Consider the following 58,560-nt stretch of genomic DNA (forward strand, 5'->3'; position numbering starts at 1 on the left):
TGTGCCAGCAGATCTTAGACTGTGACTATTCAGGCACTCTGAAATTCTTGTAGATGCCTCTGAATTTGTGGTATGTAAGACCAGTGCAACAAATCCACTTCCTGGTCCGGATTATGCCATCCTTCATCTTCCAACCGACGATAGGTGGTGTAGAAGAGGTCTGTTACTTGGTCAAAGACATCTCTCCACAACCGCTCAATTCTTACATAAAAAACAAACAAACTTCAGTTAAAAAAAGTTCAGTGAAGGAAAATGCTATTCATGTGGCTACAAGGTAACAAGCTTTCTGGTTGTGCACACTTCTTTCTGTGATGTGTGACTGTCTGTTTGCTCCTCTGGTTCTTATCATGAAGCGGGCAACCATTACATTTTCTCCCCCCTTGTCAGAACGCACTCTAGAGGGAACACCATATGTTTGTACAGCACTTTGCAGCACTTTTGAGCCTTGTTGTTTGTGGCAACTTTTAAGTACACCACAAGCCAGGAAAAACCATCAATTCCCCATGGATAACAATTCTCCATCTGCAAATTTAAGTATTTAAAGTTTTTCATTTAAGAATACAACATGTATTAAAAAATAACTTGTCCCACACAAGCACACAAAGACTATATGCAATGGCTACAACATTGAACATGATTTTGTGTCCAATAGTACAGGAAAGGTTTTAAGGAATGGCTTTCTTCCTACACCACATATTCACTTATGTCAATAAAAGCATAACATGAAATCATTACATATAACAAGTAGGGCAAGATCAAGCATGCAGACTTTTTTGCATATATTCTGATAATCTGAAAGAATACAAGACTATTACACTATAATTGTAGCTGAAAACATAAAACAAAACAAAATATTTGATAAAACTTTGTGACTGATGGGAATTTTATTTTGTAGACATATGTAAAGGATTATATTTAGGTGTGTAAGAGAGCAGATTATGTGTGACCCTAGACATTAGCAACATTATCCATTAACTTTACCAAAGAAATGCTTAACACCAACTGAATAAGTTTATGATTCCCATCAATGTGCCACACACTGTTGGGAGCTGGTACACTGTAACGTCGGCGTCGGGCTGTCCTAAGACGTAACCTGCGCAGTTCCATTCTTTCCGGATCTACTTGTCTTAATGATGCTAAAAACCTGTGTTCTGCAACAGATTATAACAATAATATTCATATGTTAGATCTTGCATTTTTTAAGAGAAACTGCACATTTTGGATGCCTTTTTTTAGCAAGTTTTACATCATTTAAATCTGACTCAAATGAACTAGCGGCGCATTGTTATTTCTTGCATAGTGATGGCTATCTATGTTCAAGTACATCAGATACATACAGATGAAGTGTAATTAGACTGTATTTAAAACATACAGTATATGACTCACACATTGAGTAACTGCGCTCAATTTGTGCTGGTTTGATTTAATCTTCCCAGTAAAGTGAAACATAACTTGGCTAGTGATTTGACAGTGTCACCCGCCACTGTAATTTTTTTACCCACATTTGCCTGCCCAAATAGGAATAATGCCCAAACATACAAAAAGGAATTTTGTAAAGGTGTAAATGGGAAAAAGCCAATGGTAGGGATGCACCAAAATGTATTGATTTTTAGCCAAAAGAAAAAAGGCCAAGAATATCTGTTAATTTCAAACGCGGATAAGACATTAAAAATGTCATTAGACATAAAATGTTAATATTTGCTACATTTCCTACTTTGAATATGAAGTTCCCTGGATCTTATGTGTCCCAAGATCATCTTGTAGCCAGCATTGGGGTATCTGTGGTGTATTTCCGACACTATTCCATCCAACTCCTCATTCGTAATGGAGGTGTACAAGTCACGTTTCCTAAAAACAAGGCATGTTTTAATTATAGTAAGGCATTACACACACAAGTTTTACGTAATACAATTATATGATAATATTTTAACAAATTCCGACTTTAAGCACTCATATACATTCGAGATCCCCCCCGCCCCCCACCTCCACATCACATAACCAACTTAACTGTAGTAAATATCCAGCCTTATGTTTGTTGTAATGCTGTAGAGCGAGGCGGTTGAGCGAAAGCGGAGGGGTCTTGAATCAGACTGAAGGGGTTGTATTCACAATTTGACACAATATTGATTTAAAAGGGAGTTTATTGATTTAAAAACGATTGTATCCCTTACATGAAGTCAGTCATGCAATTGACTGCTGTAGTTAAACGCGAGCAGGCATATTCTTTTTGGAAACAACATTGATACATTTTCTTTTAAGTGACATACCTTAAGCCATCACGTGCAAGTTTTCGTCGGACTGTCCTTAGCGACACACCGATACATCTTGCCGTTTCTTCTGCTGGTACATCCAACGACTGGTGTTGTTCAAGAATGCTTGGAACTGCAATAGCGTGACGGCTGCTACAGTCCAAGGGACTCAGTCGTTGAATGACACTCTGTGCCTCATCAAACGTGGCCCAAATCCTTCCGTTTATTGTACAGCCACAATTAACCGCTGCATTTGCAACGTCTTCCCTCAACTGTGAAACTCTCCTATATACAAAATGATAATCAGGAGGAGAATTTCTTTCGCAGAAATCAGCTAAAGCTAGCAAATCATCCACTATCCCTCTCCAAACACGATCAGATCCACCGGACATTTTTGCACAACAATTATAATGTTCAAGAATGGCGCCTCAGAAGCCCACAGAAAGCGGGATAAAGCCTTCATCTCGAACTGTCCAGTGACAGTTTGGCGCTTCAAATTGAGGCGACAGTTGATTGGTTGCTCCCACGTGTGTACTGTCCAATGGGATTTTTTAACTCGATTGACAAATGGATAAAGAAAAGCTTTTGGCAAAACGGCAAAGAAAAGCATCTGGCAAATAGAGAGAGAAAAGGAATGCCAAATGCTTTTTAAAAAAAAAAGCGATTTAACTTGTGCATTTAAATTATTTATTAATGTACTTTTTATTGTTTTATTAATCCACGTTTAAAAACATGAAATACATAAACAGTTTAAATGTGTCTATTTATTCATATATTTAAAATGTTTATATATATATATACACACACACACACACACACACATAAGCCTAAACAAAGTCAAAATGTCCTCCTCGGGAAGTCTCCCAGGGCACTTATAGTTTTTTTTTTTTTTTAATGTTTTAATGTTAATAATAAATTAATGTATTAATAAATTAATGTATGCCTTACTGATAGCAGAGATACACAGAGAGTGACTATGTGTGAATGACTAAATAAGACAACAGTGTTTGCTGGGTTTGAGACTTTATCCCAAGAGGATGTCTGAGTCACAGATAAAAATAGCTTATTATTGTAATACCGTAAGTAATACAGGTATAAGTAAATGACAGACCTTTCATTTTTGGAAAAATTAGCGCTTTAAAAATTAACTAATGACTTTAACTTGATGCATGAATATGCAGCTTTAAACAAATTAAAGTGTACTTACATTACAAAAGATGCAGTGACCTGTTCCTAGTGACTCTTTACATCAATGAATATCAGTGAAATATTGCATATATCAATACAAATTAAAAGTTATTTTAATTTTGACAACATTGAGAAGAGACGCAGGATGACTGCTAAGTTGATCACTTACAACAGTGATGTCCTGGAGGACCAGCATCCACCTCGATCAGCTGCTTCAGCAGCACAGGATTGAGACAGGACCTTAACTCTGCGATCAGGACTAGAATAGAAAGAATAAAAAAAATATATATATATATATGGTGTATGGTTTAATATCTGAGAATGGATAAGGGAGAAAAAATAAATGATCACTTAAATATTACATAGGTTTGTATGAATTAATGTACATACAAATTAACTATACAGTCAAGATAAATCTATCAGTTATGAACAGCCATACATTAATGATAACGAGATTTGATAAGCGTATCTAGCCGAGGTATTGTATTATGCTATATTAATCTTCGTTTATGTTGCTATTTAGGACTTTATAAGAGACATTATACGGACTTAACGTAACTCCATTAGACTACGTTATGTACGTTAGGCCTAACGTTAATGCTCGCTGTCAAACAACAAGAAGACAAAAAAGGAAATGAAACCCAATAAACACCGCAATGGACGTAAAAAATGTTAATTTAATGAATTCATGTGAAAGGATATATTACCAGAGATTACGTTACATCAGAAAACGATCGGAAGTCTGCCGTTAAAACCGTTGGTCATTTAAAAAAGCCCCTAGCAACATTGTTAATCAAAATTAAAATGTGTAAATTAATTCCTATTAAATAATTAATTCACAACTATTTTGACTAATTTTAAAAATTGTAATGAAAAATTAAGAAATTAACTGAGAAATTTAAAAAGCTTACCTGGTTGAGCGGAGCTGGTCGGTATCAGTTGAAGTCGGAATGACAGCTCATTAACTATGCAGAGTTCCTGCTCTCATTGGCTAGAATTAATCACGTGCTGAAGAGCTGACGCAAATTTGATATATTATATTATAAATTTTTTCCTTCCAGAAATATTTAATAATTAAACGATTGATCATGAATCGTATCCAAAATAAATAAATACATTTATTTAACCTTTTTTTTTTTTTTTACATAATATGTGTGTGTGCTGTGTATATTTATTATGTGTATATGTTTATCAATTTTCACTGGCTACAAATTGCTGCTCACATTAAATTCAAGGTATTGATGTTTGCATACAAAACCAACACTGGCTCTGCACCCCTTTAACTAAATTCATTACTTCAGACTTATGTCTTTCTAGAAGCTTGCGTGTCACTTTTACAGACTTTTAAATTAAATGTTCCCTCCTGGTCGAATGACCTCCCCATCTCAATCCGAGCAGCTCAGTCCTTAGCCATCTTCAAGAATCGGCCTAAAAACACATCTCTTCCATCTTTATTTGACCCTCTAACTTTAGCACTCACTATTCTAATTCTATTCTTAAAAATAGTTCCCCATTTAGACTTCAACTCTATTAATTTACTTGTTTTCTCTTGTTTTCCCACAGTGGGCTTGCCCACAGAAAACCATCATGGGGGCCCAAAAGGGCAAACCCGCTGTGGGCCCGCATGGGCTAACCCACAAGGGGCCCAAAGCGGGTTTTGTGTGGGCAAGCCCACAGTGGGCTTGCCCACACGAACCCCGGTTGGGGCCCCCTGTGGGCAAAACTGCTGTGGGCCCCGCATGGGCTAACCCACATGGGGCCCACGTGGGTTTATTGTGGGTTTGCTCTGCCCACACTGTCCCACAGAAAACCCGCAGTGGGCCCGCGCGGGCATGTTTGCTGGGTAGTGTCTCGCGAGATTTTAACTGGGTTTCCTCTGTTTCAAGCCATTCAATTGGCTGGTAGGTGCTGATGTCGATTCAACTGAGAAAATTGATCAGCGTCATGGTACAAGCGAAGTCTGAATGGTTTGGTATGGTAAACTTGAAATGAAATCCCGCAACCGTGAGTTTGTTAAACTGTTGTCACTGAACAGGACTTTTTGTGATTCGCGTAATGGTGTTAATACCAGCTGGAAACGAGACCTGCGCTTGTGCTTTTGCCAGGGTGTCATCGTCACAAAGGTGAAAATGTTTACCTGTTAACTGGCCATCATATACGTTTAGTGCTTGTGTAACTTGATCCGGGCTACTGTTATTACATTAGCTCAGAGCCTCTGTTCATGGTTGACTTGCCTTACATTTCTCAGAGCTGGTGGGTCTAAATCACAGGAGGGGTCTAAACCAATCCGAGATAGCCTTACGACATCCAATAATACAGCTAACTTGTAGGAATGAATGAAAAATAGTGAGCAATTTTGAAAAGCTGCTGAGTGTAAATCGTACTTGTTATTGCGGTGTAAAATATGAGTGAATGAGTGCACTTGATAGCATCCACTTAGTTTTTGGACCACCACAAATGGGTGTCCCTTGAAAACTATACTATTTGAGGGTACAGAGTGATGGATTTTAGATTCAGCGCAAGTGCTATGTATAGCAACGTTTTAAATTTCTACGTTATATTCCTCAGTACCAATAGGCCATAGCCAATCAGTATTGAGCAGGGCAGCGCTTCAGATTTTCCCGCCTGACCGGTGTTTCTCGCTCAGAATGGCGTTGAAGTGAATTTGATGACGTACATCAGCTGTTTTCGCGAGGGGAAAAAAAACGCCCTTAACATTTCGGTATTTAGTTTTAGTTAGGTTGTTTGTATGTAAGTGTATGTGTTTACATGTATAATGATTCTTATCTCTAATATAATTAAACTTAAAATACCAAAAGGCTGATTAATCCATATAAATGTTACTTACCAACCACTTGACGAACTGACGACAAACTACAAACAAACTTAAAGACGACTAATTAACTTTTAAAACAACAGTAGTAGAAACAGACATGTAATGAATGAACAGGAACTTAATATATATAACTGGTTCTATTTACAGGTTATTAATGTGGGGAAAATGATCCAAAAATGTTGAGGGTACAGTAGGCTGAGGAAATCACAATGGTTATCTGATACAAATCACAACGGTCATCGCATATATGTAGCCTACTGTCACGTGACATTCATTCGTATATATTTTTTATTATTTTTCCTGAGCTTAATACAGGAAACCCAATGTGTTCATGTTTAGAGATGTTATAATTAGGGCCGGGACTCGATTAAAAAAATTAATCTAATTAATTAGAGGCTTTGTAATTAATTAATCGAAATTAATCGCATATAAATATTTGACCTGAGAACAGTGAGAAGTATTTTTTTTCACATGGATTTATAGTATAACATTGAATAATGACTGAATATATAAGCTTAAGCAACAAAATATTGTTTATTTTTGTTCAACCAAGTCTAGCAGACCAGTGCAATTTTTGCCATGAAGTGTAACAATAGCATATTTAGAAACAATTTAGAAATACATTTCAGAAATTCAGGAAGCTTATAGGTGCTGGAACCTTCTGTAAAGTGTTTTTTTAAGTAATACACAATACTGTCAATTACATTCAGAACATTGGAAACACTGACTATTAGAAAACATCTCTCTGTTGCTTCGGAGGCCATAACATACTAAGTCCAACTCTCAATAACCTTGGCCAAAACAATAAAGAGTTCAACATAAACTGTTGCACCAACAAAATAATACATAGTTCAACATATGTTTTGTGTTGAGGTGATACTTGAGGCTCGATGTATTGCGGTGATATGCGAACGCTAGTTGGTGCTCCAGTATAATCGATCCGCCGAAACTCATCCAGTGAGAAACGTTCCGCGGTGCAAAAATAAGTTATTAAAAATGCGGGAATTTTTTTTTCTGTAATTAATTAATCTTAGTTAATGCGTTATTTTTTGTGTAATTAATTAATCTCAATTAACGCGTTAAAGTCCCAGCCATAGTTATAATTATTGCTATAGTTTAATGGTTTAATATTGCTTAGAGTGAGGGTTATCTCAAGGATATAATGTCAAAGGTTACTTGTTTGCTACCTCTGTTTTTATTTGTAAATGTAATGGGTGTGTAGTTTTTCACCATATGTTGAAGATATTTTAAAATATATATTTTTTTATTAGTTATTATATTTATTAGCCATTTTTAATTTAATTTGACAATACTAAAAGAGTATGAAAATATTGAAATCTCTCAGTGTGTCACATTACACTTGCCCTGAATATTTCAGTGCCACACAATTTGCCATAGTGGCAACGGTAATTTTTATTAAAAAAAATTTCTCTTCATGAAAATGGATATTTGGCAGTAAAGCGCTTAAGTTAAGTTGGGATGCGAATATAAATGTGTTTAAACAACATCTGTGTTAAATGTAAAAATAAATATATGAAAATATTTAGTATTCTGACAGCTTATCTGAGTTGGGTCTTTATAGCCTTTGCTTTTCTTTATATTTGCTCATTAAAATTTAGCATATTCCATAGAACTAAACATTTGTAGGTCATGGTAGCCACAGGTAAAACCATGAATGGCTATTTCTTTTTCTTTTCTATACAAGTCTGGTATTCATGAAAAACAGTAACCTGAACACATTTAGTATGGAGAAAAATGCAAAAATTACCATAGCTTCATAACAAACAATTTTTATAATATTCCATTATTTCTGTAACAGTTAATACAGGCTTGAGTCGTGTCTTACTGTGGATGTCTGATGGCAAGTTGGATGTAGTGATTTTTACAATGCCAACTCACAGATGTTTTATTGTTATTATTAACTGTGTATTATATTGATTCCTTTTGATATATGAGTGATGTGTGTGGCACACTTTTTCTTTTTCTCTAGTTTCTTTGTTTCTGCTGCCTTGGCTGCACCATCTGTGGAAACCAGACCTGGTGAGGACCCTCTCCTCCATCCTCTTATATCACTCGAACAAGGTAATAAACTGTTAAAATTTAAATTAAATTAAATTAAATGTATGCATTTAGCAGACGACTTACAGTGAATTCAGGCTATCAATTTTTACATATCATGTGTTCCCAGGGAATCGAACTCCCAACCTTGCGCTTGTTATCGCAGTGCTCTACCAATTGAGCTACAGGAGCACTTTAAAAAGATTACGTGTGTGCATTTAGAATGTGCTCTTTCACTGCATGATTCAGTCTATTAAAATACATTCAGAATGATCACCAATTAAAAGACATGGGGGCAGAACATGTGTATATTAATACCCCTTAAATATAGTTAATCAATTTTGGTAAATTTCACATGGCAGAGTGCCTTTTTTCCCTCAAAAAAATACAATATACAAATGTAATCGGTTGTTGTTTTTTTTAACAACAGTTTCATGAACTATACGTTTTATTAAGAGACTTACATTTTTGCACTATTTCGCCAACAAAAATAATTCCAAACAAAGTCACAGTGCTGTTTTGTGTCTCTAAGCAACATGATGGCTTTTCATTGCTGAATGAATCAACTGTTTAAATTACTTGTTTATTAAAAGTTACCTGCTGTCACCTACTGGTGGTTTTTAATGTCACATTTAAAGTATCTTCCTTTTTAATTCAATTACATTCTTTAATGCTTTCTAGAGCCCGACCGATATATCGGCCGGCCGATATTATCGGCCGATATGAGCTAATTGCATTTAAATCGGCATCGGCGTTTATAACGGCCGATGAAACATGAGAAACAGTCTCATATTCTTCACTCATGTTATGAGTGTTGCATAGTTTGCCCACCAGAGGGCGGTCTGCAGCTCCAGAGTTGCAACAGCACCAGAAATCCACAAAGAAGAAAGCGATCAGCCAAGCCACCCAGGTGAGTCTGTCGTTCGTCATGTGAAATGATTGTAGATTTAGTTCATACACTGTATATAAAAACGGTGTGGTAGTTCTAGTTAACGGTCCTATCATTATCACTTCTAAATATTCTGTAACATCACTTACAGCCGCTAATGCATTGCTATATTAGATTAGCCACAAAGCTAATACCATGTTTATCAGTGGAAGAGCGCGAACGTTAATAAGAGGTCGAACTATAAAGTTAGCGTTTAGTGCTTATTCTATTGCGGTGTGTTTCCCACATAATGACCGCGTAATGGGCCTTTCACACAGGACGCGGTATGCACAGCGCTTGGCCGCTGGGTTTAGCGTTGCCCTTCAGATACAACGCGATTTGCCCTGCTCTGCGCTATGGCGTAGGCGGAGTTTTAAAAACTTTTAGCGGGAGCTCTTTCATAGTCTGTTGTTCCTCTTTTCGGTCAGCAGCAAACATGTATCTGTCCCGTTGTAAGAAGCGAGCGATAGCGCTAGTCCTGCTGATGAGAATTAAGAGAGAAGCAAGGAAGAAGAGGCTACCCTCAGGCCCAGGGAACAATTTGGTGAATTCAGGCTGGTTACGTTACTCTAACGCTAATATAGCTTCCTTTTTAGCAGGCCCCTTAAATGCTTGCTATTAACTTGTTTGAAGGTGGTTCTTCTCAAAATTGACAGCGGTGTGTTCATGGCACTAACGTTAACCATTTTGATTCAGACTGCACAAAGAGAAGAGGAGAAGATATACGGGTCCGTTGTGAATGTGTCTGTGAGAGCAAATATAGTGTAGTTACAGTAACTACAGTAGGTGCGTCAGAAATGATTAAATCAGAGGGGACATGTAAATAAATGTGAGCTGAACAAGCGCTATTTTCTTTTCTTTTTTTTTCTTACATATTGTTTCAAAGCAGCTTTACAGACATAACAGGAAAATGTTGAAATAATATTGTTAAATATAAGGAGGTTAATACCTATTGCTTGACAAATAAAAAAATATATATATATATTTCTCATTTTTGCCTATGTAGGAGATCCCTGTTTATTATTATTATAATTCTAATGATGACATGAGTAATGATACATGGTGATATTATTAATACACATGCTTATTCTTTCTATGTCTCTCTTTCTGCCCTACAGATGGCTGAAAAAGGTGAATGATGTAGCAGCAAAAGTGTGGGACTACTTCTGCAAATACTTTAACTTTAACTTTAGTATTATAATTTATTTACAGTACACACACAGACTGTTAAAATCAGCTTCAACTGGAAGAAAGTAAAAGTGTTAAATGTTTAAAATCAGACTGTTTTTTGATCGTTAAAAAATATATACTTTTGATGTGCAATTGTTTAGTGATTGAGACCGTAATCTAAGGCTTTTTTTTACATAAATCCCTTCTGGAAAATGGTTTATACAGCCCACATACATAGAACAGGCAGATATTTTGCCATTGAATGTTATGTAAGTGCAGCTAATAGGAAATGGGTCTAATATCCAGTTTATTTTCAAAATCAAAATATCGGCTTATAAATCGGCTCTTTTCGAGTTAATATCGGCATCGGCATCGGCCCCCAAAAATCCATATCGGTCGGGCTCTAATGCTTTCATCTCACATGTCTATTGATGTAGTTTTAATATATGTTTAAGGCAATTGTTAGTGTTATATATATATATATATATATATATATATATATATATATATATATATATATATTTACAATCTTATGTAGGCCTGTTTTTTTTTAAACCAAACAGTAGATCTTGTAACAGTTTAGTGACTTTAGATTTGAGGAAAACAGGGCAGGTCTTAAAACAGATCTACTTCTGTCACTATAATATTTACAGCATTAGCTTTCTACTCATTTTAGAGAATTCTGTTACAAACTCATCCATGTCCAGTTCATGTGTTATTGCTTTTTCATGAGCTAAAAGCACAAGTTTTTTTTTTTCCTCTCATGAAGCATTGTTCGGCGGAATGGTGTCAAAATTCTTGTCAGAGAATGAAGCAGTAGAGACACCCATGACCATAGCAGATACATACAATTTATGAAGACCTGCAAATGCATCTTTGTATTCCTGCAAGAGTTTGCAAACAGCAGTACATTCAGCATCAGATGGAAGTTTTTTGGACAGCATTGGTTTGGCAACAAAAATTTCATTCTGAAGTTCATTTTTTGCAACCCCTGCAAGACTACAGAGAGGTTCAAGCAACTGGATTTCAAGAAATTTGTTGGATTTTGCTATTAAACCTGAGAGGGCTTGCATATCGAGTGAGAATCATGCCAAAACCTCACACACAAAATGTGTTTTACTCACACCCAACGATTCACAAACAAACTCAGTGTGGTTTGCAAATACAAAACATCACTCACAAACTAATGCATTTTGTTCTGCAAATAAAAAACGTAGCTATCAAACAAATACAGTACATTTTACATATACAAAGAAACGTATTTCTTCCATGACAAAAATATCCTCCAAGTTCTAAAATCTTTCAAGTACAAAAAAAAAATCCTTCAATAAAAAAAAATCCTTCAAGTACAAAACAAAATCCTTCAAGTACGAAAAACTGTCACGTGACTTTTGCCACTAATTTTTTGCCTTGCTGATCCACACGCAAATGCCTTCAGATCCACACACATGCTAGTAAACTGTCATGTAATTCATACTCCACAACAGCAGGTGGCACTGTTAGCGACTTGCTTGGCGCCGCCAACGACATGGAAACAGAAGAGAAGAATAAACGCTAGCGTGAGGGACGTTTTGAATACGATGAGCGGCCAACAGGTGAGTTTGCAGTCATTGCTGGTGAAAAATCAGCCTGAAGGGGTTGTTATTCTCTATAACAACTGCCTCGCTATACATGATCCCAGTTATTACATTGCTACCTACAAAATAAATAAATAATTTGACACAAAATATTGATTTAAAAATGAGTTGATTGATTTTACATGAATACATGAATTACTCCGGGATATTGGTTTGTTTGAACTTAGAGGGAGAGTCAGCCACATTAAAAAAGTTAACATCTTAAGTCATTTGTGGATTAATGCGTATTAGAGAAGCAAACCGTTTAAAACGATTCAGTTCGATTTGGTGAACTGGATGCTTCATTCGCGAACCGGATATCCAGACTGCTTTGATTTGAACTCTCTCTCACAACAGACACGGAAGAGAAGACAATGCTGAATAAAGTCGTCGTTTTGATATTTTTGGACCAAAATGTATTTTCGATGCTTCAAAAAATTCTAACTGACCCTCTGATGTCAAATGGACTACTTGATGATGTTTTTCTTACCTTTCTAGACATTTCAGTAGACCGTACACACAGTTTCAATGGAGGCACTGAGAGTGCTCGGACTAAATCTAAAATATCTTAAACTGTGTTCCGAAGATAAAAGGAGGTCTTACATGTTTGGAACAGCATAAGGGTGAGTTATTAATGACATCATTTTCATTTTTGGGTGAACTAACCCTTTAAGCAAAAATAGATAGTACATAAATTTTTTCCCCTACAGTACCGAAAGCAGAACCGATACCGTCAGATCTTACCGATACTATGGTCTTTCATAATTTAGCCCCGGGGCCATTTTAATACCAGGTTTCGGTACCCATCCCTATATAAGTCACACCTGAGTATAACTCGCATCAGTCCAAAAATACGTCACGAGGAGGAAAAAAACGTATATAAGTCGCATTTATTTAGAACCAAGAACCAAGAGAAAACATTACCGTCTACAGCCGCGAGAGGGCGCTCTATGTCTTCAGTGTAGACTACAGGAGCATAGAGCAGCATAGGGCGCCCTCTCACGGCTGTAGACTGTAGTGTTTTCTATTGGTTCATGTCTCTTAGTTCATTTCTCTTGGTTCATGTCAAAATTATTTTGATAAATAAGTCGCACCTGACTATAAGTCGCAGGACCAGCCAAACTATGAAAAAAAGTGTGACTTATAGTCCGGAAAATACGGTACTGAAATAAATAAACTTTTCCATGACATTCTTATTTATTGTGATTCACCTGTAAATTAATAATTTTAAAGAAGAATGACTATAAACACAGATTTAATTTAGTAACCAAATAATCAGGTCGTTTTACTTCCAAGCTGACTAAATTTACTCATGCAAGATGGACCCACATAATGGCAGAGGATAATATAAATCACACTCAAAGAAAATAAAAAAAATTAATACAATGAACCCAAATAACAAACTTCATACATAGTCGCTCAAGCATGAAATACACATGTGAGTGATGGTGAATATATTTCCACTGAGTAAAACTGCCAGGAATGGCCTAGTTGGCATGAAAAATAAACAGACCAAACAATAGTCATGAGCCAACAACCAAAGTGAACAAAAACAAAATAAACAATTTGCAAAAATAAAATTTCAAGCCAGGGAAAACAGTGATCAATTGAGCTGGAACGAAACAACTCTTTGAGACTTTAGCAGAACACACACACCATTAAAGGGCTACAATCATCACCATGTGCCAGACCTGACCTGTTAAAAAGAGATGGTCTTCATCCCTCCTGGGGTGGCGCCACTCTTCTCTCTAGAAATATGGCAAATAGTCTTAGTGTTTATACTTGACTAACTGGGGCCCAGGTCAGGAAGCAGACAGACTGGCTAAACCGACCGTCTGCTAGTTGCCTCACGTCACAGAGGTCAGTTAATTCTGAGCACATAGAGACTCTTTCACCTAGATATCACACTATAGAGACTGTGTCTGTTCCCCGAACTAGAAAATACAAAAAACATACAAACCAAGTTAAGATGAACAATTTACTTTACTTCTAAAATTGATACAATTAGAGATAAAATTGCAACCATTCAGCCGTCAGCTACAGTATCACATCAGACAGTGCACTATAGACCCCCTGAGGAACAGTTCCACTCATTCTCTACTATTGGAGAGGAAGAATTGTATAAACTTGTTAAATCATCTAAATCAACAACATATATGTTAGACCCTATACCATCTAAGCTCCTAAAAGAGGTGCTTACAGAAGTCATAGATCCTCTTCTGACTATTATTAATTCCTCATTGTCATTAGGATATGTCCCCAAAACCTTCAAACTGGCTGTTATTAAGCCTCTCATCAAAAAACACAACTTGACCCCAAAGAACTTGTTAATTATAGACCAATCTCCCTTTTCTGTCCAAGATACTAGAAAAGGTGGTATCCTCTCAATTATATTCCTTCTTAGAGAAAAATGGTATATGTGAGGATTTCCAGTCAGGATTTAGACCGTATCATAGTACTGAGACTGCTCTCCTTAGAGTTACAAATGATCTGCTCTTATCATCTGATCATGGGTGTATCTCTCTATTAATTTTATTGGACCTTAGTGCTGCGTTTGACACAATTGACCACAGCATTCTTTTGCATAGACTTGAACACTTTGTTGGCATCAATGGAAGTGCATTAGCATGGTTTAAATCATACTTATATGACCGCCATCAGTTCGTAGCAGTGAATGAAGATGTATCATATCGATCACGAGTGCAGTGTGGAGTACCTCAAGGCTCAGTACTAGGGCCGCTACTCTTCACGCTTTATATGTTACCCTTGGGAGATATCATCAGGAAACATGGTGTTAGCTTTCACTGTTATGCTGATGACACTCAGCTCTATATTTCTTCGCGGCCCAGTGAAACGCACCAATTTGAAAAACTAATGGAATGCATAGTCGATATAAAAAATTGGATGACGTGTAATTTCTTATTGCTTAATTCTGAAAAAAGAGAGGTGTTAATTATAGGACCAAAAATTCTACTTGTAATAACCCAGAACACTGTCTAAGACTTGATGGTTGCTCTGTCAATTCTTCATCATCAGTTAGGAACCTAGTTGTGCTACTTGATCGCAATCTTTCCTTAGAAAGCCACTTTTCTAGCATTTGTAAAACTGCATTTTTCCATCTCAAAAATATATCTAAATTACGGCCTATGCTCTCAATGTCAAATGCAGAAATGTTAATCCATGCATTTATGACCTCAAAGTTAGATTATTGTAATGCTTTATTGGGTGGTTGTTCTGCACGCTTGGTAAACAAACTACAGCTAGTCCAAAATGCAGCAGCAAGAGTTCTTACTAGAACCAGGAAGTAATGACCATATTAGCCCGGTCCTGTCCACACTGCACTGGCTCCCTATCAAACATCGTATAGATTCTAAAATATTGCTTATTACTTATAAAGCCCTGAATGGTTTAGCACCTCAGTTTTTGAAGGATCTCCTTTTACATTATAATCCTCTACGTCTGCTACGTTCTCAAAACTCAGGCAATTTGATAATACCTAGAATATCAAAAACAACTGAGGGTGGCAGATCCTTTTCCTATTTGGCGCCTACACTCTGGAATAACCTACCTATCATTGTTCGGGAGGCAGACACACTCTTGCAGTTTAAATCTAGATTAAAGACCCATCTCTTTAACCTGGCATACACATAACATACTAATATGCTTTTAATATCCAAATCCGTTAAAGGATTTTTAGGCTGCATTAATTAGGTAAACCGGAACCGGAAACACTTCACATAACATGTACCTTCTACATCATTAGAAGAATGGCATCTACGCTAATATTTGTCTGTTTCTCTCTTGTTCTGAGGTCACCGTGGCCACCAGATCCAGTCTGTATCCAGATCAGAGGGTCACTGCAGTCACCCGGATCCAGTACGTATCCAGACCAGATGGTGGATCAGCACCTAGAAAGGACCTCTACTGCCCTGAAAGACAGCGGAGACCAGGACAACTAGAGCCCCAGATACAGATCCCCTGTAAAGACCTTGTCTCAGAGGAGCACCAGGACAAGACCACAGGAAACAGATGATTCTTCTGCACAATCTGACTTTGCTGTAGCCTGGAATTGAACTACTGGTTTCGTCTGGTCAGAGGAGAACTGGCCCCCCAACTGAGCCTGGTTTCTCCCAAGGTTTTTTTCTCCATTCTGTCACCGATGGAGTTTCGGTTCCTTGTCGCTGTCGCCTCTGACTTGTTGGGGTCACTTCATCTACAGCGATATCGTTGACTTGATTGCAAATAAATGCACAGACACTATTTAACTGAACAGAGATGACATAACTGAATTCAATGATGAACTGCCTTTAACTATCATTTTGCATTAAATTACACACTGTTTTCCTAATGAATGTTATTCAGTTGCTTTGACGCAATGTATTTTGTTTAAAGCGCTATATAAATAAAGGTGACTTGAATTGACTTGACCAACGCTATAAAGATAGCAGGACTGGAAAACCTGTTCAATCTCACTCTCAGCTACAGACACGGTGCAGATATTCTTGTATGGTGTCACTTGACTGTCAGGAAGAAACCAGCTGAGAATTTTGTAATTCCCAAAAAAGACAAACTGGTGTGTGGGTTTGTAAGTAACAACAATCCCCCAACTAGTGTCAGCACAACAAACAAGTTTTACCAGGAATTCAGAAAATACATCCAAGTGGCTTTGTTTGGGAAGACTTAAACAACGTTTCTGGATTATAAGGACTACTATCCAACATGGCTAGCTGCAAATGTTATCTTGCCTTTGAGAACTCCATCCACAAGAACTACATCACTGAGAAGTTAAATGGACCGTCCCTGTGGTGTTGGGTCCTCCGAGAAGTAACTATGAAAGATGTGCTCACGCCGAGTCCTTCATTCATGTCAGTCACTTCCCAGATGCCAGATGTCACTAGCCTGACACTCATAGAAAAGAGAAAACAAATTAAACCAAATAAAGCAAAAATACAGGCTGTAATGCCATGAATTTATACTCCCAAAGAGACAATGTATCCTGGGTAGTGTTAATTTTGTCAGCTAATTTAATTTTAGTTTTAGACCCTTGTTAAAATGTCCTTGTTAGTTATTATTATATTAAGTCAACCATATACTGTTTAGTTTTAGTCGACTAAAAGTCTCAACATTTTAGTCTAGTTTTAGTCCAAGACGCCCCTTATAATCTCCCTATAGTTGACATCTTCAGAACACAAAACATATAAGAATAAGCATGCGTTAACAACATAACTAGTTTAATGCGAGTTAAACTTGATCAGTTACTGTTAACCTCAAAGCATTTTTAGCATAGATTTAGCCAGCTATCTATAACCATCCAAACAATATGTAACATTACATAGACACCATGCACAGAAAGAAATATTAAAGGGATAATTTACCCAAAAATCCTCAAGCCATCCTAGGGGTATATGACTTCCTTCTTTTAGACGAATCCAGTCTGAGTTATATTAAAAGGTTAATATGATTTTGCTAAAAAGAACATCATTTTGTGTATTTGGTGTAATGTGATGTGTTTATGTGGTTTAAGGTTAAAAAAACACATTCTTTTCCACATAATGTACACACATGTAGTGAAAGGGGAACTGATGTAGCTGGTCTCAAGGTCACGGATGTCGATCCCCTTGGGGCAAGAGGTCAAGGGTCAAACAGGAAATCATCAATCAAAAACTTGATGCTTCTATTGTAATTAAAAAGTTGGTTAAATATTTTCCCAAATGTGTGGTTTCACCCACTCTACCCTAATACCATATCAAATATCTTTGTATAGATATTAACATATGAATATGCATATACAAATTTAACAAAATGATATTTACACACATTAAATTAGGAATGCAGCTCAAGATAACAGTATTATTCTACGGTCACTCTTCCTCCTGCACTCTAATGATTGTATCTAGACACTGTAAATTTAGCTAAGGTCAAACATGATGTGTGAAGAGTGTCATGTTTTCAGTAACTGATGAGAGGAAGTGTGCTGGAGAAGTGTTAAGACAGACTGTCGCTTCATACTCTGCAAAATTCTTGGTGTTTATAGAAGTCTGTACTTGAGTGTAAAGAAGTAAATGACATAATGAAGTGCTGATTGAGCATTAGTGATGAACACCTGCTGTTAACAAGAAGAATCACTGAATGAAAGAGAAACAACTGCGACAGACTTCCAGCCTTCGATGAGATTAACTATATATTAAATCTGATAATAACTCCGCAGAGGATGATTAAACAACTCCACAAACAGCTTTCCCAGCATCACTTATTCCTGCACAGTTTGACCTGATTTCTTTTGCATGTCTACAAAAGTTGATATTGAGAATGAACAGAGGTTTATCTCTAGTCAATGCTGAACTCTACTGCAGTCAGTCAGAAGAGGGACACAGTCTAGTCTCTCTTGCCGTCTGTCTCTGTGTCACGTTTCAGTCATATATTTGAATAACTTTTGTTAATTGATAAACAAGATTTTTCCAGTACATCCTCCACAGCATTCGTATGCAGTGGTGAATTTATGTGATGAAATAAAGGAGTGTGATTCAGTGTCTCAGACATGCAGCATTACTACAGTGGAGAATATTAGTGTATCTCCAGAAATGAACATTAAGAGAATTACTCTGGTGTCGTGTGTGAGTTAATGAAGCTGTAATACAGATACAGAGTTTGATTTATTTCTGTTATTTCTGCAGTCAGATGTGTTTCATTTGCTGAAGCTGTTGGAGCTTCAGATGCTCAGATTACTGTAGATCTGGTGACTCTTAACTGCAGTTTTACTTCACATTTAAAGCCCTGGATCTCGAGGTGTGTCACTGAATCATGGGTAACATCTCCTCCATCACCACAGCAGTTCAGATGGAAACAGACTTCACATCAAGTTTTATAAATTACACAATTTAAGTGTTTTATCTATCTTTATGTTGACAGTCACATGAAGAGGATGAAAAGGGGATCTGCTGTAAAAGAGAGTTTTCTCACGAAATGTGAAGTGAACCACCAACAGCAGGTTTTTTTCAGACCACGTCTACATTTTCTTCATCACACATCGAGAAACACAAACCCAGCTCACTTCCTTTAGTCTGTTCTGAGAAAACTCTCTTCAATAAAGTCTTCTTGTCCAGTAAACAGTATGTTAGTCTTACTTTACAAATATCTCACAAATGTACACAATTATTCACTTAAATTAACAAATTTAATTCACATGAATGTTACACATAAAATAACTGTGAAAATGAAATGAACTTTTAGCCTGTGATTATATAGTTATTTTTGTTTGGGTCACTTTTATGCTCATTTACAGATTCATGATTTTGTTAAGGGGGTCAACTAGAAACGGTTTACATGATTTAATGTTGACGAAATTAATTCTTTTTTTCTAATATTCATGAGTTCACACTTACATATAATTAGCTGAAGTATTATAATGCATTTTTGTAATCAGTGGGCAACCAGGGCAGATAACTGACCGAGAGGACCCATGAAGCCTCCGACTGGAGATCAAGACTCAGGACGACGGACGTGTGGGTTCTCTCAGTTGAGCAGATAAACAGTATTGAGCTCCCAGTGCTCTCGGCTCAATACTCACTGCATCAGACAGGTAAGCCTTGCCGGCCGGGGAGCGGGAAAAGGAAAACCCGACTGCTCGGGCTCTCGCCACATCCGATGGGAGATCAGGACATTGAAAGGGTAAGCCTCACCAGTGCAGGGGAAAAAGATTTGGACAGCGTTTGGTGGGAGGTCGAGACTCTTGTCGTTGTATGGCTGAGCCTTGTCACCCCTCAAACAGGAACGAAAAGTTAGGAGGCTGTGAGACTCTCGCCGACATCCGATGGGAGCTCAATACTCAAGAGCATCAAACAGTTAAGCCTCTCCAACCGCAGCATGGATAAATTAATAAATGGAGAAAGTAAAGCTTATGTGGCTGGGAGACTCTTGCCGACATCCAACGGGACCTCAATACTCACAGCGTTGAATGTGTAAACCTCGCCAACCGTAGAAAGGAAAAAGTAATGTTGTCTAAATGGGAGGCTCTCGCCAACATCTGATGGGCGGTAAATACTCACAACATCAAGCGGGAAAGCCTCTCCAAATGTAAGATGGAAAGGTAAAGTTGAATGGCCAATATTTGGCCAGACAGTGAAGAGTTAGATAAGAGTTGTTTTTTTGTTTAGTTTTTTGAGTTGTATAAAAATAGAGGTTTGTGGGGGAATTGCGTCTGAGAATTTCTAAGGATGAGGATGATGGACTAGGATGACTAGTAAAAGAAAAGAAAAGAAAAGGTCGGGCAAAAAGAAAAGAAAAGGTAGTTGTCGAGCCAGGAGGCTTTCACCAACATCCGACGGGAGCTCAATACTCACTGCATCAAACGGGTATCCTCACTGATGTAAGACAGAAAGGTAGGGTTGTGTAGCCAGGAAGCTCTTGTCGCCATCAGATGGGAGCTCAATATTCACGGCATGAATGGGGCTTCTCTGGTAGTCGGATGGAAAGGCCAAGATTGATTTTAACCGGGAGGGCTCTTGTAGCATTCGACAGGAGTTCAATACTTAGAACAGTTTGGTTGTCTAAAAGGGTTAACGCTATGAAGATTACTTGCATAATTGTTTAACAAATCCAGCTGCTTCCATTAATATGTCAGAAAATCTTGTTGCACTCATTGGATTTTAAAATTAAGCATACAAAAATTAAATCGAATTTCCTGTGCCAGTGTACCCCAAATAAGTGCCATGAATCAGCGATCTGGTCATTTGTCAAATCATCATATTGTCAGCACGTGAGAACGACGATATTATCATGTATGGGTGGAGTAAGAGAGAGACTCTTTGCTCTTGTCATAGCGTAACCACTTGGTGTTTTAAACCGTGCAGGTGCACGAGAGAGAGCCTATGGAATTATAAAAAAAATAAAAAAAATAAGTTATATATATAAACTACTATACTATATAAATACTATTTAAAACAGTGTCGTGGAAATTCTAACTCAATAACACTTTGTAGAGACTGAAAATGAAAAACCAAACAGAGTTTTGTCCTTGTTTTGCTTTAATTCTCTGCAGAAAATGATCTAGTTTATGCACAGCTTGAGTCTGTGTGCAAAGAAATAACATGCAGACTCATAACCCTTCTTTTATAGCATGTAAAAAGATACATTGAAGGACAGACTAGGACCTTTGTGCTAATCATGTTGCTCAGTGCACATCACCCCATTACAAATGCACATCTCATGCACATTACATCGTAGATGCCTGGTTACTCTTAAAAACTGTCCGTCCCTAGTAAACAGTTTCCCCTTAAATTTTGTTTTTCAACCTGAGGCAGTTACAGTAGGTAGACATCCAAAATGCCCCTTCTACCGCCGTGTGTACCTGAAAACTGCTAACACTTTGCATTTTTGAATTATGCCTTATGTGTGACCAAAAATTTACTATTTTCTGTTTCAGCCGTTTAATGGTGCTGGTGCCTCACACACATATTCATTGGAAACAACAGCAGTTCACCGTGACATTCGGCTCAAGCAGCGGTCCACTTTTGCATATTGCTCATTATGATTTTTTTTACATCGATACTGAAACACGCGTGAACTACAAAGCCTATTTTACCTCATGAATAATAGTTAAGCTTCAAATGGGCAACATCACGAATATGGAAACTGATTTCTCCTGAGTGAGAGAATGAGAAAGCCCAACCTTACCTTATGTTTCACTTTAAATTATTATTATTTTTTTGTTTTGTTTATAACTAAGCCTGTATTATTATATACTGCAATTATATTTATCCATTAGAATGATATATTTTTAATTATTGTTTTGTTCTGATATATTTGTTAAATTTAAAGGATTTGTTGTAAAGTGAAGGGAACTAAATATATCCTGTTGGTACATTATAACATTATAAGGCCAGCCGTTATTATTTCTAAATGTAATAAAATGCAACTTATACATGACTTTTTTTTTTCTTTCACAAACTTCATTAATTTTTTTAGAGTGTTTGAAAAAACATGCTGCAAACGAAAATAGGTGATTAATCCGTTAAAATGCAACTTATACATGACTTATTTATTTTTCCTCTCACAAACGTAATTCATTTTTTAGCGTGTTAAAAAAAAGTCTTTTAAAATTTATTACTAATTATTATATACTGAGGAACAGAGCCTGGGCCTAATCTAGGCTATCTAGTTTTTTATTTTTTATTTTCTCATTGCATTTTGCATGAGTTTGTGCATCACATTCACTACGCGTGCTCTCTGGCGCAGATCCACCTCTCGAGTTGCTCAGCTGTGGATGATTTAAAAATGTTTTATATAAAGGTTGCTGCCCCATTTTATACAGGAATTGTTCTTTTAAAAAAAAAATGAATTATATTGTTAGTTGTCATTAAATTGTTAAGACAAGTTCATTTAGGCTATTGCACTGTGACATTTTACCCTTTTTAACTCCTTGAGAATTTAAAGTTAGTTTAAAAGTATTTAAATTCAAATTTAAAAAAGGTTTTAATTGCTTAAATGATTTCTATTAATTAATAATAGGTGTGAATCGCGTTTCAAGCATAAGAAAAAATTATTTGCAGAATTTTACTGTAACTCATAATTCAAATATTGTGAAACTGCAGCTTCATGCTAAAGCAAAATAAATATGATCTGCATGCATCTGACTTTTGGCATGTTGTTTTCGCAAAAATACGGTCAAAAGTACTGCAAGCACGTGAAAATTGATTTGCAAGCGATAACAACACTTTAAAGAAATGCAATGTCTGTGTGTGTGAAAAAACTTACTGTTGCAAATGTCTAAATGACATGCTGTGGATGTGGGGCAAAAAGTTCCCGAAATAAACCGATATGTACAGGTCCGTCTTTCTTTTCTCTGCGCTTACAATTTTGAAATGATTCTCTCACTGACTGACTGATTTGCAAGCGTGAAGGAGAGGGCAGGTCCACCACCTTCTGGTAGCCAATCACATGAGGCTCTGCTGACTCTCCATTTACTCTCATCTGATTGGTTAAATTAACATCATATGCCAAAACATTAATATTCATTTAGTTCTGGATAGTTCTCACTGCCACTGCAAAATGGTACATTTAACATACACATAGGCTACATTAAAAATACAAATGTAACAAATTATATAAAACATGATACTTTACATTTACGTTTTTACATGCAATTATCCAAAATAAAACCAAACAAGGTTTGTAATGAAGATAAAACAATTAAGAATAAATGCTGCACGTTGCACTCATCATCACGCTCAGCGTAAACCTTGCAAACATTTTACACACATGCATTTCATTGCAGCTGCAATTTTTTTCATATTAAATTATATGCAAGGAAGTAGGGCTGGGTGATAAATCGACTTTAGCGATTAACTCGAATGTGTAATTTACATCGGTTGAAAATCTGTTTTCATTTTAACATCCATCGACGCTCCACTCAGGGCTCAACCTGACAGAGACATGCTGCCGAACAGAGGATGAGCGGAGCGTGTGATTCTGACTGGAGTAAGCAGAGGATATTTTTAAGAGTCTGAGTGTCGTGGTTTCTCCAAGAGCCTCCATCACGAGTACAATTCATGCCAACAGCCTGTAATATAACTGCATATTCAGCAAGAATTCATGTTAAACATATTTAGCTATGGCTTGATTAGGTTATAATGACTGCAATAGTCGAGCGAGAAGGAGTTTGTCTGTTTCTTTTACTGATTATTTTCGGGTTAAAGCATGATTTAAACAGATAAAGCACAGTCACACGCAATCGCTTTAGCAATAATGCATTCAAACAAATGTAATCTTACAGTGCTACTATATTATCAGTAGGCTATTTGATTTTGAAATCTTGAAGAAATGAATCGATCTGTTTAGATAAAATAACTGACAAAAATGTAGTTATTTTCCTCACAAATAAAATTTGCACAGCAGAAAGCAGCAATTAAAGATTTAATGCTTACAATGTTATTAGTTTGGCATGTAATAGGGAAAAAAAGTTTACACACAATAGCCTAAGCCACTTTGAAAGTCTCCTTTAATTTTAAACATAAGATTTCAAACATACTGAAATACTTTATCCACGGAGTGAAGGCGGAGTGTGTTTCTGGTATCAGTGAGCAGGATTGGAGTGATTATTAAATGCTCTGAGCGCGGAGGGGAAGTTGTTGCTGCTCACAGACTCTGCTGCTGAGTGAGAGAGATGTTTCACCCAACGAAATGAAGACGACCGAAGAAAAAAAAAAAAAAAGATATATAAACTATATACAAAGAACATTTACAACTATTTACATGCAGGAATAAAAATGATCCTGCTTGGAAGAGGGAAGAGTGAGGGAAAAAGTGAAGGAGAGGAGAAAGGAGAGAAAGTCTGGTTCATTGTTTGCAGAGATTGCTGTCTCTTTTAAAAAACTAATCTTGTTGCAGATTAAGCAGAAATGGAAGCTTTAGCCTAAGTTCTGCCAGGAAGACTCAATCACTACGTCACTAATTACCTTCATCATTATCCAATCACGTCTTTATACTCCTGTATAAAAGATCGCACTTACACATGTTTGAGTTCGCAGATGCCGACGCGACAACAACTGCAGATTCCGACGTGATTGTTCCTTGCTCAAGCCGTTGCGTTTATTCATTTACTTGCTAATTAAGTTTGTGTCCCGCAAACTATCTAGAGTTTGACGTTTCTTTAAGATGCACACGGGATCGTTGGCTTAGCTCCGTGTCGCGGTGATTATCTGCAGTCGTTCGTGTTGGATGATTTACAAGCTTTTCTCGGCAGAGGATGTGAACATTGGCGGAGTTCCATGTGCTTTCCAGGGTTGCCAGGTTTCTCAAAACCGCCAGTTACTACTAAAAAAAAAAAAATAGCCCAATCGCGTTCAAAAGGGATTTAGCTGTAGAATTCACATTCTAGGGGCTATATATGACACTATTGGGGTCACCTCAAACCCCAGACAGAAATAGCAACCCGCAGAAAAAAAAAAAGACTGTCTTGGCAACACCGGTGCTTTCCGAGATGTCGCGTCAGTGCTGCTTGGGTCTCAACACTTGAACAGACTTTGGTCTCAATCAACAAATATTAATCTTTATGCTCACGTGAACCTGCACGAATGAAGTCTCTCCGGACCAGCAGACAGAATCAAGGCTGCCGGTCTCTTTCGACATCTCGCCTTCATCACTTCATCAGTCTACAGCATTATAAGTATCATTTTGTTCTATGCACTTGTGGCGCCTGGGCATTAATTTTATTCTCTGCAATGATTTATACTCACACGTTCAAATAAAGCACTGGGCGTGTCGTGCTTGTTTATCTAGCAGACTCGCTCTGCATAATTAAGATGTTGATCATAGTGCATGCAATGTTCTGAATAACTCCTTCGTAATGAGGCACTTTAAGGCTCGTAATAATCGCTACAATCTTTTATACTGATAAAGGTTTTTGCATTTCCGTTAAAAAATATGCTTTGTCTAGCACACTTAAGATTCGTTGTTTTAATCCTATGCTTTAATCTTTGTTTATTCAGTCATTGTTTCATTTGCGTCTATTCCTGAAATGCTTCATACTCTAATGGGATTCTATGGTTGCAGATGCAGGGAACCGCTGCTCTCACCTCATCTTTACATGGCTTACTCTTGGACTAGCGCTATTATGAACACTGGATCTACCAAGCTGATGCGTATATGGACCCTTTCATTTGAGTCGTAGGTAAGATTCGGCTCAATGCACAGCAGGCATCTTAAAGTCCACGTGACACGAAGTTGCTGCTGACCTTATTTCAGAGTAGTGACATATCTCCAGTTTAAACCGAATATTAATTAGCAGGCATGGTTTGTTTGCGCTCCTGGTCTCTGTCTCACTCTTAGCAAACTAAAGGCTGGAGGGGCGTATTAAGGAGGTTCTGCTCATGCTGTCAAACTGACGTCATCAGAAAACTTATGCATTACATAGTGGAAATGTTCAGATTTCGATAAAGATTACGAAGACAAACAATGTTTAATTGTTTACATCAAGATTAGCAATGTGTGCTAGTAAGCGTAAGTCAATTCGATTTATGCGGACTTTAAACTTCTATAACTTTTGATACTTCAACTTTAAAAAAAAAAAATCCACTTTTGCCAACATCTGCTAATTTTCTTCGTTTAAAAGAGACCAACCTTTATGTTTATATTCCAAAGTGTTCAGAAATTACAGCAATTTAGTTCGGATAGTGCACTTTAATGCCTTAAAAATAAATTGGGGGGGTGACAGTTAAGGGGTTAAGCTACAATCAAGGCTTGTTTATTTCGCGCATCTACTGGTGTTGGTTCATTCTGTCTCTTACTCGGCTGCTGCGGCCTTCACTTTACACTTTTAGACTTTCAGACAGCTGTGCCCCTCAGCCAACCCGGATTCTTCAGTCTGCCCTCCGTTAGCAGACATAATACTAAACTAAACGACCTGCTTATGTCAGCTAGAAATCACATTTCTAAGGGTGTACTCACACTAGGCACGGTTGCCATGAACCGGGCCCGAGTACGATTGTCCCCCCTCCCCACTCCCCCTCTGGCCTGCACTCACATATAGGGTTTCAGCATTCGTGCCGGAGCACGCTTACGTCATTATGGTGCGACGGTTTCGGGATAAACAGGAAGAGCGGCACTCTCTGAACACAATGGAGTCCATCGCTCTGTTTTCTTTGTGGATAATTTTGTGTTGTTTGGTCCACAGCCCTCTCACAGCCTGTTGTTAAACAGATGTGTCGCCTTAGTGGCGCGAACATTTTCATGTAATCGTGCTGCTCGTATGAGGATGTTTGCAAGGTACCAGCTGAAGTACAGCAAGGACTTTGCAGTTTTTAGTTTTTATGCGTTTTGCACCTCTGCCGTAGACCAAAGCGACCCTTTCCCTGCCATGTTGGTTTTGGAGCGTCGCAAAACCGTGATGCAACGTGTCCTTTTCCGTGCTCCGGCATGGTTAGTGCTCACACTGCATGCGAACCGCGCCCGAGTCCAACTGAACCGTGCCCTGGCCCACCTCTTCCAGGGCCGGCCAATCGAGCCGGGCATGGTTCGGAGCACTCACACTAGTCAAACGAACCGCGCTTTGGTGGTCAAACGCACTCGGGCACGGTTCAAACTGGATAGTGTGAGTACACCCTAAGGCGTCGCTCCCTCTACAATCAAGCCTACACGTCTGCATGGTCTGCTTTCTAATGTTTTCCTTCCAAATTTCTGTGTTTCCTATTCTAATTTCAACCGTTTGCTCCGTTCTCGTCTTTAATTTTTTTTTTTATCGCAATCTTAAAATTTCTCTATTTGCAGACTCCTTGCCAGCATCTAATTCTACGCAAAATTTTATAATCCTAATTTTCAAAGCATTTTCTGAATTTTCAGTTCTGTTACTATTTAAGGGGTTAGCTAAATCTTCCAACAAAATTAAAGACAAACGTCTGCCTATTACCCTGCCCATATTGCAAAAATGTATTACTTCCATCTGCTATGGCCTTCTTTCTGAGTACCTCAATATTCTTCTCGCGGCAGTGTTTTATCTGCCTTCTACGGGTTTATGCGTCCAGGGGAATTCATTTCAAAACTAATCAATTAGATCCTGCTCGCGGTATTTCCTTTCAGATCTGTGATTCGGACCTAAATTCTTCACACTCTTCCTCAAGCACTCAAAAACCGATGTGCAAGGTTCTGGTGTCACCTTAACAATTCTAAATCAATAATAAATTCTGTCCCTTCTCTGCATGGTGAAATTTCTTAAAATCTGACCTAGAACTTCTAAAAACGCACCAGTCTCTATTTTACCTAACGGAGCACCCCTTTCCAAGGCCTGTTTTAGAACTCACTTAACCACCGTTCTCAAAAGCTGCAGTCTATTCCCCTCTCTCTATACTGGGCTTTCTTTCAGAATTGGGGTTGCTACTTCAGCAGCTGAATGAGGGATCTCTACATCAGCTGTTAAGATCATGGGTAGATGGTCTTCCTCAGCATTGAATCATACATCAAACCTGATTCAAAACCATTCTCGAAGCTCAGCAAGCTCTCCTGTAACTAATCAGGTAAATTCATGCAATTACTGGTGGTGGTGTTACTATATCTGTATGGTCTATCAAGGCCTGTATATGTCTGGCCTTTTGTGGCTATTTCTGTATGGTCTTTTGAGGCCTGTCTGTGCCTGCCTATCGTGGCTGTCTGCGTCTGGCTATCATGGCTATTTCTGTTCGGTCTATCGAGGCCTGTCCGTGTCTGCCTATCGTGGCCATCTGTGTCTGGCCTATCATGGCTATTTCTGTACGGTCTATCGAGGCCGGTCTGTGTCTGCCTATCATAGCTATTTTTCTGTACAGTCTATCGAGGCCTGTCCGTGTCTGCCTATCGTGGCTATTTCTGTACGGTCTATCGTGGCTGTCTGCGTCTGGCCTATAGTGGCTATTTCTGTACGGTCTATTGGGACCTGTCTGCGTCTGCCTATCCTGGCTGTCTGCGTCTGGCCTATCGTGGCTATTTATGTACGGTCTATTGGGGCCTGTCTGTGTCTGGCCTATAGTGGCTATTTATGTACGGCCTATTGGGGCCTGTCTGTGTCTGGCCTATCGCACAAAAAAAAACAACCTTTTAATCTAATGTCATCATACTGATCATGCTAACTCTCTCTTTATATTTTTCAGGAAAGAGGATTGCACATAACTTCATAAGTACTGAACTTTCATCTGTGAATATAAAATATTTTAAATATATAAACTATAGTGTTGTTCATTTTCCGTGACTGAAACAGTCAAATGTAACACATCAACGAGGCAAAACTGATGTCTATTTGCGAAAATGTGCTTTGATGCACTTGTTTGATAACTTGTTGTTAAAGCACCACTCAGCGGTCAAAAGCTGCAAATGCACTTTACAGACGCCGCGGCGGTAGAAGGGGCGTTTCGGATGTCTACCTACTGTATCTGTATAAAGCTGCAGAAGTAGTTCCCCATAATCAGATTTTAGTCTCTTTTAATATTGTGTGGAAGTGGAATGGCATACAGTTTGTGTTTAGATCTAATAATTACACATTTCCATTTGTGTGATTGATCATGGACAGCAAATACATTATTAGACACTATATAAATGTTGAGGATATACTGTATTTAGCTGAACATCTCTAAAAAAAAATTCTTTAGCTAAAACACAGAATCTGCTTGTGGTGGATGCAGAAATTCCCCATTTCTCACTCTTGAAAGACACCAGGGTCATAATTTCAAAGAACGATCCATCAATTTTTATATATTTACCAAGTGCAGTATGTCTTGTTTGGTACCACATAATAGCACATTTTTTCTTGGTGCTACACATTTACCAGTGATATGTCCTTAGTATGGACAGTAATGTGTCTTATTAGTCACCATATACGGATACTGTAAGGATGTGCCTGTTTGTACCCACTTGTCCGTAAGTACTACATATTTACCATGTATGTACATTAGTAAGTACAGAAAAAAATGAGTTTCCATGTATGTACACTACCTATTAGTGATTTTTTTATTACCCACGCTTGTCCATACATGTACGACTGTTAAGTTCACCTTGTGTTACCACTCATTTCCTGTAGGTACAAGATATGTACCAGGGAAGTACATGTACTGTAAAAGGAAGTTACATTAAATTGAATTGAAGTTAAATTATTCATTACATGTATGTAATATGTGTGTGAAAAATAAAGAAACTTGAACCAATTTGTGAGGAACAGATTGACATTTATGCACCTGTCAAATCTCATTCAGTGTTATCTCATTATTTTTCCTAATGTTTCCATTAGTTCGTTAACACACCTGATTCATCAGCTCTATGATGGAAACTGAGATTAAACTCAACTGGATGTGAATGTCTGTTAATGCTTTTCTAACTCGCAATATAAAAGGTTAACCAGTTATAAATGAAGCTGGTTGAAGCCCTCTGCATAACTGTGACACAAATACACCTGTATTGATTATTTACTCATGTTTAGTTTTTTTTATTTTTTTAAATTTGATTCATTAACATTTATCTGTTGAAACTGCCATTCAATATGAAATATAATTAAAGGTCAAAAACACTGGTTGCAAGCATGTTTGTATACAGGGAAATGATCATTTCAGAAGAATAAATCAAAGTTTTGATTTGTCAGGTAAAATGTTTCATGGATGAAGATGATCAGTTAAAGCAGTCCGTGATGCTGCACACATGAACACAAACACATGAAATATCCCTCACACTGCCAGCAAACAGAGAGATTCGGTCTGTCTGCGGTGGCTCTTGTAGCGATTCAAGAGGTTTCATGTTGTCACCTATAAAAAAAAAAAAAAAACTCCAAGAGAACGACCACAAAACACGCTGAGCATCTCAGAACAAAATCTCCAGATGCTCTCCTGAGAACCAGACTGAAAAACCTGATCAGATGTCTGGACTTTTGATGTACCAGCAACAACCTGAACTTTTCAGAAACTTTACATCACCTTGAACCTCATTTAAACACAATCCACATAGTTGAAACACTTATTTTCAGTGTCCTTCTGCAGTGAGTTGAAGTTCCTTTTTACACGAATACTTGAAGTATTTGACAGGGTTCTCAAGTCTCACACTTTGGCTGTAAGACTCACACAGTTCACACGCTCACACACCACACCGTGTATTTCTCACACTGAAAAGGCAATGCCGACCAAGTTGTCCTGCAAGCTTTATAACGGTGTATATAATGCGCTGAACACAAAGTGAAGTTTCCTGCCCCCAGCACGTATCTCAGATCAGTGTTCGTTGCTAGGCAACATAGATGCGCGAGCACACAGAAGTAGACGGAACATTCTCGGTCACTGTACGTTCGTTACTAGGTAACCAACAACATCACGCAAACACACGTCGTGATGGAGAGGGTCAGTCAGAAGAAAGCTTGTCTAGAACATTTAACATATAGCCCATCGTACACATTATTATTGATGCAGCATAAACTCTGCCACTACTTTGCAGCCAGACCAGAATCTTTGGCTCAGTTTAACTAGCTAAAGTTATCTGAAACTAAGGGAAATGTTAGTGGGTATGAGAAGGAATGAAGATGTATCTCTTCATTTTATTTTAAATGATATATTATACTGTATTAGTAGTTTCTAGTTACATTAAGACTACATGTATTAAAGCAAAGCTCTAGGTAATATTTTATATCCTGTCAAAATATACATTGATTAATCATTGCATTTGTATTGTTGTAACACTTACAACACAAAACACATTTCATAAACTGGAGTGTGTACTCGTGTACATACACAAACACACACACACACCTTAATATGGTAATATGTCCATTTGTTCCCAATTTCCCACCACACAATGAATCATTATACCATTTCGTCTAGACACATTCAAAATGCAAAAATATTAGTTTTTCCAAACTATTTAGAGCAATATTATATTTTTGTAATTTTTGTATATGTGTAATTTTGAAATATAACGTTAAAGTTAGTATAGTTAGCAATTAATATAATTAACTATAGTTGTAAATTCAATTTGTGCTGGTAAATTATGAACAATGAGTCATATTGGGGGCGGGGCTCCATTAAGCTCCTCCCCTAACTTCATGTGATCTCACTCTAAGCTTTTGAAAAAACTTGAGAAACCCTGATTTGCCAAAAAAACACTTCCTTTCTGCATAAATACTGGTCACACAAACAGATGAGGAACACAACACAGTCCACTACAGCGAGAGAAACTAGTGTTAGTTTACTGAATGTGGAAATGAAAATATAGAAAAGGGTAAAACTCAGAGAAGAAGATAGTTGATGTCTAAAAATATGTGAACGTCGTACGAGGTAAAGTCAGAACAGATATCAAAGATTCAACGTCACGAGAATACAATCATATAGCACGGATAAAGATTCAACAAGAGACTCAGAAGACCGAACAGAAAGGATTGTTGATATCTACGTCAGTGCAGAGGCTGTAAGAGACATGAAACATAAGAAAGAGACAGAAGACTTCAACACAGAAGAACCCCGAACACCTCGACACACAGAAGACTTCAACACAGAAGAACCCCGAACACCTCGACACACAGAAGACTTCAACACAGAAGAACCCCGAACACCTCGACACACAGGTAACTGAGATTAAAGGACATTTTCTGATCATTCACTCTCTTCCAGGTCCTCCAGTATGATCTGACATGCTCCAGTTGTTGATGGTGGTTAATGCTTTATTTTTTTCTGAAAGTGACTGATCGTTTTGCTAGAGAAGACACTTATTTATCAACCAGGGTCATGAAGATTAATTTAAAGCTTCCTAAATATGGATTTTTGAACTTTAGAAAAGGTTTATTTTGAGACCTGTTCACGTTTTTCTCAAAAACCAAAAATGTATCACATACAGTGAAACTGGGATGAGTAAATAATCAGGAAACCATTTTTGAGTGAACTGTTCCTCTGCATTTACTCACAAACACAAGAACAAAAACCACACTAATAAACGTCTGACAAGCGTTAAAGTTAGTCTACAGTTCACATGTTTCAGAAGATGTGAGTCGTATGATATGAGGAAGTGAAGAGATAACATCATATATATCCTCTTCAGGAAGTGATGGTGTGATGATCAGAAGCTCCAGAGCAGCTGCAGTAGTGTTTGTGCTGCTGTGTGTTCTTCTGCTGACTGCACGCATTATACTGTGTGCCACCTTCACCCAAGAGAGACAACAGCTGAAGACTAAGATCACCAACCTCACTCAAGAGAGACAACAGCTGCTGACTAAGATCACCAACCTCACAGAAGAGAGAGACCAGCTGAAGATCATCAACCTCACAGAAGAGAGAGACCAGCTGAAATCAGAAATAAATGATCTTCAGAAGTTTGTGGGTTAGTTTCTTCAGTCTTAACTTGATCTAAAGCAGACTCAGATTTTAAAGCAGACTGTCCTGGATCTGTTGTGTAGCTAATGCTTGTAATTGACCTTTCTTTAGCTCTTTATGTTTATAATGATTAATGATAGAGATGTCAGCAGAGTATAAATAATTATTTAAGACATCTTAAAGTGGCTTTATAAGTCAGTATTCATTTAATTGAACATAAGCATTGTTTCTTTACAGTTTTTCTTGATTGCTAACACAATTCATAAAACAAGTGTCACCATTTTCTCACAACTATAAGCACAATCTCAAAACTACACACCAACTTGTTCAAACTACCAAGTTAAAATCAGATATTTACGGTTTTCTTCAATTGTTTAAAGCACCATTTTGAAAACAGGGCTCGGTTTTTCAAACCCCTTCACACAATTAGCACAACACTACACCAAAGTAGCACAACACTTCTATACATTGTCTTATAAAAACCTTATTTTGTTGTCACAAACACAACCATCATATGGTCTGACTCTGTTTGAATCAGTTAAACACTCCTGTGCTCAACCTAAAACACTTTTAGCACTTAACACAAAGTGTAAAAATAAATTCACCAACACCACATGACACCAATTGTGCAGACTGATGGAAATATTAATCTATTTTCATGTACTCAAGTCAGTCAATACTGAACATTTCAACAAAACATTTTCCAGTTTTCATGTATTACAGTATTACTGAACATACCATTGTACTCTACGCTTACAGTAATACTGTAACATTACATATCCAGTTCAGTACTGAAAAAAGAAAAACCCTAAAAACTCTCCACCTAGCTGGATCTGGCCACAGGGCCTCGTCAACATCACAGGCTATATTTTCATTTGCAAGGCAACGTGGGAAGAATCTTTTCGAGTGACGAATCCACCCTTGTATGGATGCTGGTTCAATTTGATCACATAGCTTGGAGGAAGCATGTGATAGCAATGATTTGCATCTGGTCCCTTTGGTTTGCTGCTGTGATGATATTGTGTAATCCGTCTAAAAATGTAAGAATGAGTTCAGTGTTGTAAGGACCCAAGTTGGCACGGCGGTGGAGGACCCCATTCTGTGTAATGGCAGCACAAAGGGTAATGTTACCCCCACGTTGCCCTGGTACATTGACAATAGCCCCGTGACCGATGATGTTTCTTCCCCTTCTTCGTACTGTTGTCCGGTTAAATCCAGCCTCAATGTAAATAAACTCATGCGGGACTTCCTCCGCATCCATTTGCAAAACTCTCTGAAATACAGCAAAAGATCACATTGTGTAGATCAGTATACTGTAGGTCTGCTATACAGTAAAATAACATGTACAGTAAAAGGTTATGTGTGCAGTACACAATACTACAGTCAGTGAACAAAACGTACCACCAGAGATTCACGCCGCAGGACTTTCACCTGAATTTCTTTCAAATGGCACTTTATACAGTTGTTTCATCAGAACTTGATGTTTTTTAAGGATACGGGCTATTGTTGACAGAGACCTGTTGGATATTATTGCAAATTAGGTGATCATTGACGATATGGGCTTGAATTTCTCGAAGACTGATTTATGATCTCTCTCTCTTGCTTACTGTAAGATGATACAAACAGGAATATATACAGTACCAAAATATAGAGTACATATACAGTAGTGTTGATATAGTACATGCAGTAAGCAATGGATTCTGTTGACTGAAGAGAAGTTTCTCACCTGTGCTCTTGAGGAAATGTCTGAACTATTGATGCCACCGTGTACCTGCTTAGGTTAGGCTGTACTCTCAATCCAGCCTCCCTCAGTGTTAGTCCGTGGTTTATTACATGGTCCACAATGGTACGAATTTTGTTACACAGATTTGGTTGTCTTCTTTGTGCATGTCCTACCCCTCCTCCAGGTCTTCCTCTCCCTCTCCCTCTTCCTGGTACTCTCTGGATTCCCCCTCTCATCCGCACTCTCTCTCTTCCTCTGACACCATCCAGTGCTTTAACCTGATGTGTGCACACCTGGTGCCTGTGTTTAACCATTTGGTTCATGGGTGTGTTCATTTGAAAGCCTTTGCTTTGAAATTGCAAGGAAATTACATCATGATAAATTTCTGTGTCAAATGCATAGAAGTGTGTTTAGTGTTTTGCAAATCACTGTGTGTAATGTTTTGTAAAAAGTGTGAAGCTGACAGTGTGCTTACAGTTGTGCAAATCTAGGCCGGTGTTTTGCTCCTTGAGTGTAAGGTTTTGCTAATTGTGGGTTAGTGTGTAAGCAATTGAACAAAACTGTAAGTCCAAAACATTATCTTTTGTGATAATCAGTCGTTGGCCTCAGATGAGACACAAACCTGTCAAATACACAGACTGCTTCAGTGTCTAGAGAGCACTAATGAGATCAGTTTAAAACACTGTTACAGAAACCTCCCTTTGAGAAACAGGTTTCCTTCTGAAAGTCATTGTCTGTTACAGTATACAACATAAACAGAGTGAACAGATACAGTGAAATTAAGAGATAAACTGTAAAGAGCAGTAGATTAAAAGCACTCACAACTATAAAAAAATATACACTACTAGTACAAGTAATATAAATAACCTTTTTAATTTGGTTTAGTTTCAAGCCCTAGTAAAAAAAAAAAATTTATTATAACATTTATATTTCAGCTTTATTTGTAGTGCTACTTGTGCACAGTGCACATCTCTCAATATTAATCCTACAGTGTGTTTAAATGTCACTGTTGATGAGGATTGTATGATCTCTGAATAATATTTGATGTCTTTAAATGCAAGATATTTCAAGTTTAGCTGAAGTATAATTGCTATAGTCCCACTTTAACACAATCAAATAAACTTCAGTGTATCTTTAGTTGAACTTCAGCACTAGTTCTGCACAATTCAAATGAATAAAGTACAAAGTTAGTTGTTCCAGTTTAGCAGACTTTAAGTTACAATTGCAGTGTATTTTTATTAAGTAAATAACTATATAAACGTATTTGTAGTATACTTATTATGAAATAAATGTATTTCAAATGCATTTTAGTTCATTTATATTTCACTAGGGATGTCTTATCTGTGTTTATAGATGGATTGAAGTGTCATCAATCAACTCTTTACTTCTTTTCCTCTGAGAAGAAGAACTGGAATGAGAGCAGAAGATACTGTAGAGAGAGAGGAACAGATCTGATCATCATCAACAACACAGAGGAACAAGTGAGTGTGTGTGTGTGTGTGTGAGAGAAAGAGAGAGAGAGGGAGAGAGTATGTGTGTGTGTGCGTGTGTGAGATTTAACCCATACTTTTATTATAACAATACCAAAAAAAAAACATCAAACCATTATCACACAACCATTTAACACATCAAAAAACTAAAAATTAAATCCCCCTCAAACACAGTACAAAAAACCTCATTAAAACACCACTGCAATAAAAAAGTTTCCAAATCCTGCATCTCTTTATAATATTTAAACTCAACCGAGATCCTTGACCTAATAAATGCCTTAAACAACAGTTCACCATCTTGGCCATGTATATTATTAATCCTGTTTCTTCTTGAAATATACATGGCCATTTTTGCCTGGCCAACCATAAAGTTAATCAACTGCCATTTAAATCTTTGATTGCGGTTGTATCCTGCCCCATAAATGAAAGCCTTAGGGGTGAAAGTTTCCTTAAAACCTATAAACAATTGTTTTAATAGTGCAAAAAGGGATTTTAGCCTACTACATTCGAGAAAACAATGAAAAATTGTTTCTCTTAACCCACAAAAAACACAACCTTCTTTGATATTAGAGTTAATAACTGAGACAAACGCATTGACAGCAACAGCCCCTTTCAGGATTCTCCACTGTAGATCTCCTGATTTTTTCATCAATGGTGGTTTATATAAAACCCTCCAAAATGGTTTGACTTCATTTCCAATCTCAAATTTCTCTCTCCAGACATTATCACTTTTCTCACACAATGTGGACTTGTACATTATTTTAACATAACATTTGTAAATCACTTTTCCACTTATTTCTTCTAACAATAGATTCTGAAGTCCATTCAAATTTAACAAAGTACCAGACATGTCTTTTAAATCGGGTGTAATCCAGTGCTTGGGAAAAGGATCTCTCAAAACTTTTAAGCAATGTCAATTCCTCTGCTGTCAGCTTATTCCTCCATAATTCCAAGATTGTTGAGGTTTGTCTCATTGATTTTTGTCCCAGTAAAGATGCCACAGCCACAATGTCCTTCAATTCAGATCCAGCCACTTTATTCATGTGACCAAGCTTTACAGTTTGAGTGTCACACAATCTCTGAAATAGATCTGGCACTTGATCTGTAATGGTCAAACGAGCCCCCTTAACTAGCGGCTCCTCTAACAACCAGAACAGAGAAGTAGCATTTTCTGGTCTTTTAATAATGAAAGATCCCCACACTTTAAACAGTCCTTGATAGAATGAAGATAGCCGACTCAATTGTAGCTTTTTGGTATCGGTGAGGAACAAAGCAGTATCTAATCCAAGTCCATCCACTCTGTGAAGAATGTTTTACACAACTTCTCTCCATATCACATCCACAGAGCCTGTTAAAAACTTCTGAATGAACTGGAACTGGAATGTTGCATATCTGCTTGACAGAGACACCAAACCTTGTCCTCCCTCCTCCACTGGCAAAAAAAGCACACTTTGAGGGACCCAGTGCAGCCTGTCCCAAAAGAAGTCCACTAATATTGTTTGTAAACATGATAATAATCCTGTGGGAGGTTCCACACATGAGAGCTTATGCCACATATTTGAAGATATTAAATTGTTCAGTATTAGTACTCTCCCTCTAAAAGATAGTTGAGAGTGAATACATTTCCATTTCTTCAGTCTGCCCTCCATTTTTTCTATAATCCCATCCCAGTTTTTCTGCTGCACTGATTCATCTCCAAGATGCACACCTAAATACTTAAGCCCCCCCCTATTCCAATTCAACCCACCAGGTAAAATTGGTAAACCATTCTTCCATTTACCTTTTATCAGTGCATCACTCTTCTCCCAATTCACTCTTGCAGCAGAAATTACACCAAATTCACTAACAGTTGATGCCAAATTAATAACATCTTTATTTCCATTAATTAAGATCATGACATCATCTGCATAGGCAGATATTTGGTATTGAGGACTGTGATTCCTTAACTTAAAACCTTGAATACAAGAACGCAACTTGTTTAACATTGGTTCTATTGCCAAGGAATATAAAATTCCAGAAAGTGCACATCCCTGCCTTACACCTCTCCCAATTTTAAAAGGGGCACTCAAACCACCATTGATCTTCAGTACGCTCTCAATGTCTTTGTACAATACCTTAATCATTCCACTAAAATTAGACCCAGAACCAAAAGCATCAAGCGTATTCCAAAGATATTGATGCTCTATTCGATCAAAGGCTTTTTCTTGATCAATTGAAATAAAACCTATATCAAGATCAAGATAGCCAGAGACATCCAAAATATCTCTGATGAGACTAATGTTATCCATAATCGACCTTCCGGGTATACAATAGGTCTGGTCAGAATGAACCACTTGCCCCATCACATATTTTAATCTATTAGCCAAATTCTTAGAAAAAAATCTTTAAGTCTGTAGAAAGTAAACTTACAGGTCGCCAATTCTTAATTTCCTGCAAATCACCTTTCTTTGGCAGTAAAGTGACCACCGCCCTCCTACAACTTAGAGGGAGTGAACCCACAGCTAAACTTTCATTTAAAACATCCAAGAGGTCTTCGCCCATCACTCCCCAAAAGGCCTTATAAAACTCAACGGAGAGGCCATCAATACCTGGTGCTTTACCAGTCTTCATATCTTTCAAAGCATTTAAAAGCTCCTGCTCCGTGAGAGGCTTCTCAAGTTTACCTACAGAGTCCTGAGTAATTTTTTTTGAGCCATCATAAAACTTAGCAGATAATTCCTCATTCTCTTTATATTCACTACTATATAACTCAGCATAGAATTGTACAGCCCTTTTCCTGATACTTGTGGGTTCTTTCAATTCCTGCCCATTTTCTGTTCGAATAGAGTGAATAAATCGACTCTGCCCATTCTTCCGTTCTAGGCCAAAAAAAAAACCTTGATGGGGCATCCATTTGTGTGAGCATCTGATACCGTGATCTAACCAGAGCCCCTTGTGTCTTTATACCCAGGAGGTCTGTAAGAGAAGACTTCTTACATTTAAGAGCATCAAGACATTTCTCCAGTAATTTCAACCAACTTTTGTAAGTCAGTAATCTCAGATTCAAGTTTTCTCATTGAGTGCATAATATCCCTAGAGACATTGAAAGCGTACTGCTGACATAATGCCTTAATTTCCACCTTCCCACAATCCCACCACTGTCTTAAATCAATAAAACTATTTTTCCTACTTTTAAATATTTCCCAAAAATTACAAAACACACTCCTAAAATTCATATCACCCAACAAAGATGTATTAAAATGCCAGTAAGCACTCTTAATTTTAACATTTGCTATAAATACTTCACATAACACCAAACAATGATCCGTAAAACCATCTGGCACAATTAAACACTTTTTAACAACATTAAAATGATATCGAAAACAATAAAACCTATCAAGCCTGGCCACTGAAATACCATTATCTCTGGAGTGTGACCATGTATACTGCTTATTGTTATTATTCAGTTCCCTCCACACATCACACAAACTGTGGGTTTCAATCAATTCACGCATTACACGACTTGAAACAGTACGAGGTTCCAAATGGTTCCTATCAAGAGCATCATTTTCCGTACAGTTAAAATCCCCTCCCAAAAAAAGATAATCATCTTGATTACAACTTTGTAAAAAAAACACTGACCTCTTTAAGGAAGGCACTTCTTTCAGTACTATTTGTAGGAGCATATAGATTTAGAAAAACAAAATTAAATTTTTCAAATTTTGCTTGTAAAACTAATAACCTACCAGATACCATTTTCTTTATTTCACATGAAATTGGCAAAAACCTCTTTGCAAAAAGAATGGCCACTCCGCCTTTTATGGAGCTCAAATGTGAGAGGTACACTGTCCCTTTCCCATTCTTTCTGCCAATAAATTTCATTCAAGCGATCACTGTGTGTTTCCTGTATAAAAGTTACATCAATATTCTTCTGGGTAATTAGTTCAAATAATAGTGCTCTTTTTTTAATATGTCTTGCACCATTCAAATTAAGGGTACCCACTTTTATTGTACTCATTAGATTACATAGTTTTAAACAACATATTAAAGCACACAGTAACTTAAGAATAAAAAACCTATGTAGTTTCAAATACATCTTCATTCTTTAATTCCAACTTCACTTTAGAGACAAATTTCTTCAATCTATATATCTCCTGTACTGTAATTGTTCTTCTCCTTCCCCCCTCATCAACATCACAACTGATTCAATGAATGTTTTCCGGTCTTGAAAATAATGTACAACCTGGACATTCTTCGTATTCTTTGTCTTTTGTAAGAAATTTCTCACTTTTGCAAAAGTATAACTTTGCTGGACCTTCTCATTGTTATCATCAACAGCTTCACTATCAGAATCGTCCACTGCACTATTTTCAGTCTCATCACTCTTTCCAACTTGTTTATCCGTCACCATTTCATCGCTTTTTTTTCTCGGGGATTTCCTAGCACGTTTTCTCTTACTAGAGGGTGTTTTAAACAAAGCCTCATCCTTTTCAAACTCAGTATTTTTATTCTCCTCAGCCAAGATACATTCAGCTACAGCTATAACAGTCTCAGTGGTCACATTTGTTTCACTTTCATCCTCATTTTCTATATCTCCTACAACAACATCCATGTCTTCAACCCCGCTAACATCAACACTCTTACTGTTTTCACCATCTTCACGCTGCTTTCGCACATTCATCGTAGCATCATCAACGCTAGTCTGCACCACTTTGCTACTACCGGCATTTTCATTTACCAACACAGCAGCCTCCGCTCCCTCAATCCTCGCAGGGCACACTCGCTTGGTGTGACCTTCCATTCCGCAGGTAAAGCACTTCATTGTATCGGAAGACGCAAAAATGACAATCAAAACCGTCAATCCGAAATTTGAATGCCATATTCATTTCATCCTCGGCTTTGTTTAAAATCATATACACTTACCGTCTAAAACAAACAACATGTTTGAGCAATGGAGACTTACAACCGAGCGGTATTTTTTTCATTTGCGACATGATTTTGCCATGCCGAGACAACTCTGCTACTAGCACCTCATCCTTAATAAAAGGTGGAACATTGGAGAGGATTATTCTTTTCGCTGGTTGTATTAACGGTACAACAGAAACCAGTGTATCTTGGATCATAACTCCACTTTGCACAACACTATTCACCTTCTCTATAACGTCCAAAAAAATAACCACAGCGCCATTTGTTCGGGACCCAGACACAATGCTATCATAACCAACAGCCTTCTCAACAGCCAAGGCACAATCTTCAACCGAACAATTAAAAGCGGGCACAACTTTAATGCCATGCCTGCGTGAAAGTTGGTCGAAACTTTGACCGAGCGCCGCCGGCATCGCCATAGTCACCTGGCAAACGCCGGCCTACGGCGTCCTCTCCCTTTACACTTCACACAATAAATACTCCTCTACTAACTAAATCAAAACTTTAAGACAACGAACACCAAGACACTTGTGAACAAACAGTGTGAGAAAAGCAGGAAAAAAGAGAAAAAAGTTCACCCTCACCACAGCGTTCTCTCACCCACACGCACCTCGCAACACTCACTCTGCGCATGTGCACGAAACGAGAGAGAGAGAGAGAGAGAAGAGAGAGAGAGAATGTGTGTGTGTGAGTGTGTGTGTGAGAGAGAGAGAGAGAGTGTGTGTGTGTGAGAGAGAGGGAGAGAGAATGTGTGTGTGTGTGAGAGAGAGAGAGAGTGTGTGTGTGAGAGAGGGATAGAGTGTGTGTGTGTGTGTGTGTGTGTGTGTGTGTGTGTGTGAGAGAGAGAGAGGCTTAAAACATATTTATTTGAACATTAATTATTTTCATTCCAATACTTCATCCAAAATTCTACAAACCAATAAATAATTTAAAATACAAAAAAAAAAAAACAATCAATACAGATTACAGCCCTTTCATTACGTCTTTAAAACCAACATTTCATCCTCCCCGACCTCACACAGAAAACTCCCCACTGACCACATTGCAGAAGAGTTTAAAATATTATTAACTAATTTGAAGTAAGCAAACTCAATTTTAATACGAGCAGCCACCATCCCCTTCAGAACTCTCTCTGCATCAACTGAACCAGTTCCTAAGATCCTATTCTTCCGAGTCCTCCAAATTGCCATCTTGGCTGTTCCCAAAATGTAGTTTAACAAAACCACTTTTCTTCGATCACAGACTTTGTACTTTGGGCCACTAATAAAAACTTTATAGGAAAATTCCTCTCCCACACTTTCAAAACAAATCTCTAAAAAATAAAAAAGGCCTCTTAATCTATCACACTAGATAAACAAATGTTCAACCGTTTCTTCAGTTCCGCAAAAAAGGCATTCCCTCCCTACTTCTGGATTCAGGTGCGCCACGTGTCTGTTCGTAGCTATTATACCATACATCAGTCTCCACTGTAAATCTGCTGTACGTTTCTCAATAGGAGGATTATACAGAGATCTCCAGCATCCTCTGAAGTCTGACCCAAACACTTCTGTCCACCTCCATGTTTTAACTCTTCTTAAAACAGTTTGATGAGACACTTTAACACACACAATGTATAATGCCTTTTTGCCAATGTCTTGAAATAATCCCAACTCTGGAGTTTTAAAGGACACAAAAGTATCTTCATTATCCGGACTCTCCTGTGCAGCAGAGACCCGAATTGCTGAAAAACTATAGCTCCTTCCTTGCGAAGGCGTTCCCAATGATTCTCGACAGGCTCTAGGCAGTGCTGAGCGTACTTCCTTCAACATCTGATCAAAGAGGCATAAAGAACGTATTCCTGTCTTGCGCTGAATTGAAGCTGCTGTCCTCCACCCACTGTCGTCCCTTAGATGTTCGATCTTCGTACATCCCGCTTTGACCATACAGTTCCTCACTCTGCTTGAAGACAAAATGTTTGTTTGTATCAAAGAATTATGAAACAGTGGTTCACCCATAATCCAGTCCTGTGGTCGCAAAATCTCTCTGGTCACAGAAAAAGTCATGTTCCACACTTTTAGCATGGATTGGTAGAATGAAGTAAAATGATTCAAATCCAGCTCATTAACTTTCAGTAAAAACAGCTGCTTGTCATATCCCAGGTTTGATGCTCTTCTCAACAGAGCTCATGCCACATTTGTCCACCCCACGTCCTCCTCGTACAACAGTCTCTTCGCTGCTTGTAATCGAAAGGTGTGGATCCTGCTCCTTATGTCGATCAGACTTTGTCCCCCCTCTTGAGTTGGAAGGTACAGAGCTGGTGCAGGAATCCAATGCTGTCCTGACCAAAAGAACTCCACCAATTTTCTCTGAATGCTTTTAATAATGTCATCTGGTGGCTCTAAAACATTGAGTCTGTGCCATAACATGGAGGCGGCCAGGTTATTTGTAACCAACACTCTGATTTACCATATAAATCAGCATAAAAATCCATTGCCATTTTCCTCATTTCTGTTGGGTTTGAGGTTAATGTTCCATTTTCCTTGCGCAGGCTTTTGTTGTGCAGTTTTTCGCTCTAGATTAAAAAAGTAAGAAGTGGGAGAGTCCATGTCTTTGATGGAAGAAATTCTTGCTCTAATTAAGGCGCCCTTTACTCTTTCCTCTAAGATAGCTCTTAATTCAAGTTTCCTATTCCTTAAATCGTTAGATACACCCAAAACATTTACATCCATCACATTTTCTATTCCAATTATTTCTTTCTTTTTAATACACACAGTAGTATTGTAGGAAAAATGTTGACAAAAAACCTTTATCTGTGTTTTCCCCACCTCCAACCATTGTGTCATTGTTTCAAAATTACCTTTGTTCAACTTCCACAATTTCCAAAAATCACCAAATTTTTCAGAAAAAGACCTGTCCTGCGGCAGTTTTGTATTGAAGTGCCAATAATACCTGGGCCGTTCTAAAGTAGTGATGTTAAAATCTATGGTTGCAATATGATGATCTGAAAAACCGTTAGGGGAAATATTAGCATGAGATACTCTATTCATAGTTGTTTTACTAATATATATTCTATCTAATCTTGCTCCAGTTACATTGGAGTCTAATATTTTAACCCATGTATACTGTTTTACTTTCTTATTCATATTCCTCCACACATCCATCAACTCAAACTCTTTAATGATATTCTGGAGAGCATTACTAGACAGTGGATGAGACAGTTCCAATCCCCACCCATTATTATGCAGGAATCATTATCACATTTTCTTAATGCACTCTGCAACTTCTTAAACAATTCCACACGATCTGATCCATTGTTTGGAGCATAAACATTTATAAAAATACATTTTAAATCATTTATTTCTCCAGCAACCATTAAAACTCTACCCTTTTCTATTTCTTCAGTTACAAAAATTTTAAAATTCAAATTCTTTGAAAAAAGAATAGCTACTCCAGCACTCAGATTTGATCCATGACTGAAGACGCTCTTCCCCTCCACCATCTACACCACTCTACTTCATTTTGACAATCTGTACGTGTTTCTTGCAAAAAAGAAACCTTTACATTCTTAATTTTAATTAATTCAGCAATCAAAGCTCTCTTGCTCTTGTCTCTCCCTCCGTTAATATTTAAAGAGGCTACCCTTATCATCTCCATAGAAAATATAAAGATATAGAAAAGAGAGACAGAAAGAAATAAAGAATATAGTAAAGTCATCTTGAGTGATGTATAAACCATTGATTCAATTATTTGAATTTATGTTTTATAGGGGTTTTATCCCTTTGCAGTTTTGCAAGAAACTTTTTTAAACGAAATCTCTTTCTCTGACTGAGTTCATCTTCTCCAACCTTCCTCTGCCAATAACGAACAGAGGTCTCAAACCTCTTCAGATCAGAAAAATAATTCTGCACATCAATAGATTTTCCAAAGGTTTCATCCAAGAATTTATTTATTTCCTCTAGTGAATAAACCTGCTCACAGCTTTTTTGAGAAACATCTGACACGTCTGAAAAATCAGACAACACACCACCATCATCATCATCGTCATCATCATCATCCATTTCCTCAACCATTTCTGACTGCACCTTCTTAATCAAGGATACTATCTTTCCTCTTTCCAAACCGATTGTGTCATCCTCCGTCTGACCTGTATTCACTGAGTGTGAACTCTCCCCAGTATCACCTTGCTCAGACCCCTGTACCACAGCACTGCTCTCAACAGTCACATCAGTTACATCAGTTACAGCATTAACTTCCTTCATTTTCAACTGTTTTATCTTACTACCAGAATCTTCCTCTGTATCTTTTTCATTATTTGGGAAAGAATCTTTTATTATCAATCCTTCCTTCCAATTCGATTCCACGTTCTGATCCTCATTATTCACTGCTGCTTCATTTGGTACATTATTCTTTTGCACTTCATTTTCCTTCGTCTTGTCTGAAATATTGCTAGGGCCTGCTTCATTCTCAGACTCAACTCTATGAGGAAAGACAGCCGAACATGTCCAACAGTCCCGCACTCGTAACACCGCATCTCTCCCGTGCTCGCGTACATCATGTACGACTTGCCCTCAAACACACAGCGAAAGGAAATGTTGAGCGTCGGTTCATTTAAAAACATGTACACCTGCCGCCTAAACGACAACACATGTTTTAAAGCAGCATTTTTACAACCCAGTGGAACCGTTCTAATTCCACTAAGCTCTCGCTCAATATCTGCATCCGGAATAAAAGTCGGAACATTAGAAACCGCCACCTTCATTGTGATTGAAACTAACGGTTGAACAGGAACAAATGAGCCACTTACCGAAATCCCTCTCCATCAAAACATGAACCAGATTTTCTTCTTTCAGAAATATCACTATGGCCTTGGTTATCCTAGACGTCGAGATGATATTATCATGTCCCACGCGTTCTGCCACGTCCAGTAACACGTCTTCTACCGGCGCACCTGCCTGAGTCACACACCTGATCCCGTGCCGGAGCGACAGACCTGACGCCTGCACACTCGTGTGAGTGTGAGATGCCATCCTAACTCTGACACGCCACAACTCCCACGGAAAACAAACTCAGAGTTTTGTTTTGTTTTTTTTTCCTTTTTTTTCTTTTTAAATTTAAAAAATTGAATACGAAAAAATAAAAAGCAAGAAACGGTGAAAGTTTTTTTTTTTTTTAGACAATTTCCTCTCACCTAGATCACCCTCCCATGCAATCCCTTCCCACTTCCCAGCATGCACCAGAGAGAGAGAGAGAGAGAGAGATAATGTGTGTGTGTGTGAGAGAGAGAGAGTGTGTGTGTGTGTGTGTGAGAGAGAGAGAGAGAGAGTGAGAGAGAGTGTGTGTGTGTGTGTGAGAGAGAGAGAGACAGAGAATGTGTGTGTGTGTGTGAGAGAGAGAGAGCGTGAGAGTGTGTGTGTGTGTGATCGTGTGTGTGAGAGAGAGAGAGAGAGAGATAATGTGTGTGTGTGTGAGAGAGAGAGAGTGTGTGTGTGTGTGTGAGAGAGAGAGAGAGAGAGTGAGAGAGAGTGTGTGTGTGTGTGAGAGAGAGACAGAGAATGTGTGTGTGTGTGTGAGAGAGAGAGAGCGTGAGAGTGTGTGTGTGTGTGATCGTGTGTGTGAGAGAGAGAGAGAGAGAGATAATGTGTGTGTGTGTGAGAGAGAGAGAGTGTGTGTGTGTGTGTGAGAGAGAGAGAGAGAGAGTGAGAGAGAGTGTGTGTGTGTGTGAGAGAGAGACAGAGAATGTGTGTGTGTGTGTGAGAGAGAGAGAGCGTGAGAGTGTGTGTGTGTGTGATCGTGTGTGTGAGAGAGAGAGAGAGAGAGTGTGTGTGTCTCTGTGTGTGTGTGTGAGAGAGAGAGAGAAAATGTGTGTGTGTGTGTGTGTGTGTGAGTGAGTGATCGTGGTGTTTCATTTTTAAATTAAAGATAATGCTCTGAAATCAGTCTGTGCTCATGTTATAAATCATGTTATTGTTTCTCTTCTCAGGATTTTGTGAAGAATATTTGTGGTTCTGATCATTTCTGGATTGGTTTGACTGATATTGAAGAGGAGGGCAGATGGAAATGGGTTGATGGCAGCACACTGACCTCTGGGTGAGAAATGACTGAACTGAACTGATTATTATCAAATAAATGATTGTCTCAGTCAGTATCATATCACACAGAAAGCAGCTCTGATCTAACTCTGATCTGTTGATGCAGGTTCTGGGCGCGTGGAGAACCAAACAACTATCAGGGAAACGATGACTGTGCTAACACTCGTTCATCAGGATGGTATGATGCTCAATGTGATAGTAGTCTTAAATGGATCTGTGAGAAGAGTATCCTTAAATAAATGATACATTATAATAAAAATGTACATATATGCATTATGAACAAATAAATATGTCGGTAATTTACCTTTTTTTTAATGGCACATTAATTAGGTTATTCTGTAAAAACAAATAAAAAATAAATATAAAAAAAACATTGTAATATTAAAATGTTCATATAAAACTTTTTAAAATCATTTTGTTTAGAATTTTTAGATCTGAACTAAAATCTGAATGTGAAAAACAACAGTGATGTTTCTACAGACTGAAATAAAATCAGTAATACTCTGATATAATAGAAATATTCATAAAAACAGCATTGATCTAATATTGTTAACCAAAATGATCATGATTTTAGGAGTATTACTCAGTACATCAGTAAAGTTTGATGTGAAATGTGACTCTTGCAGCTTTTTTCTAATTACAGTATGACAATAAACATGATTTACTTGTTTTCAAAAACTGGTTTATTTCCTGAACCACCTGAAGATGAATATAAATGGAAAGTTGCATAAACAGCTTCTAATGTTTGACTGAGAATATGAACAATAGTCTGACTGTACAAATCAGGATATGATCTAACAAATATTCTTCTTTATAAACACTTTCTAGCATCAGTGTGATCGGTACATCACCAAATATAAGTCATTATCACTATATGAAACAATATACATGTTATTTATAACATCTTTATGACTGTTTGTTTTATGCTAGTGAAAGAAAAAATTGCTTACACAGCAAGCCCAGATTTTACCCCAAAATGACTGACAGTTCCTTTAAAGTCCAGCCTCATTAAAGTGAGTGAATAATGGACTGAAGGAAGAGCATCAGATGCAGTCGCTGCTAAAAACTGTTCATCCGTCTGAACTTCTGATGAAACGACCTGAAGCTCATCAAACATCGAAGGGTTTCAACACCAGATGAACAAGCCCCTGACGTCTTTACACACAAACAGACAAACTGTGCTAATGATTGTGTTTTCACATGTTTATTAATGGTCATTGTGTTTTTGAGGAATACCTGAGAGAAGGGAAGGAGTTATTGTGATATAATATATTCATTTGAACCTTGTTTACCACACCAAGCGTTGTTGAAGATCAAGTTCCTTTCTGCATAAATACTGACCACACAAACACAGATGAGGAGCACAAGTCCACTCCAGGAGAGAAACTAGTGTTCTTGATGACAACAAAACCAAAAGAAAATTACAACCTGCAAAATGCAGAGAGGAAATGGAAAAAGGGCTTTGCAAATATTGACGCAACTGTAACACTTGTCTAATTTTTTTATTCATTGTGTTTTAGTTGTCGTTTGACCTCAGTCTGTTTAGTTACTCATTCTGTTCACCTGTTATTTAGCTCATTATCTCATTAGTTTCAGTGTATTTATGACCTTCAGGTTTTGTGTAAGTCAGTCTGTGTGTGTGTGTGTGTGTGTGTGTGTGTGTGTGTGTGAAGGGGAGGATTTTCTGAAGGTATTTTTGAGTCAAAACGACTGAACACCTGTGACAGTGTGTTTGTAGTTGTAGAGAAAAGCCACACGTGTGTATCAGTAAGTTTGAAGTCAGAGAGAAATGTTTTAAGAGTTGTAAACCTGTAGACTTTTTGTTCTCTCCCACAAACAGAAACAACAGTTACACCTTCTCAAATTCTTCATTGCAGGTGCACAAATCCTATTCTACAGATCACAAATTAACAAACTCGTACGCTCACATTATTGATACAATTGCTATTTTTTAAAAACTATTTTAATGTACAAACATGGAGGTTTACACTTTTTTACATTGTAGCATTTATTTGATTTACTGAGAGAGACTTTTAGTAATTAAAGTTTGTGTGATAGAGATAAATCTATATCTGTCAGGTAGGACTCAGGACACAGGTGTAAAGGTGAATTCAGAACTGTGTTTATTTTTTATTATTATACCTTTATTTAACCAGGAGGTCCCATTGAGATTCAGAATCTCTTTTACAAGAGAGACCTGGCCAAGGTAGCAGCCAAATCACAACAAATGCATACATAACAAACACTAAAGTACATTTTAACAATAAAAGAAGTACAAAATATTAAAAATAAAAATATAAAACACAATGAGACTCTTAAGAAAAACAAGAACATGTCTCCATCACAACACTCTTTATAGTAGTTTTAAATTCATTTAAGGACATAAGGGTTTCTAACTTTAGCTCTTTTTGTAGATTATTCCACCCCCAAGGTGCTAAATAAGAAAAGGCAGTTTTTCCCAATTCGGTTATAACTCGTGGCACATTAAAAAGCAACCACTTTGAGGAGCGTAGCTGATAGGTACCAGAGCAAACAGAGAGGAGGTTACAGAGGTACAGTGGAAATTTGCCAAGTATAGCTTTATAAATAAAGATATACCAGTGCTGTTGTCTACGAATTTTAAGTGATGTCCAACCAACTAAATCATAAAGAATGCAGTGATGGGTAAGGGACTTTGTATTTGTTATGAATCGTAGTGATGCATGGTAAACTGAATCTACATGACGCAGGATGGAAAATGCAGCATGCATGTACAATATATCTCCATAATCAATTACAGGCAGAAAAGTAGCTTCCACAAGTTTCTTCCTAGCACTAAAAGTAAAGCAAGATTTGTTTCTGTAATAGAAGCCAAGCTTGACTTTAAGTTTCTTAACTAAAGCAGTAATATGTTCATTGAAGGAAAGCTTATCATCTATCCATATCCCCAAGTACTTATATGAAGACACTCTTTCAATTGATTTCCCATCTAATGACAAAATGCCACAATTGTCGAGTAGCTGTGCTCGAGCTTTTGAGAAGACCATAAACTTTGTTTTCTGTGTATTTAAAACCAATTTTAGACTCAATAATGTGTATTGCAATGCCTGAAATGCAGTCTGAAGTTCCTGCACTGCTACTGAAATGGTGGAAGCCTGGGTGTAAACCACTGTATCATCAGCGTATAAATGTAATTTGGCTTGAACATCTCTATCCAAATCATTTATAAAAATTGAAAACAAAATGGGTCCTAAGATTGATCCTTGAGGGACACCTTTAGTTATCTCAAGAAAATCAGATTTATAACCCTCAGCATAAACACATTGAATACGATCTACCAAATAATTCTGGAACCATGCAACAGCCTTCTCACTTAAACCAATTGAACGTAGTTTGGTCAATAACAATCCATGATCAACCGAATCAAATGCCTTAGAAAGATCAACAAATAATGCAGCAGAATGTTGCTTCTTATCTAAGGCCCCAATAATATCATTTGTCACTAATGTAGCAGCAGTGATAGTGCTATGGCCACTTCTGAACCCTGACTGAAAATTATTTAAAATATTTTTGTCAGTCAAATACTGTTTTAACTGTACATTCACAAATGATTCCAAGATCTTTGACAAAACAGAAAGTTTTGATATTGGACGGTAATTATTCAATTCTGATGGGTCTCCACCTTTATGTAAAGGGAGAACATAGGCTGCCTTCCAACTTTTAGGAATGGAGTTAGAAAGAAGACTCAAATTAAAAATATGCGCTATGGGCTCAGCAATAATATCAGCTGCCACTTTTAACAGAAAGGGATCCAGATTATCTGTACCTGCTGACTTTTTGTGATCAATGTCTCTGAGGGCTTTATGAACTTCTGAAACTGAAATCGGTTTAAAATTAAACAATTCCCGATTTACATTTTCAGATGCTGACATGGCTGGACATGGGACAGATTTATTTACGGTTTGATTAAATATGAATCCAGCCTGAATAAAGTGTTTATTAAACTGATTGACTATGACTGCTTTATCTTTTATTTCATCTGAACCAATAAGAATCTGATCTGGGAGGTTTGAGGTCACACGTGCACCCGATAAAGATTTAATTGATTTCCAAAACTTTAAAGGATTGTTTAAGTTTTCTGTGGTTGACTTCAAAAAAAACTCAGATTTGGACTTTCTAATCATCAAAGTACACTTGTTTCTTACAGTTCTAAATGCAGTCCAATCAGCAGAAGAGTCGGAAAATCTGGCTTGTGCCCACATTTTATTTCTCAAACAGATTAGCTCTGATAGGCTGTCTGAAAACCAATGATTGTCCTTACCACTGATCCTAAACTTTTTGATTGGTACATATTTATTTACAATGGAAATAAAATTTGAATGAAAAAAATCCCATGCCATTTCAGCATCCGAAAACAAAGACACCCTGCTGAGTTCACTATGATACAGATCATGCAGAAAAGCTTGTTGTTCAAAACTTTTGAAATGTCTTTTTAGGATCATGCGTGGTTTTACCTTAGGGATTTTTGTATTTCTTACACAAGCGACTGCACAATGGTCACTGACATCATTACAAAATACGGCAGTTGAGGTGTATTTATGAACTGAGTTTGTTACGATTAGATCTAGGAGAGTAGATTTTATTTCTGCTTTGGGATTTATTCTTGTCGGTTCATTAATAAGTTGCACTAAATTTAAGTCATTACATAAGTCTTTAAAACAATCAGAGTTCCCAGACAGCCAGTCCCAATTCATATCACCCATAAGAATAAATTCAGAGTCATTAATTTTATGTAATATTTCGGATATAGATTGGAAAGCATCCTTTGAAGCAGATGGAGGTCTATAGCACCCAACTACTGTAATATCAGCGTCTTTTGAAATATTCACTTTCACTGTCAGAATTTCAAACTGTTTAGCTTTAGTTAGTGACAGGGTTACCGAGCTTAAAAACTTGGATTTCACATATATGGCAACCCCACCTCCTTTGCCAACCCGATCAGTTCTATAAACTTTAAAACCTTCAATAGAAATAAATTCATCAGATACAGATTTTTTAAGCCAGGTTTCAGAGATAATAATGATATCAGCATTGGTTGTATTAGCCCAGATCCTAATCATATCCATTTTAGGGACTAGGCTTCTAACGTTTAAATGTATAAACCCAAGGCCATGTCTGCTTTTGAAATCTGAAGGAGTGGCTAAGGATTGCAAAGTATTAAGAAGACCAAGAACAGGACCAGGATTGGGCTGAACATTACCAGATAACATCAATAAAAGCATAATCAAACAACGTAGTTTTTGTTTAGCTGGGTAATATTTATCATTACCACTGTCCTCTATGAACTGAGAAAAAGAGTAATCTGAGACAGTAAAATGATCATTTAACAACAATAAGTTCTGGAGATACAGGGTGTTATTAATTTGTGAACAATTATTTCGGTAACACAGGTTGATTTTCTGGCTGTACATCTCATAATAACTTGTAGATGAAATTGAGAAATGACCGTAATTTAACTGTATCAGTATACTACTCATTTTGGGCATATTAAATTCATCTAGTATAGGGCTGGACTGTAAAAGTATGAAGAGTATAAAAAAATGCATGATGTCAAGTTACCAGGTTTAGTTGAAGACAGCCTTAACAGGGGTGAACAGTAGCTTGGAGTCAAAAAGTCAGGGCTATAGGATGGAGGCTAGCAGGGAAGCTTCCAAGTGATAGCTCGCAAGCAAGGCTAATAGTAGCAGGCTAGGAGTAGGGTTATCAGCAACAAAGCTAGCAGCAGGGCATCCAGGTGGTGGCTAGCTAGTGGGGCCAGCAACAAGGCATCCGAAAGGTGGCTAGCAAGTGGAGCTAGTAGCAGAATCCTGGTGGTAGCTAGCAAGGGCAGCTAGCAGCAAGGCATCCAGGTGGTAGCTACCAGCAACAGGCTAACAACAGAGCATCCAGGTGATGGCTAGCAGACAAAGCCACCAGCAGCAGGCTATGAAGCAAGGCCACCAACAGCAGGCTAGCAGCAGAGCTACCAGTAGCAGGGTAGCAGCAGGGCATCCAAGAACCGGCTAGCAAGCAAGCAGCAGTAATTCCAGCAGCAAGGTAGCAATAGATCATGCAGGTGGTAACTAGCTGCAGGGCTAATTGCAGCAGGCTAACAAGCAGGGCTACCTGTAGCAGGCTGCTAGCAGGGCATCCAGGTGGTGGCTAGCAAACAGGGCTACCAGGTGGTCAATGTCCAGGTTTTAAGTTCAAAATTCAGCCTTATCCGCTATTAAAATAATCCCAGTATGGAAGAGAATGTCCTGTTTCTCAAGAGTATACTCATTTGAGTTTAAAAGACATAAAAAAGACATAAAACATCACAAAAAAAACTAAAACCTTGAGATCTCAAACACTGAGGTCAACACATAGGTGTGGCTCGGCTGCCATCTTGGCATTAGAATAAGGTTTCAGGTGCTCAGTGTTTTCAGTTCCTCAGTGCACGGTGAAGCGTCGATCTTCTAGTGCAGGCTTGTATGTAATTCACATGGTGAACTTCGTCCATGAAGCTTTGGAAGATGGAGGGGCGTTTACTAGGCCATACGGCATCATCAAATATTCGTAGTGTCCAGCAGGGGTGATGAAAGCCGTTTTCCACTCATCTCCCTCTCTTATTCTGACCAGGTGGTATGCGCTCCGTAAGTCCAGTTTTGTGAAGATACGGGCATCCCAGAGCTGTTTGAGGGAAGATGGGATTAATGGAAGAGGATAGCTAAACTTTACCGTTATTTTATTCATATTTTATTCTTTAGTCGATGCATGGTCTCAATCCTCCATCCTTCTTAGGAACAAAAAAGAAACTGGCCACTGCTGGAGAGGTGGATGGCCGGATGTAACCTTGTTTTAGGACTTCCTCCACGTATTCTTTCATAGCCTCTTGTTCAGGGATGGATAGGGAATAAATTGACCCCTTCGGGATGGTCTCTCCTGGGACCAGATTAATAACGTAATCCCATGGGCCGTGTGGCAGAAGCTTGGAGGCTGCTAGGGGGTCCAAAACATCTGCAAATGAGGCATAACAAGGTGGGACATTGACAGTCTGGTTCTCCTTGGGACTTTCAATGGACGTGGAATTAACTGGCATCGTGACAGACTGATTATCAGCATTGGACATGGGACGACTTGGGCGTTTTGACAGTATATATTCATAGAAAGTTGACTGGAAGTAAAAGGTGTGGTAGAAAAAGGTGCACAAGCAACAGATTGTCAGGGAAGACTGATTCAAGAACTTGGGAGAGCTTCACAAGGAGTGGACTAAAGAGAGTGACCACACTCAGACGTCTTCAGGAAAAGAGCTACAGCTGTCACATTCCTAGAACCAAGCCACTCCTGAACCAGAGAATAACGTCTGAAGCATCTCACCTGGGGTAAGGAGAACAAGAACCGGACTGTTGCTCAGTGATCCACAGTCCTCTTTTCAGATGAAAGTAAATTTAGCATTTCATTTGGAAATCAACATCTGGAGTCTGGAGAAAGACTGGAGAGGCACAGAATCCTAAGCCCAATGTGAAGTTTCTACAGTCAGAGGTGATTTGGGTGCCGTGACGTCTGCTGGTGTTGCTCCATTGTGCCAGCTCACCTGACCTGGACCTCAGAGAGGATCTATGGGGTATTGTGAAGAGGAAGAGAAGTAACATCTGAAAAACAATACAGAGGAGCTGAAGGCCACTATCAAAGAAAGCGGGCTTCAGTAACACCTCAGCAGTGCCACAGACTGATCACCTTCATGCCACGCCGCACTGAAGCCCAGGTCGTATTTGAGTATTGAGTGCACAATTAAACCTACTCTGGATTTTAATTTTACTTTTTCTTTCAGAGTTTACTACTTGTAATTTTTGGTGGAAGTCACCATCAGAATTAAAACAAAAAACTCTTAAAATATTTCAGTCTGTGATTCTAGAATATAAGAAAATTTGCTTTTTTAATTAAATCACAAAAAATAAAGAACTTTTCCATGACATTTTAATTTTGTTGAGATGCACCTGTATAAGATCACTATGGTTACAGCTACAGGCACAATTGAGGCAGCTACCAGCTCCTCGTAGGACCCCGGGGTCAGGAGTCATAGCACACACACACACACACACATACACACACACACAATCTGCATCTGCCCTGACCCGAATCTTTAGCACCAAAACAAACACACCCATACCCCAACAGGACCTGCTACGGTGGCCGAGAGAGAAAACATGCTGCAAATGACAAAAATACCTGCACATTATGAAAACATCTTCATCAGTTTGACAACACGTGCTGCAAATACTCACAATACAAACAAATAAAGACATTTAATATTTAAATATGGCTGGGACATTATTTATCAATGTTTGCTCTTTGTTTATTTTAACAATCCTGGTCATAGATTCCTTAGCCTTAAGCTTTTTATATATATATATATATATATATATATATATATATATATATTAGTCTAAATAAGCTGACTAAATACACAATTAATGTAACTGTGAAAGGTTATGTAAGCTGGCTAACTTACTTTTACAACTTACCTTACAAAAACTAAACATAGCCTGTGGTTTTACTATTGAAATGAATTAAAGGGACAGTTCACCCAAAAATCTAAATTATGTCATTAATAACTCACCTTCATGTCGTTCCAAACCAGTAAGACCTCTGTTCATCTTCTGGACACAGTTTAAGATATTTTGCAGAATGTGATTTCTCCCGAAGGGGACTCTAAAATGTTAGAGCCACCAGCCTCGTGTATACAGTGTGGTTGTGCTTCAGGTGATCCTTGAAAGAGTCCCAGCTCCAGGTCCTTTCTGACGCCGTCCCCTCCACTCTCTCCCACTTGTGCACTTTCTGAAACAAAAACATCAAAAATAAATCCTTATAAAATATCAACTTTGATATAGTAAAATACATTTAACTGAAAACAGAATGCAAAATAAATCACAAAATATTTTAACTTTACAGTTCAGCAACATTAAACACTTATTTAATGAATTCAGATGAAAGTTTACAATATTAATAAATTATTCACAAGCAGTGTTTTCAGAGCCCCCAGTTACACTGTTTTAATCAGAACAGGAGCAATACAGTGTAGTAAAACAAGTAAAATCTAATTAAGTACAATTTCATTAACTAAGTACAATCAAAACCTATCACAAAAGATCAATGTATCTTTAGCAGAAGTGACAGTGCAGTGAAGCAGATGGACAATTTCTTACCAATGTTTCAAGAATAATCTGCATCCTGTCACGCTGTCTGGTCTCTGTTTCCCTGGGTGTCCACTAGTGGTCTCACTTCCCCATAGGCACCTCACCGTAGGCACTACAATTCCCACTAGCCTTGTCCCTTCATCACAGTAATTGCACTCCTGTTAATTGCACTCAGGTGTCTTCACTTGTTAGTCATTACCTTGCCTATAATAACCAGTCTTTTCCTGTTTGTCTGCATGGAGTCCTTACTTTCTGTCACCAAGTTTCCTTGTGTTCCTAGTCTTCAAGTTCCTGTTTGTTTCTGTTTTGGAATGATGTTTGGTTACGACCCAGACTTATTTTGGATACAAAGGACGCAGCAAACCAGTGTAACTTACCTGGCCTCGGTCTTGGCTGAGTCTGAGGTACATCACCTTCTCCACTTTGACATAAAACATGAAAACAAAAACCTGTCCTGGCAGGATTCTCCTCTCGTCAGCTCTCCTCTCGCACCGTTGCTATGTGACAGAGCACTAATCAGAAACACCTGGTGGTGGAATTAGGAAATCATGTGAAGGCGGAGGATCTCATACACTTTGGAGGACCCTTCGTACACTTCAGAGACCTGGTCTTTGAAGTCCATGGCCTTCTCAGTGTGCACAAAAAAGTGGAAAAGCACCTGAGGTCTCATTAATAAGACACTCTGTAGATTTCATCCTAAAAACGTACATGGGTACAAAAACAAAAAGGTTTCTGATTTATAAAATTTGTACCTCAGAACCTGCACAAAACTTTTTTTTTTTTTAATCCCAGTCATGGGAAAATTGTGCGTACGTACATCTCCATCTCGTCTCCTCCCCGAAATAACCATATAGGAATGAATGGAATTCACTGGAAAACTGTTGGTTTTTTTATTACATTTTTTTTTTTTTTTTTGATGTACAAAATCTGAGACAGTCCAATAAAGATTTATACCCAAACGAAGGGCAGAGACTACAGAATATCCCCAATTCAGAAAACACACACACACACACATGCACAAACACGCACACGGTACACACACTACCACAGAAAACATTATAATATGTTACATGTTTCTGCTGGAATATGACTGTCATTTTAACAAACAGTTAAATTTGAGTGTTGAGGTGGAGATCAATTAGTCTATATCATTTATACTTTTTTTTTTTTTTAAATATGGATTTCTCTCAATATGGACACTCATGTTTCACAAATCTTTATAGGATCCTATCGGCCCATCTTGTGGCTGTAAACATAAAACACAATTTTATATATGAAGGTGTGGGAAATGAGAAAGTTTCGTGTGAAAGGGACCAGAAGAGGAAGCTTCATTGCTGGGAAAGGTGTACATAATCAGAGGTAATAAAGAAGTTAGGATGTCACACTGTCATTTCACTGATCATTTTGTATTCTCTAGAATTGAAGGCCTGTGTCGAGACGTCTGGCTCAACGTAACTCTTTAAAACACTTCACAGTCTTCAGAAGGATGGCTTGTTCCATCTGTAATCTGACTGTTATGGCAGAGATATTTATATCTTTTGGTTCAATATTTTGAGAGTGTCTTTAAAATACACAGACACCTGTGGGAGACCACTGTAAACATTTATTTTACAAATTACAATTGTAACACAAAGCAGCACAATGAGTGAATTGTAAGAAAGGTCATTTGTAAATGAAAATTCAGAACCGTTAGTTTCTTTAACATGAAAATGAAATGTTTTCCTTGTGCTAATAAACAGTGACTCAAAGAAGAAGCAAAAAGTAGTTTCATGCTTTCCTCATCAAAAACATCTAAACATCATCAAATGTCTCCCCATATTTCTTCAGGTGAGCTGTAGGAAAGGTAATTGTTAGAAAACACAACCCTAATTTACTTTAGAGTGAAGAGTTTAACATTACTAAATAAACCATGCATATTGTAACTTCTCGGTGAGCAGGAAGAGTTCGTGATCTGTGACGTCCCACGCTCATAATCTCCAGAGCAAAGACACTGGAAACAGCACTCAGGATGGTCCTCCTTGTGCTCCACTGACAGACATCATTTCTCCTGCACTTCTAATACCACACTGGATAAAACATCACCTTATATCAACCACAAATGTTTATCAATGTGAAAAGTGCAAACTGATCAGTCTCTACAAACATTTCTAGACAGCAACAAATACAAACTATTTAAACTCTGATCTGACAAAATGTCTGCTTTAAATAAGTAAACATTTAATAATTTATAATATTAATTAAACCTTTTCAGTGGTGAGTATAAAATATTCCTTTATAAAATATAAAAGTGTTTATAATGTTCCCCCTTACTGTTTCCATGGCGACGCATCAGGCTTGTCC

The 58,560-nt window shown here is 37.8% G+C and overlaps 1 protein-coding gene and 1 long non-coding RNA gene across 2 annotated transcripts; both read left to right on the top strand.

Annotated features, from left to right (window-relative positions):
* Nucleotides 1-7,500: 7,500 nt before the first annotated feature.
* LOC113079459 (uncharacterized) lies at nt 7,501-12,599 on the top strand. Its single transcript, XR_003281712.1, has 3 exons — nt 7,501-8,355; nt 11,917-12,024; nt 12,544-12,599. It is a non-coding gene; the product is annotated as an uncharacterized LOC113079459 (long non-coding RNA).
* Nucleotides 12,600-31,655: 19,056 nt separating this feature from the next.
* Nucleotides 31,656-47,668, top strand: LOC113079452 (CD209 antigen-like protein C). Its single transcript, XM_026251722.1, has 5 exons — nt 31,656-32,095; nt 32,566-32,844; nt 35,914-36,041; nt 46,915-47,021; nt 47,130-47,668. The coding sequence occupies exons 1-5, from the start codon at nt 31,948-31,950 to the stop codon at nt 47,260-47,262; spliced, it is 795 nt and encodes a 264-aa protein (XP_026107507.1). The 5' UTR covers nt 31,656-31,947; the 3' UTR covers nt 47,263-47,668.
* Nucleotides 47,669-58,560: the final 10,892 nt, after the last annotated feature.

Source organism: Carassius auratus, unplaced genomic scaffold (genome assembly GCF_003368295.1).
Source record: "Carassius auratus strain Wakin unplaced genomic scaffold, ASM336829v1 scaf_tig00028060, whole genome shotgun sequence".
NCBI lineage: Eukaryota > Metazoa > Chordata > Actinopteri > Cypriniformes > Cyprinidae > Carassius > Carassius auratus.

Bases quoted from the DNA above. Each gene is read 5' to 3' on its own strand.
- LOC113079452 (XM_026251722.1), top strand. From the start codon at position 31,948: ATGAAACATAAGAAAGAGACAGAAGACTTCAACACAGAAGAACCCCGA. The intron at 32,096-32,565 runs GTAACTGAGATT...TATCCTCTTCAG, and splicing joins CCGAACACCTCGACACACAG to GAAGTGATGGTGTGATGATC. The intron at 36,042-46,914 runs GTGAGTGTGTGT...TTCTCTTCTCAG, and splicing joins TCAACAACACAGAGGAACAA to GATTTTGTGAAGAATATTTG.